The sequence below is a fragment of the Lethenteron reissneri genome, chromosome 30 (genome assembly GCF_015708825.2).
Source record: "Lethenteron reissneri isolate LAM-NWPU_2019-01 chromosome 30, ASM1570882v1, whole genome shotgun sequence".
Taxonomy (NCBI): domain Eukaryota; kingdom Metazoa; phylum Chordata; class Hyperoartia; order Petromyzontiformes; family Petromyzontidae; genus Lethenteron; species Lethenteron reissneri.
In genome coordinates this window covers 7,262,593-7,334,681 of record NC_083808.1, presented here as the reverse complement: position 1 = coordinate 7,334,681, position 72,089 = coordinate 7,262,593, and the positions used below count along the sequence as shown (strand labels likewise).

Sequence of the window (72,089 nt, the reverse complement as noted above, 5' to 3'; positions counted from 1 at the left end):
CTATAAATCCTTTATATGCGTGGCGGCTAGAGTCCTCTCGTCCTCTGGCTTGAGATGGCTGCCACCTATGGGTCAGATGATTGTCTGCCAGCATTAAGCAATTGGTAATTAAATATTTTAAAAAATTTCCCTAAACAGTGTAAAACATTTTCACGAAAATTAATTGTCACGCACAACGAGTCTGTGTAGAAAATGTCAGCTCGATTGGATCACGGGAAGTGGGTTAAAAAACGACCGAAAGATTTGCACGGTCGTAAGCAAGCAAGCAAGCGAACTTAATATAAAGGATTTAAAAAAGAGAGATGGATGTTGGCATTGGAAGACCGAGACGGACGGTGACAGCACGCGTAGGACTTCATCGAGCAGTGGATAAGCAATGGCTGATGATAAAGAGAAGCATCTTGAGTTCATCATCATTATCAACCATGGTCAATCTGCTGCTGGGTGAAGGCCCCCCAAGCAATCACCAGCTAACAGACCTGCAGAGCAACCATTCATCTCGCACCTGCACACGAGCCGATTTCATCACTTCATGTCCTTTCTCGTGATGTGTCCTGGCCAAGCCCACTCCAACTTTACTGTTCTCAACAATTTGAACGGCTGCGTGTTGTTAACCTGAATGTGTTTTGTAATCGATGCGTTCTTCTTTGTCCCTGAATATAATTCAAGCGTTCATCTGCCCACGCTCGTTTACGCACACTTACATTTTTTGTTGACTATTTTCCGTTCATGATCTGCATGGTTCTGAACCACGTGGCATCGGCACATTGCGACGTTACTTTTTTTTATAATAACGTTCAGCAATACAAAAGTACTCCAACCTGTTCTCGTCCATTTACAGTAATTACTTTTGATGGCAGTCGACCTTCAGTAGCTGTCATAGGTACACATTCTGCAGTTTTTTACGTGTCCAACGTACGGATCTATCTTATTAGTGAACTTGTAATACGGTAGATCACCTTTGTTTTCTGCTCATTTATCCTGTACCCAACTTTGCAGTTGTTCTAACATTACCTAACGTTGTTCAACATTGAGTTAAACCCGTGGCTTACAACACCGAAGATAGTACCGTCTTTAAATGTCACGGTGTTGCCAAGTCTTGTTTATGTTTACTGAAGAAAAACAATGGCTGTCAATATTTAACCTTTTGGGAAGTTTGTCCAATACAGTGAACCACGCTTGCGATGAGACAGACAAGCAGTGGATTTTGCACCCTGTTGCTAAGCTAGGGCAAGGGTGGGGCAAGCTGTTAGCTCACAGCCACATGCTGGCCGATACATTATAGCGTCTGATGATGCTGTGCGCGCGCACAGGTTTCAACAAGTTATTGCTCTCCTCTCCTTGTGACGAACACAGAGAGACTTGCGACATGCATCAAGGGACCATCGAGAAGAACTGATTCCTTGACGAGACGCCAAGACCACAGTGCCGAGAAGAATGGTCGACAGGCGGAGCAAGGTGCCCGAACAGAATGTCCCAACCAAGCTACTTCAGCTGTCAGAAAATGAGCATGTGTTCAGCCTTATTGGGCACAGGCGCACGGTGAGTTTGTGTGTTGTGTGAGGGTGGCGTGGTGGAATGTGAGCACACCTGCTATTACACTTGAGTTGCTTCTTACTCTGAAAACGTAAACCGAATAGCCTTGGCACGAGGGCTCTTGTGTTAAGTATTACATGTACGGTTACTGTCATGTTACAGAATGTGCTCTGTTTTGGGGGGGAAATAATGTTTCGATTGTGCTCTGACACTTATATTTGTAGAAGTGAAAAGGATACAATGATGGTTATACTTTTCTAGCAGCTGTTGTGGTGCGGTCGGAGAAACATTTGCCAATACTCTGCTGGAACAAGGCCTTTATAATCCAACAGATGTTTATATATTTTTTAGGTACTAAAGTTGGCCCAGATTTTTCAGGTGGTTGTTGGTCTTTGACCACAGGCTTGATTGATCCTAATTGCTTTCATTGGAACTGTTTACATGTAGTGCTGCAGTACTGCACTAGTTAGCATGTTGTAGCAGGAGTAACACATGTTTGAGACGGTGTTTATTGTTAAAGCACATTTCTAGTACGATAGTATTTATACATCACAGCAAGTATAGTGTTACCGTATGTATATGCTTTGTACAATAGGTAGTGTCATATGCGGACTCTGTAAGCAAGGGATACGTTGGGCTACGTGAAAAAGCCCTTAAGCAAAGTTTCCGGGAATGGCTCTCAATGCATGCACATATTTAGATCTACAGTAAATCACAGTGCAACTATTGTTTTGAAGACATTTGAATTTGGATGCAGCAGAAGAAAATAAAACATAGATACAGTGTAGTAAAACTTCTCTTATCCGCGATGATGTGTGGAGATGCTGTTTGCGGATTCTCTCATCCATAATACACAGCCATAACGACTCCAGTCGTTCGTGAACAAAAAACATTGCTCAGCTGTGCCGGTCCAAACATTTCGTACGCAGAAATAGTTGTGAAAATGAGAAAATGTAGATGTAAAGTGGAGCCATATCGAAATAGGTAACGGCCGAAGCCTGCGATTTCTCATGAACCTGCTAGGCGGACAGGGCCACTACCAAAGCGAACTCGAGAGGGCATTTGGTCGACTCTTCCACGTTGACCAGACGTCTTGGAAACAGAGGGACATTGGCCACACTTTACATCGCCACACAACATGCTGATCGGCTAACCGTGGCAATTCCCTCCTCAGTGTGCCGTTCACAGCACTAGCTGGGTTGATTCAACATTGTCTTGCCAGGCATGCTGAGGAGAGACTTGCACGTATGTAATATTCTGTCTGCTACAGCAGAGGTACAAGGAGTTGCAATTAGATCTACATCTTTGCTTTACTGACCTGATCAAGGCATATGATACCATCAATATGCGAGGGCTTTGGGTTCTTCATGTTTTCGGGGTCCCTGACCATCTGTTTACAATCACTAAGAACCTTCATAATAGTGGACAGGCCCAGGTAAAGCTGCGTGGTCAGGAGTTGGAGCCATTTCCTGTTCACGTTCGGGTACGAACCGGGATGTCCTTTAGCTCCTGCACTATTGAACATATTTTTGGCTATACCAGAGGAATTTCTATCTGGTATGGATACAATGGCTGATTCATTCCCAGTGCAGTCAAGGGATGCCTCCTTATTGATCAAACATGTCATGTATTCTGATGATCTGGTTGTGTGTTGCTCACTGATAAGGAGTTGGAGACACTGCTGCCGAACCTGGAGCATGCATAGGTGGGGCCTTGCTATCAGCCCCACCAAAATAAAGCACCTGCCTGGGTATTTTATGTTTTCAAATATTCTACCCGAACTCCCCATGAGTGATGGAACAGTCGTGGAAAGAGTCGAAGGGTTCCGGTTTGGCACCACATGCCTCATTGTGATTCAGTTAAATGGCATTGTCTTTTCATGAACTATGTAACGCTGTGTGGAAGCTATATTGCCTATCGCTCCATACGAAGCTTCGGGTTTTCTTGGCCACAGTTATGCCCTCCCTTCTTTATACTTGTGAAACGCGCGGACACTTTTAAGGGAACATCTGCACCGGTTTGAAATATTCAGGCTGGCCAACCTACGAGCCATCCTGGGATTAACTAGGCTGGATTGTGTGAGATCACAGATCTTTTGAAAGACGTGAACACAGTCTCATCCGTGACCTCTGGCAGGACGAGGCTGCATTTGCTGGGTCATGTAGCACACGTGTCCAGCCACTGCATGGCCAAGTAGCTTCTGTTTGGCCAGGCTAGAGAATATATGGGCTTGCTGATGATTGGTACTGACGGTGTCAGTATGGTCCTCTGTGGAGGAGGCATGTGAAGGATGCTCTTAGGTAGTTGGAGGCAATCGCCCTCAAACAACAACAGAGTGCAGCGGAGCGATGCTCACAATGAGCGGATTGCCAGGTGGCTAAAAAGCAACGAGTTGGCACAGTGAGGAGAATAGGTGGTGTATCTGTGAAACATTTCGGTTAACCCATAAACACGTGGGTCTGTCTCCTGTCGGCGAGCCTTCGACACTTCACGTGGCCTCAAAGTGCATTTTGGTTGGCACACGCGATGTGGTAAATGACGACTGTTGTTGTTGCTGCTTGCGTTTGTTAGAGCGTGGGTCTGTGGTATTTGGGAGTGTGGTATTTACCACACACACCCACGCGGTGGTGTAGCGGTTAGCACGCTTGCGATATATGCACTCTGTAACCCGAGTTCAATTCCCTGTGACAATTATTTGAACCGGTTCTGAGCCTCAACTAGGTCGACTCGGCCTCAAATGAGTACCTGGTGTTGTGTGTAAGCATTGCCGCTAGGGAAACAAAGGCGGCCGGGCGTGGTGCTGGTCACCCATCCCCCTCATGTGCCATGTCAGCCTTCTTTCGGTGCTCGCGAACGGCACTTGCCCCAAAAAGTCTGTTCAGGCTATACGGGGGAACTTTGTGTGCGGGACGTACCACCTGTAAGTCCGCCAACATCGTCATCAAAATCCACATGGGTGGAAAAAACCCCGATTTTTCCAGCGGCAGGCATCGTTTATTTTTCTTTAATACAATTAAACCCGATTTCGGGGAATTAAAACCTGGTTTAATGAATACGAAACTCTGATCCAAGGCTTAGGCTGCTTCCTCGTCGGTGCTGCTATCGTACTCGGGGCCGCCGTCGGGCACGGGGTAGTCGTAGAATGCGGCGGGCAGGTTGGTCGTGATGAACACGAGGAGCTTCTCCACAATCGTGGGCGCCAGTGAGTTCCTTGGCTTGGATCTTGGAATGGATGAAGCCCATCGTTGAGAAGTTGGCGAAGTGCGGTTCTGCAATTTGAACCAATTAAACCGGATTTCTCCCAATCTCAGCGGGTTTAATATAAAAAGACAACTAAATCCGATTGTAAAAACCCCGACTGTGCCACCCTTGAAAATCCATCGTCGTTGTAAAGGTTCCCTCCAACCACCCAGCCACCAAGACCATGTCAGCACAGGAGCGTTTGGGTGCGACATATACGTAGAACTTTATTTTTAAACAACACGTCGCAAGAGCATGTAGTCATCATCAAAAACCATTGTCAATTTAAAGCTTCCCTCCAACCACCCAGTAACCGAGACCACGTCAGCACAGGACGTGTGTGGGTGCGGTGTGACTTTTAATTTGTTAACTGGCAAAACAAGAAAAAAAATACCTGAATCTTTCGATCAAAATGGACACGGCTATGCACGGCGACTGCGAAAGAGTATTTACATGAATCAAGATGTATTTTTCGATTTAAAGCTTTCGTGACTGCAGGGATTCATCAAGATGTATTTTAACAAATCAGGATCACAATAAAACGTTGAATGACAGCTAAATAAATGTTAAACTAACGACAAAAACCTCCTAAACAATACCGGTGCTATGGACCGAGAGCCACCTAAGCCGCTTTCAACAGGCCACGGTTGCCAAACCGGCTCCCAGGGAGATCTCGTGTGGCTCTTTCGAGAAACAGACAACAGACCATGTAACTTTACTCGAAACAGGAGCAATGTGAAATTTCGATTTAAAGCTTTCGTGACTGCAGGGATTCATCTTCTTGGTTCTTTCGGCAAAGTCACGTAGAAGGTAAATAATAAAATAAAACAATTAAATAATTCTCACGACGTTTCGGCCACAACGCAAGCAGCCGTCCTCAGCTGAAGAACACGTCTGTCGGAAAGACAGCGTCTGAATGAATTTCACGGCTGCTTGCGTTGTGGCCGAAACGTCGTGAGAATTATTTTATCATGTTTTATTTTTTATTATTTTATTATTTCCCTTCTACGTGACTTTACCGAAAGAACCAAGAAGAGAAGCAATGTGCTGCACCGTGATCAAGTGCAGTGGGAGCTAGCCAGGTGGCTTGCATGACCACTCTACATTATACCCTGAAGTGACCAGGGCAGTGTTTAGTGGCTCTTGGCAATGTGAAGATGTTGGCATGCGGCTCCTAGGGTAAGGAAGTTTGGTATAAATCGGATTAACACTTTACATTGATGAAAAGCACAGGTGGCTTAGAAGACTGAAGATGTAGTCCAGATTCAAGGGGATAAAAGGGCCCGTGGTATAAAATATTTTTAAAATGGCACGTGTTTTTATGCTTCATACATGACAGATTCCTATACACAAGTTTTAAGTTACTCACCACAGGGGGTATATGTGTTATGCAACCATTGACTGATGATACATTCCAAAGCACATGTTGAAAGTGATTGAAGTTTGTACTGTAATTTCACTGTAAATTTAAAAATACCTGTAAATTAAAATGATTTGTAATGCATGACAAATGAAAAAAGGGCTAAGCTATAGAATTAGCAGGCCTCCAACAGAAATGAAGGTTGACTGTTGCCCTTTGTTCAGACTGTGTTTACACACATTATTTGCTTTTCTGGGTAAAAAAAAAGTTAAGCGCTTACATAAACGTTCACTTGTAAAGATAGTGGTTGGGGACGTTCAAACATTATCTGTAGACGCCTTTCGTATGGCATTTGGAAAAAAGCAACAGGCTACAATTGAATGCTTACTTTTGTAAGCATCCAGGGTAGCTGAGTGGAGTCCGCGTGTTGTATTGGGCAGTCATCAGGGATATGTCTGATGGTTTGCACCTCCAACGCATTTGCAGTTCGGTGACTCCTTGATCTTCCACTTATGGGATAAATATCCACACTTTCTTCCATGTGTTGTTTGGACCATGGTTGAGGGGGGTCCACTATCATCGAGGCAGAGATAGACCAGGGTTGTGCCTCCACGGGTCTTCAGTGAGGTTCTTGTTTGGGACACCGTAAAATAATTCAGGGGTGGGGAACGTCCAGCCCGCGGGCCGTATAAGGCCCGCGAAATAATTTGATCTGGCCCTGCCAAGGCAACCGCAGGCGGGACTCGAAATTCAATAAATCTAGTAGCAAAACCTGGAAAAGCAGTTGCGAGTAGCAACATCATCAATACCAGCGAACATCACACGCCTCGCCAAAGAGAAGCAGTTCCAGGCATCACATTAGGGGCGAGTTAATTAAATGTTTGACCAAATATAACAGGCTAATGTTTTAGTTGATAATTGTGTATGGTTCGCGAATGATGTTATAAATATCAGAATGGCACTTGGCAGAAAAAACGTTCCCCACGCCTGCTATAAATCGTGCACCATTTACACTCTAGTACTGGTACAAAATTACCGGACATGTTTGTAAACGCTACACATTTGTTTTTAACACGCTAAAACAGTTACCATATTGTTAATGCACAATATTGTTTCCTGAAACTATGATGGGTTAAATGTATATATGTATTTACCAGTGAGTTGGCTTGGGGGTGGGGCGTGGGGGGGTGAGGCCTTCATCCAGCAGTGGATTGACCATGGCTGATCTATTGCTTTACCAGTGAGGACTGCAGAGCTTGGGAAATTGTTGGTGCAGGACAGCCGCCTGGTTGCCTCCCGGCTTGTCTGCAGTTTCTCAGCGAGTACGAGATGTAATTTGCATGAAAGACGAAGCTATATATATAAAAAACGAAACATGAGGATAATTATTAACTAAAGAATGCTACACACTGTGCACATTCGTCATAGCGTTTTAGGTACAGTAATAGCCTCAAGATAAATTGTGCACACACCCTGTAACAGACTCTGCACACACAAAAAAGTCTGGTGGCTTGAGCATCAACTTTGTGGATGCTTTTGAATGTACCCACAATACAATACGGGAACTCTTACATATACATTACAAACTCATGGGCCTCTTGAGTGTCTTTAAACTCGAACATGTGCCCCTAAGGTGTGTGGTTTTATGATCTTTTATGTCATGACACATTCGTTATGTCAGTGTTGTTGGGTTTTGGCGCAAGAGTTCTCTTTTAAAAATCAAAGCATTCTTTAAGCGTTTGAGTCGGTGTGGCTGCATTCAATCGACATGGGGTTTTTATTATAGCACATTTTTGTTTACGACGTTCAACTAAAGTATTGTTGAACCCGTTAAAGCATTCGCCTTGTCGGTCGAGAAAATATTTCATATAATGACTAATTTTGTAGAGCGTCATTCATGCACATTTACATCTCACAATTGCTGAGGAACCACAAACGAGTTGGAAGGCATGTCAGGTGATGAGCCGGCGTCAATCCATTGCTCTGCATTTCTCCATATATAAAGATGTTTTAAACCAATTATATTGAATGTTTTATACACGTGGGGAGGAAACAGAGGGACCGGGAAAAAAAGCCCACGCATGCAAGGGGACAACACTCAATCCCACACAGAAGGGAGTGATTATATCAATCCACGATTTATCTGTCTCTTGTTTGTAACATGGCGCAATTATAACTTTTGGAAAGATAAATATAAGTGAAAATTGTTGATTTAAAGCTTTCGTGACTGCAGGGATTCATATTCTTGGTTCTTTCGGTAAAGTCACGTAGAAGGGAAACAATAAAATAATAAAAATATAAAACAATACAATTATCACGACATTTCGATTGCAACACAAGCAATCGTCATCAGGTGTGAAACCCACATCAAGAAACGTTAAGAAAAAAAAAACGCCACTTTTTTCATATTTTCTTGCCGTAGTTTTCACACCTGATGATGATTGCTTGTGTTGCAATCGAAACATCGTGATAATTTTATTGTTTTATATTTTTATTATTTTATTATTTCCATTCTACGTGACTTTACCGAAAGAACCAAGAATATAAGTAATAATGTTGTATAAAGTCGTGTGCCTATTAGGGAATTCCTTTAGGACAACTGGATAATATTTTTTAAAGGATTGCCAAAACGTGCCTATAAAAACGGCGCTAAAACGGATAAGGCGATTACATCACACGCCATGCAATACTTTGCCTCATTACACCATTACATGTGACATTGTCTCGCACCCTTGTAACGTCAACTCGTGCGGATTGGAACGAAATATTACGAATGCATGTTGGAGTGCATTAGTCAATCCATGAAAATGCATGATTTCAATACCTTGTCATTCATATAAACCATATACAATACTGTGCTGTACCTGAAAAATGCTGTCAGGAGAGTGTACCAAATATATAATTGTAGTACGCTTAGGTTTGTTTCGGTAAAGTCACGTAGTTAAAAATAAGTAATACAAATAATATAAATAATAATAGAAATAAAATAATTTTATTTTATTTCTATTATTATTTATTAATAAAGTAATTTTATTTTATGTATATTATTATTTCTATTATTTATTATTATTATTATTTATTTGTAACTACGTGACTTCACCGAAAAAAACTAAGAGTATGAATCCTTGCAGTCACGAAAGCTTCAAATCTAGAATATAATTGTAGTGACACATGACATCACTACTGTGTCGGGACTGTACGAGCGTAGGGACACATGACGTCACGACTGTGTTGTCTCGGTCTGGGTGCCGTAGACGGGTGTCACGGAGGTCATGTCAGGCCGTGACACTCTGCGTGAACCCAACAGGACACGTGACCGGACAAAGGGGGGGGCTAGGGGCCCCAGGGAAGAGCTTGGGGGTCACGTGGTTGGGGGCCCGGACCTTCCCGAAGGATCGAGAAGGGGGGCGTGGCCTGGGTCGGAGCCGGCCACGCCACGGGAGTTATGAGCAGAGAGTTGCGCTGTTCACCCCAGGGATGAAGATGCCATCAGCGGTCTTGGAAGGCTCTGACTTTCGTCCGTGACCAGGCAGCCCGTCACCTGCCCTGGTCACGCTGTGTAGTATTCCCCGAGTGTTAGTGAGATTAGGAACGGAGGTCACCACCCTGTGTATGATGTTCCAGTTGGTTCTTGGTTCTTTCGGTAAAGTCACGTGACTTTACCGAAAGAACCAAGAAGATGAATCCCTGCAGTCACGAAAGCTTTAAATCGAAAAATTCCAGTTGGTTGTTATGCGTTTAATAAATAGTGTTGCCTCCAAGTTGAGTGTGTGCCTCAATCGAACCCACTACATAATGATTTAAAGCTTTCGTGACTGCAGGGATTCATCTTCTTGGTTCCTTCAGTAAAGTCACGGAGAATGGAAATAATAAAATAATAAAAATAAAACAATAAAATAATTCTCACGACGTTTCGGCCACAACGCAAGTAGCCGTCCTCAGGTGGAGAACAGGTCTGTCGAGGAGACGGACCTGTTCTCCAGACTCTTGTCTCCTCGACAGACCTGTTCTCCACCTGAGGACGGCTGCTTGCGTTGTGGCCGAAACGTCGTGAGAATTATTTCCATTATACGTGACTTTACCGAAAGAACCAAGAAGACACTACATAATGATTAGCATAAACATTTTTCGCATAACATGAAAGATAAATACAGATTTCAAAATAGGCATTTGCAATCATTGTAAGATAGGTTATACACGCTTTAACATTACTTATACAGCACTTCATTTTAATAATCTTTCCGAGTCCTCAATAAAACCATTCATTGATGTTATGGACGTTTTACGAAGCTCCACATAAACTATTTCCTGACCTGCTAAAGACCCCGAATCATTGACATTCACGACGCGTTCTCGTCAGGGGGCATATGTGTGCGAGGCAACTGGCGGATTGTTTCCTTTTTTCTTGTGACCTTAGGTTGTGAGACGCGAATGAAAAGAAGAAAACACAATCGCCTGTAAAATACCTTGCCAGGTGCAGCTCTTTTTGTAAAATTTGCATCAAAGACCTGAGATGGCAACTGAACTACAGCCAGCACGTGTATTTCAGCACATCACAATACTCCTCACAGTGGGTCGTGTGTTTTTTAAGAAAGCAAAGTTTTGGCAGGATACTGTGCATCTCAATAAGTCCCAGGCTTTCATTCCCAGCGAGGTTCACATCGGCACAGCGCATAGAATGTTAAACTCTTTTCATTGTTGTAAAATTAATTCCCATTGTGTTTATTTTTTTTACGCGTGCAATTCCTGATTTCACAGCTCGTCAATTTGGAATTAACCCAGAACGACTTTGGAGTACTGTGCAGTCGTTTGTTTGAAATAACACAAACCCCTTTGATGTGTTTAGGTTTTTTTGGGGGGGTGGAGGGGGGGAGTTAATCAAAGCTGTAAAGGGTGCACTACTACATCGTCAAGTAGGTGCGGATGTCTTGTCTATTATGAGCCATCAAAAATATACTTATTTAACATACACGCGTTTTCGAACTTGGATCCTTTTACATAAGTTTGAGCTCGTTCGTTCCTTTCAAATGTCATAACCATGTGAGCCATAGTAGGACATGAGAATAAGGAGTGAAGCAGTGGTTAGCATCCTGGACTATGCACCCAATTGCCTGATTTATCTTTCCGGCCAGGGCGAACATCCGTGACAAGTAATAGCTACACTGGACCTGGGAACTTGCCTTCACCAACACGCACTGGCCAACATGCCGAAGTATCGTCAAACATGCTAATAGGGGTTTTCCCCTTTTTTCTGGCAACAAAACTGACACCTTTTGCAAGGAATCATGCTTACATTAGCCACAATACTTGCAGTCAAATGCAAACAAAAACAATACTCTGATCATTTATGCATTGTCTTTGAAACTGATTGGTACACACCAGAGACAGCTTTCTTTAGAGCCTCGTCTCATATGGTGTTCGACCAGAAGACGCCAAAAAAAGGGCAAAAACTCTATTAGTATATTTTGGTACTGGCAAAGGAGGTCCCATGATGATGAGATATCGTCAAACAACTCACATTACTGATATTGCATGGCAAGGCCTTAATGCAGCGGTAGATTGAAGGGTTGATTTCACGTCTCCCCCTTTGACGTCGTTTCACAAATACGTCATCACTTTATTGTATTTGTACCGCGACCTGATTTGCATCAGTTCTACCCACACGTCGCTGACAGCATCATCGGTCCTTTGTCGTATCCGTCTCCTCAGCCTTCGCCTCCACTTACCCTGTACGCGAACTACTTTGTGTCACGCGTAAAGAAATGTACCGTAGAGTACAATATGTTACGTGTGTACAGTATTCTGGTGATTTGGTGGACACAAAATGCTTTGATTTACGTCATGTCGATATTTGTCACACCTTCAGGAACACATCCCCGACGTAAACTGGGGTATTACTTCGATTTAAAGCTTTCGTGACTGCAGGGATTCATCTTCTTGGTTCTTTCGGTAAAGTCACATAGAGGGAAAATAATAAAATAATAAAAATGTAACTAAAACAAAATAAAATAAAATTATTATGTTTAATTTAACTAAAACAAAATAAAATAAAATTATTATGTTTAATTTTTATTATTTTATTACTTCCCTTCTACGTGACTTTACCGAAAGAACCAAGAAGATGGGGTATTACTCATAATAAAGGTTTTTGGGTTATTATAAATGTGTCGCAACCATCCACCACCCGACACGGCCGATCAGTAAAAAAAGTGTCACGTTCACAAAACACCAAGTAAACTGGCAAATCGCCCGAAGATGCTGGATGTAATCACCAGCGACACGTCTACTCAAATTTAAAATGTTGTGGATTCACTCTTCAAATACACCGTGGGCTGAAGAAGTAAGCAATTAGTCGTTTTGTTAACGTGACACATTTTTAAATCCTTTATATTAAGTTTGCTTGCTTGCTTGCGTGCTTGTGTGCTTGCTTGCTTGCTTACGACCGTGCAAATCTTTCGGTCGTTTTTTAACACACTTCCCGTGATCCAATCGAGCTGACATTTTCCACACAGACTCGTTGTGTGTGACAATTAATTTTTGAGAAATTTTTTTTCCAAAATTTTACACTGTTTAGGGAATTTTTTTTAAATATTTAATTACCAATTGCTTAATTGTGGCAGACAATCATCTGACCCATAGGTGGCAGCCATCTCAAGCCAGAGGACGAGAGGACTCTAGCCGCCACGCATATAAAGGATTTATAGTGAAAAACTTTGTTTTTACGGGTTAATTTTTTTAAATAATTGGCTGTGTCGGGCGGTGGAGGGTTGCAGCACATTTATAATAACGCGATCTAACACAAAAAACATTATTATAAATAAAACTGGTCGCAAAAGCCTACGTGTTAAACTGGGGTATTACTGTTTTTCACGAATGTACAGAATTTCATTCAGTCCGTTCTGACGTGGGTTAACTCTGTGTTGCTGCCCATTCAGTAATGTGTTGTGAGAAACCCTGACCCCATGTCTATGACCCTGTGAATTAATGCTCATGTTGGCTTGCAGACCCTCGCCAGTACCGTGGTGCAGCTCCTCTATGGCGTGAATGGAAGGTGGGACAAGCAATGCTGCGGAGTGGTCTGTTTTGTGAAGGACAACAGCAAGCGCAGCTTTTTCATCACCATTTACGACATCTGTATGGTACGTCAAAAACCTAGCCTTGTCGACGATGATATCCAGCAGTGATACCAGCCTGCTGGACAACGAGCACTGTAAGACGTTGTAAACTTGCTATTATAACAATTAGGGTGGCTGTTTTCAGTCTAGCAATCCCAATCGAACGAGTACATATTTCAAGCCGCGTTGTTGTTAATTAGCCTGTCCCATAGTTTTGTTTGTATTTTAATACCAAGTCATGGATTCTAGAAGTGGCGGTCTTTATTATGTTATCCCAGGCGGTGAATATGGGCTGAGAAACATTCCGCAAGTCTTGTGTATTCAAGCAAAAGGTTAAGTTGCTCTAAGAAAGGAGATTCGTGTACAAAGTGAGTCAAGGTTTTGCAACATCATCCCTCTGATGTTAACTTGTTCTGGTTTTGTTTATGCAGCTTTGCCTTTTAATTTGAGCCACACATAAAATGTAGAAAATGAATGTTGTGATACTGTACTCCATATATATACTATTTACTACGACGATTGTTTTTTTTGTTTTTACCAGGTAAGCCCCACTGAACTATATAGCTCTTTTTCAAAAGCAGATCCGGCGACAAATGAAAGCTCAACGAAGTGGCTTATCGAGTGGTAATTTAAAGCAGCCAAATTCTCTAAACGAATGTTGATTCTAAATGTGGAGGGAAAAACTGGAGGACCCAGAGAAAATGACACCCGACTACGGAAGAACATGCAATCTCCAAATATACAGCAGGCGTAAGGGTCGGGGATCGAACCCACGACCTCCTGTATACCAGGCGAAGTAGTTAACATCTTGCCACCGCGGCGCCCACAACACTTAGTGTTGTATGCGATAGAGGAATGGCCAGGTAACCACTGTGATGACACTGTAAGGTGGACATGTGTGGGGCTGGTCATGTCACAATGCACACCCCTGAACAGTTTGCACAAGATAGAAAAAAAGTAGTGTGAGTGCATTGACAGTGGTGCACAAGCACAAATAAAAAAAGGGTCAGTGTCCTAAATTTCACCGATGCTATTATATATTTTTCCCCGTCCAGGCAATGTTGTTGATGAATGTACTTTCAATGTTAAGAAGGACTTCTTTGTGTTGTTATTTTGTTTTGCAGGAAAACTGCAAGCTGTGGGAACAAGAACTATACACAGAGTTTGCATATTATGCACCAAAGGCAGACTTTCACACATTCATTGGAGATGTAAGTGTTTATTGTTGCACGCTGTGTGTATATGCATTGAAAAAAAAAATCGTGAGTTAATTTCGTGAAACTCTGTACTGGGAATAAAATATGCCTTTTGGTGTTTTTTCCTTGTCAGAAATGCCAAGTTGGACTAAACTTCGCTGACGTAGAGGAAGCACGTTTCTTTTACAACTCTGTGCAGGCGAAACTGAACAAGCAGAAAAAACGACAAAGTAAGGTTTCTTAGTGTGGCTCTCCCACCAGTCGAATTTCAAATAGGGAAGCATGTGACCAAGGAAATAAAATGTTCTAAGGAAGTGCCGGCTGTCTTGGGGAAATTGTTGCAGATGTATATCGGGATAAGAATAAAAAATGGATACTGCTGAGAATTATTTTTTTGTTATTGTTAAGGATCTGAAAAACTAACATACAGAGTATCCGTGACTGTTTTACGACAAGCACGAAAGGATAATGCTTTATTTTAACTGTAACTCAATGTGGTGCAATAAATCCTAAGTTATTGATGAGCATTTACACATGATAATACAATGAAAATGTGTTATTTCAAATACCACCGTTTTCAATGGGAAGTGGACTGCTGACCATCAGTACTTGCTCACTGTATATTAAAATTCTAGATTTCACAATACAGTATTTCAAAGTTGGGGATTCTTGGCCAAGATGGTGGTTAATTCATAGAGTTATTGAGTCAGCCTTTAGTTTTTTTCTCATGTCAGTCTAATTCACAACAGCCTTTGCAAATTTAGTCCAGTATTGAGTGTGGATTTAATGTAGTCCTACTTTTAGTCTAGTCGACAAAGCAGTGACACGTTTAATCCTCTCTTAGTCATTAAATGTCAGTGTGAGGGGCACACCGTTCTCAGCACAATATTATCAGGTCAGCCAAACTGTGAACTCGAAATCATTTTTTATCTTCACGCTTAGTCAATTACCATTATTGGTCTTCATCAGTGGACTGCAGTCTTCAATTACATTCCTAAATTATCTGTGTATATTCATTCAGACTACCGTAATTAATGTTATCATAATCATTGGGGGGTAAGACATAGTCATCGTCATGTTTGATTATATTCGTCCACTCATTCACTACAATTATTATTCTTTAAATCCGCTTCATTGACACAGATCTGTCACTAATTTCGCTTGCAAGATGTAACAAAGTGGCAATTGCAGACCCTGTCGCATCGCCAACATGTTTCTCTGAGTTTGAAGTGTGGTTATTAAATCACCATGTTTCTTGGTGGTCATTCGTTCCTTGCTCGCCATAGACAAGTCGGCGGCAGGGTTGACCGTGCAGCCATCGATGCACGAGGTGCATCCGGTTCCCCTCCCAATCATGAAGGTGCCCAATGCTCCGGCTCTTGCCAAGACTCGCAATCAGAAGACTAAGAGCAAGACACCACTCACCAAAGATCAGATTGGAGAACCATCCCATTTCAAGTGAGTGCTTTCATTGGTAATACAGCAATACATTAAATAACTTGAAGAATCACCTTCATTGTTGCCTGCTTCAGGTTTTGCAGTGTCATGGACAGAATAGTGTCTCCATAGCCATATGGTTATGTTTAAATCCTTTGTAACTTGCTTTAACCTGGTGTGGCATTTGGACAGGTGAGCATGAAAAGTACTTAATTTGATATGTCACATGTCATCAGAATCAGAATCAGAAACGGTTTTAATCGCCATGTAAGTTTGCACAAACAAGGAATTCACTATGGCGGGACGGTGCATACATTGAACAAGTAGGAATCTTAACTTATATAAAAGGTATACACTCTAACTATACTAACGTTTCAAAGTAGCAGAGCATGGGGAGTCCATCCAACAATGGATGATAATTGTGTAAGTCATAACATTCACATGATGCCTTATAAAGGTGTTAGTAAGCATGCAAAAGGAATTTGATATTCTTTAAATCATTTGTAAACTACTGACCTCTTCATTCGTGCATTCTGTGACATGTTGATATGCTCTTATTTTATATTGGGTAATTTATACATCAATATTATTTGTGTAAGAATCCTCTGCTCGCTTCGTAACAGTGTATCTGTTTGGTGTGTGGATATTCTGTGATTAACAGGCACATTGGACACGTTGGTTGGGATCCTAATTGTGGCTTCACAGTAAGTCCTGAATAACAGTACTACTCCCAATAATGCTTACATTCATAATCGACAGTACAATTGTAGCAATTTAATTGTGATGTTATTTGTGCTTCCCTGTTTCTCAATTAGGCTGAGAATGTGGACCCAAACCTTAAACAGCTGTTTTCCATGGCTGGCATAGATGATTCACATCTTCAGGACAAGCGACTCACAAGAAAAATATCAAAAATTATTAAAGACTATGGAGGAATGGAGGGCATAAAACAGGAAATACAACAAGGTAATCTGCTTAACTCGATAAAAGTATCACATTGAGCTATCATAATATCTACAACGCTTCAATAACAATGTCTAGCTATAGTACTATAAATGCACTTCTTTGAAATGATTCTGTACATTAAGGTGGTGATTAACATGTCCATACAATGTTAAATGTGCGTAAAAATGGAAATGCACTTTGCAAAGTGTTGTACATTTTTAAAAGTTTGGGATACTGTAGTTGGCAAAGGTGTAATAATCTCTAATAATGATATTGTGTTGTATAGTTCATCATTAGGGCTTAAAATCAATGAAGTATGTTCTTTGACAGACGATTCATCATCATTATGAGCTGCTTAGTAAAGTGTCATAGTGCAAGATTGTGTTTACACAAGATTGCTTCGTGAAAAGTAATTGTGCATTATATCTAAATTGAGTTGACATCAGGTGAGTTTACCATTTTTAAGTTCTAAAAGGTTCGCTCGGTTGGACGCTTCGGATAGGTTACGTGAAACTGGTTTGGGGTGACACAGGCGGTGGAACCAAGGGCATTAAATAATTTCAAACAGCCGCCGTTATTGAAATGCCACAACGGTATAGCGACGAGTCATGAATAAAGGAGAATACATTTGTCAATAACACTACCTTAGAAATATACAAATAGGGATCTATGTGCTATGAAGGGTTATTGCCCTAAAACGTCACCTATTATATATTTTTATATGTATTAAGTCCACGGCATAATTAATTGTGCTTGTGCAACACTGCCAATGCAGCATCACCAAATAATTTGTTCAATATAAGCGGTGAGGTTGTATTCATGGCTGTACGACTATGCATTACCTGAGTTCAAGGACGCAACAACAAGAAGGTAATACCAGAGATAATATTGATGTCAAACTCTGAGTTCACTGAAATGCTTTTTTGTGGGGGGGTGTAGGAGGTGTTAGAATGATAATTTGACGTCATTTGTTGGGCCTGTATATAATTTAGCTTTGGAATAAACTAGTTTCAAAGTACGGAAAAACCATGTCACACACCACGTGGCTCTGTCATTAAACATTTCCACTGGGTCAAATCTGTTAATGACGAGAACAACCTATAGTAATAATAAAATCAGTACAGGCCAGAAAACCACATCTTAAACAAACCACAGAAACGTGTACTCAACTGTTGTGCATTATGCAAAAAAACCAACAGTTTCTGAAAAACTTCATGATTACACATTTTGAGTTCCGTTTCAATCTAGCTTGCATATAAAATCCTGTACGCACCCAGACTAATATGTATTGTCATTTTACATTTCCAGTTCCAAAGCAACCAGCCCAGAAAGTACCTGGTCCATGGAAACCACCTGAGAAGCAGCTCGCTCCCTCTATGGCACCCAAAGACCATAGAGAACGTTCACCTGGCAGAGGCCCTCCACCCCCACCACCTCAAAGGTCTCAAAACCATGGCAGGCTGGCACCACCACCACCACCACCAACATCTACCCAGCGATCTGGAGGCCCTCCACCACCGCCGCCACCACCACCGCCACCACCACCGCCGCCGCCGCCGCCACCACCATCTGCCCAGAAAGTGGGGGGCCCACGGCCACCACCGGCGCTTGCAGACCACCAAGACGGCTCTGGCCGGGGTGCTCTTTTATCCCAGATCCATTCTGGAGTCAAGCTGAGGGAGGTGACGCCTGGCAGTCACCCAGCATCTGAGCGGAATTCCCTTCTGGAGGAGATCCGCCAGGGCACGGCACTCAAGCCAGTGAGTTTATTCAAGTTTGGCTATTCCATTGCTTTTGAAATGTTGTCTACCAGGATTGCCGCAATGTAATTTTTCAAGATACCATACAATATGAAATTTCAGGATATGACGTATATCCTTCGTTTTGTAGTTGTATGTTCCACTTATTTTTTTGCTGTTGTCTTTTTGTGTACTTATCGCACGAATAAAGATGACTTAAATGCTATTCAACTGCAGTTCACTTGACATAAGCCTGCCAAAGTCTTTTTATCATAACTTTACATTGTATAATACTTCTCATGCATTTGCTGACAGCTGCATAATATGCCATATAACCACCAGGCCATCAGTTATTCCAATAAAACATTATACTAAATTTCAATTTATTTGATAGCAGCTATTTATTTGTAGCTTTAATGATTAAGTATTTATTTTTTAAATAGTTTGTCACGAAATTCAATTTTTGAAAATATACTTAGATTTTTTAGCAATGATAATCATTACATCGAGATATTTTGGAAAAACAGACAATAAAATATTTTGGATCTGATGTCGTAATACATTGTCGTATCGCCACATATAGTAGAAGTCCTACTATGCACCTTCGATATACAATATGTTTATACTTATACACACTTACGAATTTAAACATCAATACGTTTCAGGTGTCCGACTCACAAGGTCCCCCTGTGGGCTCTTCTGCTCCGTTGGGTCTTGTTGATGCCTTGATGAATGCGGTGAAGAAAAGGGGCAAGTCTCTTTACTCTTCAGGTAAGATACAATGTTCCAAGCGGCAAGCACGATTCCAATGGTCTCTGAGCTATTCTTCTCTAAAGTAATGCTGCATCACCGCCGATAGGTGGTACTATAAGCTACAGTTATGCAAGGCCGTTAGCTGACAGGCTCATCTCGCTTTCATCGCTCTTTAAAACGTATTTTTAAAAATAAATAGTGAGCTTTGTCAATCCACTGCTGGATGAAACCCTCCACTCCAAGCTGTGTCGGTTGTGAGAGTTTAGAAAGATGTAATATTTGCTATCATGCTTTTAAGTTGTTGAGACCAAACGTTTTCAAATTGTCATCAACATTTTTCAAAGAGTATGCATTTATATATTACGAGTTCAAAAAGCCTGTGTTCGCCAGCCAAAAGTATTCAATAAATATAATAATTAACCTCGGTTTTTTTACCATTTTGATCTATGATCGGACACTAACTACTCCAAAAATGTGTATTTTTCTGCAAAAAAACACATTGTTGGCGATTTTATCCAACTTCTTATATTTAAAGACGTACCCATCGAAACCGCTCAAAATAAATATTCCGTTCATTTTTTATTTAGAAAGAGCAACAATTTACGAACATCATACTCTATAAGATTAATTTAACATGGAGGCTTGAGAAGAAGCTCCTATCTTTTACCGTTTTCGAATTATTCAAATTTGAACACTATACAATGCGTATTGTTTTTATTTAAAACCGCTTTAATCTGAAATGTCTGAAAAACAATAACGGATATAACAAATGTTTCTCGCTTTAATTTTATTTGCCGTTTAACGCGCTATCAAACGACAAAACCCCGCAATCTTGTATTTTGAACAGTTTCTGAATGACATGGCACTTCAAATCGAGATTTGGGAGACTTAAAATGAAAAATATCCGATGTTCTGATTTTTCCTGTTGTTTGTGTCCTAAAAACTACTTATGTACCATATATCAGCTTTCTACCTTGTTGAGAAGTACCCTAGAGGTTTTTGAGACATACAGATTAAGGTTTTTATTTATATCCATATTTATGAGTAACACTCGAATCTAAACTGGCCCCATTATTTTCAAGGGAGTTTTAATAAATGTGCAACACTGACATCATGTCCAATCCACAGTAATTATGTTGATATGCTCACAACATTTGACCAACTGATTTTCGAATTTAGTGGTGAGAAAACATCATGGATTTGTAATGGGAAAAATAATAAATTGACTTCAAAACAATGTCCAATGTTATCAATGACACTTTTGTGGTACCCTAATTAAATATCTATGTCTGGTTATATTGTTGGTTGACTGTGCGTTTGTAGATGAAGATGATGATGAAGATGACGACGACGATGACGATGATGAAGAATGGAATTAGTGGCCTTGCAAGCTTGCCGACAATGAATTGGCGCACAGCTGTGCAGTAGTTTTATTTCCACAGGTTCATTCACACTTTTTAAAAATTAGATATGGAATTCACTGCGCATGGAGTCGTGTATGAACTGACCCGCTATTTTTGACATTTCTATCGATATTAAAGTTATTGTGTACTTGTGAAATATGTTTGTGGTATGCAATGCTTTACTGTACTCTAAACTATGGTTTACAGAAGCACAATAAAGTGACTCTTGTGACTTGTAAACGTCGTTTCATGATACTCTGAGATGCCAATTATAGTTTAAAGGTATTAAGGAGAGTTATGTTTGTGACTCCCTGCAGGAAAGTAGTATATGGCTGAATGTACATTAGCAGAAGGGTGTTCCAAATATGGCCACATGCAACATAAAATGCAGCAATAATCTTCAATCTCACTTGGCTCTCCTTCAAGTCCATTCGAGTACATTTATTTTAACTGGGACAACGTGTGTACAACTTTTTTTGTTGCTTATTTATCTCGAGTCCAAAAGCTATTTTTTTCGAGACATTCTTCAATTATTCACTGTAAAATCGATTGATAAACAACATAGAATTTAAAAAAGTCACAACAAATGTGTGGCCCCACTCAAAAACAAGTATGGATCATTTTAATGGCTGCAAAACCCTACATTTTAAGTTGATTAAAGATTTTTTTCAGAGGGATATGCCTGCAAAACAGCAGCATTGTTTTGTTACCTTGGGCAATTATTGGAAGCTGGTCAGGATCAATATTTCTTCTTTCGTATGGCTGATGTAGTTGTTGCTCTGCATTTACGTCGGCCATACGAGAGAAGAAGGATCAATAATAATGATCATTTTTACACAGCTTCCGTGCAAATTGTATATCGTGTCTATGGGACCCTTTTTATAATCTACATATTGTCACACTGCATAATCCGCAAACATGGAGGTGCATAAGTATTCAGATATTTTAAAGCAATTGATCAGCGTTCATACGTATGGGAGGGGGGGAGAGAAACAAGAGAAACGCACATATAGATAGATGCAAGAGGGCAACACTATCCCATAAAAGATGGGCCGTACGATATTAGTCCATATACTTCGCTGTACTGCCGTCTCCTGGCAAACCAGGGTATATGGCACCTCGACGCCTGCGACAAGGTTTACGCAAGATGTTTGCAATCCACCAACCCCCTTGCCTTTACTTATTGCCGGATTACAGGTGTGCGCCATCAGCGGCTGGATAAAATGATGAAAGAGACAAACGTAGAGAAGGATCGAGTGCATTTGGAACACTGAATTTGATCATGAAAAGCAGGACTGTATATTAATGTGCCAGAAAAAAGATTTCAATGAGTGCATTTTGCCGGTTATCACGAGTAATAATTTATCCATTGCTGGATGAAGCATTCAATCCGTTACCTTTTCTCACCACCGTCTTGCAATGAAACTACAGGAAATATAAAATCATGAACCAAAGTATGTTGGCAAGATACATCGCTGTAAGAGATCGTGACCAGTGATGGAATGGCACCCAATATAATCCAATGTGTCATTGAATAGAGCGTTGTTCATGCAAATTGCATCCCAAAACGCTGTACAAATTTGTAATGCGTGCAGATTTCAAATCTAGGCATGGGAAACCACAGCGGGGCCTGTAGGCAGCCAGAATCGGCGCTATCAAACAATTGCCCAAATTCGGTGGTCTGCCAATAGGGGGAACGATGCTTGCTGTGTATAATCCCAATTGATTAATTTGCAGGTAATTTTCGAATTAAATCTTAATTTTAGAACTTTCGTGACTGCAGGAATTATTATTTGGTTCTTTCGGTTAAGTCACGTCTAAAGATAAAATAATAAATTAAATTAAATAATAGCATACGACGTTTTGATTGCAACACAAGCAATCATCATCAGGTATAATGAAATAGCGACATAAAATCTAACCAGAAAACTATAGACAGACATATTAGCAGACAGATATCACCAAGATACATAGAGCAACACAGGTAACAGAGAGGGGTGATCATCTCTGTGGGGTGGCCTTAAATTTGTCCTCCTGATTTTCAGGCTTGCTTGCCGTGTCATCGCACTTGCAGCACCTTGTTTTGTTGTCCACTCATTGATATGCAAATGTTTTCTCTAAACCCCTCCCTCTCTCTGCCTCCTCCCCCCTCTGCCTATTTAAGGCCACCCCACAGAGATGATCACCCCTCTCTGTTACCTGTGTTGCTCTCTCTATGTATCTTGGTGATATCTGTCTGCTTATATGTCTGTCTATAGTTTTCTGGTTAGATTTTATGTCGCTATTTCATTATACCTGATGATGATTGCTTGTGTTGCAATCGAAACGTCGTATGCTATTATTTAATTTAATTTATTATTTTATCTTTAGACGTGACTTAACCGAAAGAACCAAATAATAATTTTCGAATGACAGATTTGCACGATGACGCAGGCAAACAATGACCTACTCTATTTGAAAGACACAGGACCTTGAATGTCCACTCTGAAGCAGACGGCGCATCGTATATTGTGGTCAATGCATCCACAGTATTAACCAGGGCGACCGCTGAAATTGGAACCGTGAACCTCAGCTGCGAACGCGCTCCGACAATGATCATAGCACCTGCCGTGAAGAAGCGAATGCGACCGAGAGGATAACCACTGTGGAGTCTGAATAATTACGTCGGCTTATTTGCAGATGGATTGTGTGGCCTTGTAGGATCGTGAAGGATGATGCGGGGAGCCGTTCATCCAGCAGTGCATAGATAATGGTTGATGACGATGATGGACCTTCAATTGAACCAGGTTACATTTCTACGCTCATTTCCATGACCTTACAGCAGTGGCTGTCCTATAAGAGACTTGTCCCTTAGGGTTACCCGAAGGGGCCGTCCATAAATGACGTCACGCGATTTAGGACGATTTCTACCCACCCCCCACTTCATCACACGGCGTCACAAAAAGTCAGACCCCCCCCCCTCAAATATGACGTCACAAAGCTCTGCCCCCCCCCCCCAAAATAAAACATGCTTCAAATCGCTTTAAACGATTGTCATTGTAGTGCGTATTTTATGTGGTGCTGCACTCTGATGTTGAAGGAGAAAACATTTATTAAAAAGTCTATTTAATTAAGTAGAACGTGTTGTCTATATTTATTTAAAGTTGCGCATTTTGATGTAACGTCCCCCCCCCATCGTCACACATCGTCACAAATGTCTGAACCCCCCCCCCCCTAGGTGCGTGACGTCATTTATGGACTGCCCCTAACCCTATTACATTTCTGGGAGGCTCAGCGGGACACACGTTGGGCTGGCAGGCCGCCTCCCTCCACCCACCTGCTTTGCATGCCCCGCCCCCATAAACCACTCGCCACGCCCACTCAACCAATAGCCCCGCCCACTACATCGCTAGCCCCGCCCACTGAACCAATAGCTCCGCCCACTACATCGCTAGCCCCGCCCACTGAACCAATAGCCCCGCCCAATACATCGCTAGCCCCGCCCACTGACCCAATACATCGCTAGCCCCGCCCACTGGACCAATAGCCCCGCCCACTACATCGCTAGCCCCGCCCACTGAACCAATAGCCCCGCCCACTGACCCAATACATCGCTAGCCCCGCCCACTGAACCAATAGCCCCGCCCAATACATCGCTAGCCCCGCCCACTACATCGCTAGCCCCGCCCACTGAACCAATAGCCCCGCCCAATACATCGCTAGCCCCGCCCAATACATCGCTAGCCCCGCCCAATACATCGCTAGCCCCGCCCACTGAACCAATAGCCCCGCCCAATACATCGCTAGCCCCGCCCACTTAATCACTAACCCCGCCCATTGCTCTGCCAGACCCCGCCCATCGCGAGGCCACGTGTTGAAACTGCGACATTTCAATATTCTCTGGGTCTTTCGGTAACATTTCAACTTGAGCAAATTGACATTTCGTAATCTAACTTGTTACCCAGGGCCGGATTCAAGCACGGGCTGTAGGGTCTGCAAGCCCAGGGGCATCCGCCAGCTGGAGGGCCTGCAGAGATTAAGTAAAAAGTGATTTCATTTGTGAATGCTGGATTTTATTTGTTGTTAGCCTTGTAAAAATGCATTATATTTTTTCTTTAACTTTGATTTCCTTTTGAAAATATTACTGGGGGCCTCACAGTACCACCAGTAGCCCAGGGTCCTACTTGTGCCTTGCCATACGAATGTGACATTTCCATCACTGCATCAGCACAAGGCGAGGGATAATCACAATATGTATTATTTATTCATATTGGGGAACATCCGATGAGATATGAATCTCTTTTTCACACAAGTCCAGCATACGTGTTGGGCAACGGCCAAGAGTCGAATCAGCATTGTAATCGAATTATGGATCGATACACTTTGTTCCGTTTGTAATGTGTCGCCTGTTCTGACTATTTAATTCCATTCCGCTCAACGATAACGTGAAAGTGGATTTTGCTCGCACAGAGCAGCAATTTTGCACGAACGCCGAATAATGGAATCTTACACGCGGCGCGATTACGATGCCTGGATCGCTCGATTATTTTAAAAAACCGATTCACAGAATCGTGCCGAACGATCCACGCAACGCAACGTGTTTCGCCTTCACCCCCGGAACGTTTCGTCGAACCTCGCCGGAAAGAAAAGAAATGATTGTTGGCAACCCGGAAGACTTATTTCAACGAAGCCCGTGCAAGTAACAAGCCAATAGCAATTCGTGACTGTAGGGATTCATCTTCTTGGTTCTTTCAGTAAAGTCACGTAGAAGGGAAATAATAAAATAATAAAAAAATATTAAATAATAAAATTCTCACGACGTGTCGACTGAAACACACCGAAAGAACCAAAAATATAAGCCAATTTAGCAAATTAGTGGAGGGGGACGGGGGGGGGGTTGATGGGGTGGGGGAGGTGTTGGGCGGTTGGGGGAGGGGTAAGGATTGGGGGAGGGGGTTGGGGGTCTGGGGGGGGGGGCTGGGTGGTTGGGGGAGGAGTTGAGGGGTTGGGGGAGGGGGTGGGAGGTCTGGGGGGGGGGGGGGCTGGGTGGTTGGGGGAGGGGTTGGTGGGTTGGGGGAGGGGCCCGGTGGTTGGGGGAGGGGCCCGGTGGTTGGGGGGAGAGAGACTCAGGCCCGGAACGTTTTTTTGGCGGTCGCAGTTCCGACCCGGACGATCTCACTCGCCTCAGCCAGCCAGCCATGGAGGAATACGCACGCGAGCCGTGGTAAATGTTTACGGCGGCGGCCTCTTTAATGGGGCCACTTGCCCATGAGCGACGCGATTAAGCCGGCGAATTGAGCCGAGTAGGCGAGCGTGGAGCGGCAATTGTTGTTGTTTGCCCGCGTGCGGCTCGTTGAACTGCTTTTGTCGTGGTCGTGTGCCGGTTGTGTAACCTCGTGGACAAGGGCATCGAGCCGGGCCCAGGCCTCTGCTCGGCACGCTGACTTGTAGCCGACACGACACGAAGGGCCACTGCCACCAACAGTGTAGCGGCCCCACGGTGTGATTGGCGCGATGTTGTTGGTGCGTGGCGGTGAGGCGGCGTTGTGGCTCGCTGACGAGCCCGGTCGTGACCCCCGCAGGCCCCGCCAAGGTTGAAGGAGAGGAGAGGCCCTCCTCGGTCACGTTGAGTCTGATGGGTCTCATCCTGATGTTATATAGTCATGGCTCGGGGCATTTTGGTGGTGGAGGTGGTTTCGTGGTCGTGATGTATTCGTCGCGGTCAATTGTGAATTGCGCTGTGTAGTAAATGGGTTATGACATTCAATGCCGTAGTGTGCCCGGAGCCACTTTCGGGCATGAGATGGCATGAGATGGCAAAACCTGAGCGAAACTTTGGTGGTTCCAAGTTCTGTATGCCGTCGGTTACAATTAGTTAAAGAGAGGGTTATGAGAGGGTTATGATATAAATCAGAACGTTGCATTATCCCTCCGGACGAACATGTGTCCGTAGTCGTATTATTAGATGGCCAAATCATGACTTTGAGTTAGTTTTGTAATCCGTGTCTTACTGAAATGGCATAACTCACAATTTATTTACGTCCAATTAAAGTGGACAATGATAACTTATTTTTCACATGAGTAAGCTATGATGTAATTAACCTTTATTGCCCATGTAGAAAGTGTTACAATATTCACTTGTATGGCCATGTGAACAAGTTGGAACATGTACCACTAAAGTTTTGGCACCTTCGGTGGTTACTATACTGGCATGTAGAAAATCAGGTCTGGGCCCCATCGACTTACAAGGGATGTAGCTAATGTTGATTAAGTTTTGAAGATGGTGAAATGTATTGATTCTTTCTCATGAAACCAACTGTGACCGTATATTATAGGAATACGTGAACATAAGATTTCTAAAAGCGTGGCATATCAAAAAATGTTGCCAGACTTTCTTGAGCGTAGCAGTCCAATTGTGTTTTTTTTACTCACAACAGTACGTTTGCATAGTGCAGTAACATAACCCTGCGTGTGCTTGTGTGACTTAATTCTAGTCCATGGAGGATAGTTGACGATTGCGGAGGAGCCTTCACCATGGGCGCAATTGGAGGAGGAATTTTCCAATCGATTAAAGGCTTCAGGAATGCCCCAGTGGTAAGCGAGCGCTTATAAAACTTGTGTGACATGCACATTCAGATTTTTCTGACGCAGCCTCTTTGCCTTGGGACTTAAAGATACGTGAAGCGAATGGGCAGCCGTTAACTCTGAGCATGAACGTTTTTGCGAAGGATTTAGAACATGTACATTGTATCCTGAATACGTTCTGTACTTACATTTTGCAGTCATTTTCGTCTATTCTGGTTTTAATATGGCTGTGTTAATTCTGGTACACTGATCTCATTAACGCATTAGGTCTGCCAAAGATTTGTATTGCCTGGAGACTTGACTGTCAGACTGGAGAATGTGTGGATATCTGAGCATTGTAGTTGTCTTGTTTTGTCAGGGGGTGGGACATCGCTTCCACAGCAGCATCAGTGCCGTAAAACTTCGGGGACCACAGATTGGAGGTGAGGAGAAGGACTTTCCCTCTTGATGCAAGCACACCATGCCTTTGTTACAACAAAGTGTCCAGAGTGTAAGAATGTGTATTCACTATACAGTGAGGGAAAAAAGTATTTGATCCCCTGCTGATTTTGTAAGTTTGCCCACTGACAAAGAAATGATCAGTCTATAATTTTAATGGTAGGTTTATTTGAACAGTGAGAGACAGAATAACAACAACAAAATCCAGAAAAACGCATGTCAAAAATGTTATAAATTTATTAGCATTTTAATGAGGGAAATAAGTATTAAAATTATAGACTGCTCATTTCTTTGTCAGTGGGCAAAGTACAGAATCAGCAGGGGATCAAATACTTTTTTCCCTCTGTAGGTCATCATTCCCCGAGTTGTATTCCTCCTCTATGGCCAACTACAGCCGCTCGCTCAAGCATTGACGTAAAAATGGGGTGGCAGTGTGGTAGAGTGGAAATACTTGCCTTGCAGCAATAAAGCTCTGGGTTCGATTTCCATGTGTATGTTCTCCCCGTTTTGCATAAAGTAAAAATTCCCTTAAACAGAGTATTACATATACTAATAAATATAAAATAGTGCATATAGTTTTTAATTAACTTAAATGCACAGTTATTTGACTACACGTATTTAAGTTAATATTTTGGAAAAAAACTGAACTCAATTTAAGTGGTCAGTTATAACAATTAAAAATATTTCTACTGAGCACGGTTTATGCCAGGTCATCTCAAGAGCAGTTAATTATTTCACAATAATGTAAGAACAACAAAATTGCACTTAATGCATATTCATGAAGTATCTCGCTATTTGTGAATGCAACATTGTCAAGAACTGGGAGTCTTTTTTTGCAAAGCAGATGCAGGTCACAAAGAACATATTTATGTAAGATAGCACAGTTTCTGCTGTACTGTACTACAGTAAATAAAATGCATGTATTTATAGCCTTTTAAAGGACACAGTGTAGCTGGCTCAAGGTTGTTCACTATCTTGTCAAGGCTGAAGATGTTGCATATCAAATATGATCCTGGAGTAATGTGCCTGGCTCTTGATATATCTGTGCTACACATTGACCATCATCACTTTCACAGTGTTATGTCCTTAAAATTGGATGTTGCAGTTGTCTCAGAATCTTATTTGATTCCTTCGTCATATAACTTGCTCTGACCAGCAGCTGTGCTTGAACTGTAAGCCACTGATAGAGCACTCACCGCTGAGTTAATGTTGACGTGATGATAGCAGTCAATCTCTCCCTTGTCAGGCAGTTTCGCGGTGTGGGGAGGACTCTTTTCCACCATAGACTGCGGCCTGGTGAAGATTCGTGGGAAGGAAGACCCGTGGAACTCCATTTCGAGCGGGGCGCTCACGGGCGCCGTGCTGGCCGCACGAAGTTAGTTTCACTTCGGTCTTTATATGTCCGATAATCTTCAATGATTCATTTAATTGAAATTTCTGAGAGTAAGATCCTACACCTTGCTTAAATGGGTATTGCAGTCTGATGAGAATTAAATAAAAAATCATAGTTTATGTAATATAAAACCATTGATACACAGTAGACTTTTTTTAATGTATCATGAACTTCTTTCGCACTGTACGTAGCCAACCGTGCTAATCGGAGCAATGTAAATCTGTAAGTGTATGTTATTCCATTTTCCAATGAAGGCTGTCGTGCACATCATAATGTCCCATTTATAAGAGCTGCTGCTATGGTCTTGACCCAGGTGGACCGGTGGCCATGGTTGGCTCTGCAGTCATGGGTGGCGTGCTGCTGGCGCTCATTGAGGGAGTTGGAATCATGCTCACAAGGTTCACATCTACACAGTTCCAGAATGGTGAGGGAACAATAAAATGTGTGTTTGACACCATTTTAGCAGTGTACGGTAGCACACAAAACCTATAAAAACATTTGTTTGCCTCCGTAGAATGGGAGTGAAGATGTAGAATTAGTCATCTCTTAAATTTCGATTTAAAGCTTTCGTGACTTCAGGGATTCATCTTCTTGGTTCTTTCGGTAAAGTCACGTAGAAGGGAAGTAATAAAATGATAAAAATAAAACATAATAAAATAATTATCACGACGTTTCGGCCACGACAGACCTGGTCTTCACATGAGGACGGCTGCTTGCGTTGTGGCCGAAACGTGATAATTATTTTATTATGTTTTATTTTTATTATTTTATTACTTCCCTTCTACGTGACTTTACCGAAAGAACCAAGAAGATAGTCATCTCTTTTTTTCCTTTAAATAATCGGTGTACTTGTGGATGTGTGTGGTTGCATGGGCACTTAACCTCGATAAATGAGGAGCAGCTAACACAAACAACGCGCATGCAAATACTTGATTTTTGTTGTTGCAAGCAAGTATAATCCACCAGCAGATGACAGTTAACCCTGTACATATAGGGATGTGAATGTTTATAGTATTTGTGTTAGTCCTGATATTCGAATGTCATGGTTTACCCTTTGCAGGCCCTCCGCAGTTGGTTGAGGATCCTGCTCAGCTACCACCACCCCCTGCAAACCTCCCTGCCGCGGGCTTCGGTTCTTATGGCCAATATCAATGAAGATGTCATGAGAAAGTGGCATCGAGTAAGCCAGGCCAGCCAGCAGGCAGCCTCATGCCTGTGAGCCATTCATTTTAAATGAATAATAAACCAAGCTGCAAGTTAATTGGCAGACTGAACCTTCACACGTTTCCCTATGTGCCCACACTCGGATGGCTTCAATCACGTTGGTTATGGAAAGTTTACCGTAAAGAGTATTTTTCGTTTTCAAATATGGGCACTGAAGAAGCCATGTGTGGCATTTTTGACAATTTAAATTTAGTTAAATTGCTTGACGGGTTATTGTTTTACCAAGTGTGGAGTGTTTCATGGGCTGAGTGTAGACCTCATAAGTGGTTGAATTGTCAAGGTGAACTGGCTTGTATGTCAGTCTTATTCTTATTGTGGACCAAGAGTAAGGCTTTTGAGAAGAAAATAAGCCTAGGTTTAAGTAGCAATTGTGCACTCATTAGTCATAGATTACTTCAACAGATGAATTTGGCCTTTTAATACATTAATGCCTTTGAACTTTTACACTCTGTTGAAATTATTTAATTGGCACTTCAAAACCGCATTGTTCACTATTGGTGGGAATGTCTGAAGATGGTAATATTTACAGTTGTAACAAATACAAGTTCAAACTAATTGTTTTACTTGGAAACTGCATTGTTTAGTATTTGCAAACATTTGAGGGTTTTATGCAAGCCTTTCAGTGTCAGGATATATTTTTCATGTTTGTGAATATTACTAAACTGTTAGGTTTTAGAGACATTACAGAGTAAACCATTTGAATAATGGTGCATTACCTGCTCGCTGAAAATCTCAAAGCAAAAGTGACGGCACTGATATATTGTGCTTGGGAACGTCTACATTTGGGTTCCATTCTCGTCACTTCCGAAGAATCGTGTTCAGCCCTTTGACAATCCACTGCTAGATGAATGCGATGGCGGTCATGGGAGGTTTTTTTGACCATACTTCACGCTAGGCGTTAGAGGTTGATGAAGTTGAATTGCCCAGGACCGACGTTTGTTTCCACATTGTTAGTTATCGTAGCCGTGCGTGGCCACGAGTAAAATTCGGGTCACCCACCAGGTTTTCGTCGAGTAAACCACTGGAAATCATAACAAAAATGTAGAGCCCTCAATGTATCTTAAGTTGATGCAACATTGTAAATATTGCTATATAAAAATATATATACAAGTAAATTTCTAAAAGCATGCACCTGCTACAATATGCAAGCCACTTACTAAATTCTAGTGGTTTGCAATAAACGAAAGTCCACAACCATCAAGTAGAAGCCCCAATTCACCTAAACCCAAGTTCCTTATTTATTATGGACAATGGTACTCTGTTTATTTTAAGGAGTAACCTTTGGAATTTGGGCTTGTGCTTTAAGGTTGTCATGGACCATATACTGTAATAAGTACTGCGTGTGTACTTGCTGCATTTTGTTTAAAACCGTGTTTGGACGAAAACTAAAGCTTGCAGAGAAATGTATTACATTGACACGATTTACAAGATTGATGTGTTTGTGTAGGTTTGGTCATGTGCAGTCGTATTTATAAGGCAAGATTTCTCTTACGTGTTCAAAGTCAACAAAAAAAGTAAGGGGACATTTAATTTTCATGAATAAGGGAAACAAAATATACTCTGCAGCCATGTGTGGAATGTTCCTTACCACGATTGAAGAGTTAAATCATTGCTGGAGTTTGTACCGATGAACCGTATAGAAATGTACAATATACGTACGTCAAATGTAATAAAGTAATGGGCGATATAATCGCTGCGCGTTCTTCATCTTCACAGTTCATTGCAAAAGTTTACGCTGTACTGTTGGGACAGACCAACCCAAACTGATCCACATTATGTATGTTCTCCTCTAGTGAATGTTGTAAGTGTAATTGTCTAGATGAAAAAACTGGTGACAAATGTCAACTCCACATGTTTAAATTCTAGTGGATGACCAATGTCACTTAAATTGATTGCGTGGTCACAAAAACTCGCATATCACGCGAACGGCTGCAGTTTAATCTTGCATTAAAATAGGACAAGTCAATAGCGACGCTAGCGATTGTAATGTCATGCCAATTCATTATACAGTACTAGCTTTACTACCCGGCTTCGCCCGGGACTTGGATTCACCACGCCCAGCCGCCTTTTGTCTCTCCAGTGGCGATGTTCACACACCACAGCAGTTACTCGTTTGAGGCCGAGTCGACCTAGGGGAGGCCCAGGAGCGGTTAAAATAATCGTCACCGGTGGTGGCCGTGAGCGGGAATCGAACTCGGGTCGCCGGGTTCGTAGTGCGGCGCGCTAACCACTACACTACGCTGCGTGACGCTTCCACATGCGCGGGTCACGTGACAGATGTGACATCACAGCTCACTTGCCGTGCAAAAAATATATGCATTATTGAGCTCCCCCCCCCAAAAAAGTATTTGAATAATTTTTACATGGTGTACAGTCTGGAAAGTACCCACATGGCAAATTTCAAGTTTGTTGCATGTCGGGAAGTACGCTAAACATTTTGAACAGTCACACATAATCACAACTTTGCCTGTTATATATATGGAGATAAATAACGATTGATATTTTAATCCAATTAGAATATTTTCTGCCGAATAATAGTTTATGAATCACCCATAGGTATTTTTCAATCGAATATGGTTAATGTGATCCAATCGTTTATCATGGCAGTTACAATCTTTGCTGTTTGGTGGGCTTCGTACAACCATTATTTAACAAGCTGAGAGCCCACGTGTGGACAAGGTGCAGCTCTGCAATTATTGTTCACGCCACTGCAGGTGGAAGATCCTCCACTCGATGAAGCTCTAGTGGGAGGCTCTCCACTCTCCGACACTCGCCAGACGGTTTAGAAGATGTGGGAATACCCACACTTTATCCCACTACACGGGACATGCCGACCCATTGTTGCTGTACCAGCTCACTACTACTGGGTGGACAGGCAGAAGGCAGAAGTGCATACATTTGTAGTGGCATAGAATCAGTAATGGAGCAGCATAGCGCTGGCTGCTGGCAGGGAAGGGGATCTGCGGCTTACGGCAGCCCTGATGTCAGCAGGCCACGTGATACACCAGAGGGGGGTCTATGGGGGGAAAGGTCACAGAAGGGGCACGCTAGGAACCCGCTGGTAGGTTCTAGAAAGGGGGCGTGGCCGTGGGCTGAGCCAGGCCACGCTGAGTATAAAAGGGGCCCCTGTAGGGCACCTCGTCATGCTGCTCAAGTCGTCACCATTCTCGTCTTCACCATTCTCATCGTCTTCACCATTCTCATCGTCTTCATCTCGGGGCGTCACCAGTCAGGCAGCCTACCAACTGTCCTGACTGAGTAATGTCGCTGATCATAGACGGACTAATTAACACGTTCCTTCGGAGTGGGCAGGTAGGAACTTGGTTGGACAGCGCAGTCGTGCACGACAGACAGACACATAATCCCTGGTGGGCAGTGTGGAACCTGTTGTTCCTACCTGTATGTATACAAGATAACTTGACTTTAGGTAGCCAGGCAGACAGCCCCCTGAACTATCGCCCCCCCCCCTCCCTTAGGCCCCTCCCCCCTCCCTTAGGCCCCTCCCCCCTTAGGCCCCTCTCCTGACCCCCTTTCCCTTAGGCCCCTCCCCTGACCACCACCCCCCCCCATATCCTCAGGCCCCTCCCCTGACCCCCCTTCCCTTAGGCCTATCCCCTAACCCCCCTTCTGTTAGGCCCCTCCCCTGAGAACCCCCCCCCCCATATCCTTAAGCCCCTCCCCTGACCCCCCCCTCTCTCAGGCCCCTCCGCTGACCCCCCCTCAGGCCCCTCCCCTGACCCCCCCCCCCCCCCTCAGGCCCCTCTCCTGACTCCCCCCTTCCTTAGGGCCCTCCCCTGACCTTCCTCCCTTAGGCACCTCCCCTCTCCGTACCCGGCAGTAGGTCTCCACCAATCAAAGAGCTGTTTGTAAGGTCTCCACCAATCAAAGAGCTGTGTGTATTATATATTATGTACGACAGACAAACCGACAGTCAGACAGACAGACAGCTAAATAATCCCAGGTGGGCAGTGTAGAACATTGTTCCTCCCTGTATAAAAGTGTTAACCCCGATGGTGCCTGTTAATAAAGGAGTGCCTCCAACTCTTCGTGTCTCCGAGTTAGTCACTACACATTTGCTGCACCAGTTTCAGCTACCGCACCGCGAGATGGAACCGACGGCAGTCTGCATTGCAAGGACAGTGTGCCACCAATGATTGCAACCACTGCAGTATACCTTTGAATGAGAATAGTTTTTTTGCAATAAAACATAAATATGCTAAATTCCTCTTGATATACAAATTCTTTTGTCAAGGCGCTCTCCCCCTTCCAACCCAGCTTAAATATACGCTCCAAGCGTGGTGGTGTTTCATTCAGACGCTCTCTCCCCGACAGACCTGGTCTTCACCTGAGGACGGCTGCTTGCGTTGTGGCCGAAACGTCGTGAGAATTATTTTATGATGTTTTATTTTTATTATTTTATTATTTCCATTCTACGTGACTTTACCGAAAGAACCAAGACGACAAAATGTTGCCTTTCACCCCCTCCCAAAAATACTTTCATCACTATACCAGGAGTAATAGAGAATATTGAAATCTATCAAATTAGAAAAAAAACGCCGAATTATAAAACGTGGACTGCACATTTACCGCAAATATTTCCGAACTGATAACACGAACTCTGAAATTCCAAAGTGTTCCATCATTTCTCCGCACTACGAGATTGCATTATTTTTGGAGGGTGATATTTACCTGGCTTATTCGAGAACTGTCTATGTACAGAATATAGTCTTCTCAAATGTATAAATCGTTACGTTCCAAAGGCACGCAAACATGTTGCACAAAGCGAAAAGGCAGGCTCATGTATGAATTGGACAAGCCAAGCGCCATGGTCTGGACTACAAGACGTACTTTGTGCTCCCTGTTGTACACTGTCACGGGTATTTTTAAGCTAAACATGCGGGATGAGTCTTATTTGAGATCAGATGCCCATAGCTGTCAACCCATACGGTTTACCCTTATTCTTGTACTGTACTGTATAGGGGAATTGAGTTTTCAGGTCCATAGGGCGTACATCCGTTTTAATACCGATATAGTTTTATCTTTGTGTGTTTCTCCCTTGTGATGGTATGTAGTGGTGAGTGTACTAGTGGGGAGTGTACAAGTGGTTATTGTCTGTGTTTCTCCCTTGTGATGGTATGTAGTGGTGAGTGTACAAGTGGTTATTGTCTGTTTGTGTTTCTCCCTTGTGATGGTATGCAGTGGTGAGTGTACAAGTGGTTATTGTCTGTGTTTCTCCCATGTGATGGTATGTAGTGGTGAGTGTACTAGTGGGGAGTGTACAAGTGATTATTGTCTGTGTCTCTCCCATGTGATGGTATGTAGTGGTGAGTGTACTAGTGGGGAGTGTACAAGTGATTATTGTCTGTGTCTCTCCCATGTGATGGTATGTAGTGGTGAGTGTACTAGTGGGGAGTGTACAAGTGATTATTGTCTGTGTCTCTCCCATGTGATGGTATGTAGTGGTGAGTGTACTAGTGGGGAGTGTACAAGTGGTTATTGTCTGTTTGTGTTTCTCCCTTGTGATGGTATGTAGTGGTGAGTTGTACAAGTGGTTATTGTCTGTGTTTCTCCCTTGTAATGGTATGTAGTGGTGAGTTGTACAAGTGGTTATTGTCTGTGTTTCTCCCTTGTGATGGTATGCAGTGGTGAGTGTATAAGTGGTTATTGTCTGTGTTTCTCCCTTGTGATGGTATGTAGTGGTGAGTGTACTAGTGGTGAGTTGAACAAGTGGTTATTGTCTGTGTTTCTCCCTTGTGATGGTATGTAGTGGTGAGTGTACTAGTGGTGAGTTGAACAAGTGGTTATTGTCTGTGTTTCTCCCTCGTGATGGGATTTTGTGGGATGAACGTTGAGATTTCTAAAGGCACCAATACGGACTGAATTGGTCTGTAATAATGTAATAAGGCACTGATAAGGGGTTGACAGGTATGGCTTTCCATGCCTTTATTGGCACAGGTTTTTTTGAGTGCGTCTTACTTTACTGAGATTCTTACAATCCGGTGAGTTTGTAAACACGTGGCTGATGGAACGTGACTCTCATCCTCGCCGCTACTTCCGTGTTCCCGTTGAACACGTGGCGAGCACTGATATTCCCAGATGAATTACTCTCTTGTATTACTCGCAATTGTAGTTTCTATGCATATGCAATCTCAAGGCACATTGAATGTGGTTTTTTTTAAACCGCTGCAATGTAAGCGCGGACGATAAAAAAGATGAAAAGATACGAGAAGTTTGCCATTTCACCGTGATAAACGGATTCGGAAGTGACGTCATCGGATATGCAAATTAAAGCAAACGTACTGTAACTCTATAAATACTTTGCGTACGTTTACAAGTAATATGTCTTTTTAAAAATTCTAAACCTTATAATGTGTCTAGATAACGTGTTATATAGTATTGGGGTATGTATTTATGTATTTACAACAAAATTGCTCATTGTTTCATTTAGGCAACCCATAGCGTTAAGGGACACGGTCCATACATAAGAGGTCTACTCGGAGGCTTACACGTTAGCTTTGCGCAGTGGCAGTATCGTAGCCAATGAGGTTTATCCGAGGCGCGATTATTGCTAATTGAAAACTTTTCCCAATACCCCGCCACGGCGACTTGAAATATAGTCGCTGTCGGCAATTTTTGCAAGCTCCTTCGGGAGCTTCACATTGCAACGAAGAACAGAACGCGAATTTTCTCCAAAGATTAATTAGGGGAAGCGTGCTCTTTAATTTTAGAACACTCGACTTAGCCCAAGTAGTCCTGATTATTCATACTGCGGGCAGCACGAAGATGGGGCATTTAAGAAACGTGCCCATTGCTTTAACTGCAGCGATGGGGAGCGTGTATTACAACGATCCAGTGTGTTATTATATAGTACAAGGGTGTCGAACGTGTTACACTACTATGTCTAATGTATGTAACTTTATGCGATTGCATTACGCAACAGAGCGTTGAGTTGTTCACTTTACGTGTTTTGTTACAAAAAATTGCTACTTATCCAACAGGGGGCGATCGAACACATTGCAGCAGAACAATTGTTCCTTATGGCTGCACCCCGGGGTACCAAATACTGTAATACAAATTGGCCGAGGCAATTAAATATTTTATTTCTGGGACACTTTTTTTTTCCAGTGGTGTACTTAATTCCGCGACTGGGGTACCAATCGATCCGAAATCAGTGCTACTCCGTGATGTCGAAATGCCAAACAGCATACAAAAATCCGTTATCGAAAAATTCTACTTTGAATAGTGCATCGTGTACAGCTCATCGAGATGAGTCGATTGCCGCATAGCATCAACAGACTAAAAATAAGTATAACCCGTAAAAACAAAGTTTTTCACTATAAATCCTTTATATGCGTGGCGGCTAGAGTCCTCTCGTCCTCTGGCTTGAGATGGCTGCCACCTATGGGTCAGATGATTGTCTGCCAGTATTAAGCAATTGGTAATTAAATATTTAATTTGTTTTCCCTAAACAGTGTAAAATTTTGGAATTTTTTTTCACGAACATTGTCTCGCACAACGAGTATGTGTGCAAAATGTCAGCTCGATTGGATCACGGGAAGTGGGTTAAAAAACGACCGAAAGATTTGCACGGTCGTAAGCTAGCAAGCAAGCACGCAAGCAAGCAAGCGAACTTAATATAAAGGATTTAATGACTGCATCACGGACATTATGCGAGAGCCGGGGTACTATGGTACCGCCATGAGGTTCAATTGATGCGTTCTTCTGAACACGCTATTTGTGTACGACTAGCACAGCAGTCTTCAAGCCGGTGGGTGTGACCACCCTGGGAGTTGCAGACTGCGACGTGGATACCGTGCAGGATACATTTTGAATGTGTGTGAATTCGAATGTCAGAATTACATTTTCTGCATGTTGAACTTTTTTCAGACCGTGCATAGCCAACCGTGACGACAAAGCACTTGTACGGCCGTGATAAAAGATCGAGATATATGAAATAAAGTACAGTCTAAGCATTGTAATTATACTGCATATGCTCCGACAAGATTTTCCAGGGGTCGAGGTATTTTGTCGGCACCAGTATTTGGGTTACCTTATTGGTGAAACTGCCCAGTATATCTCTCAATATAAGTTTAATAAAAAAAATGGGGTTACTGTTTGATGCTTCAGCCCAAAGGAAACCGTGTGCATTTGTGGCAACGCTCGGTGACTCGGGGCCTAAATAGGTACATTGATTTGCAAATGTCAACCTCAGTGCATCACATATCGAACTGCAACGTATCCCCCATGACCAATAAACTGGCCACATTCAGTGCAGTATTTGTGCATGGTCTAATTGGCATTTTCTATAAATGTTCACATATCTGATCTTTGCACATAACCTCCAACACCTCTGTCCTAGAGTTATCACCTTTTCCATATTTCTCAGTCAGTCTAGGCCTATCAAAACGGTGCAGGTCAGTATTCTGCAAGACATTTCAACACAATACTGGTACCAGATCATGGTACAAATCTATGCCTCTCACCCGAACAGAAATTCCCTGACGATGTGCAATTTGGGCATGTGGCGACCTTTACTCGGCCTCCAGTGGGTTCGGGATGTTATATTTTAGTGTTCCTGCAAAATGCCATGTCGGGAGGTGTGTGGGTGGTTGTTAATCATAATGACAGACGCTCACCTTTGCCATCACCTAGTGTCAGCCTTAAAGCGTGTTTATTAACAGTAAAAGTAAAACTGCATTTAAAACCAAGTGGGAGGCTGTTGAGGCAAAGCGTTTATTTCCAAGGGAGACCTGTGTGATGAAAGGAGTGTTGTGAAAGGAACAATTTTTATTGATGACAGAAGTCGACAATACCAAACCTATCACCTAATGAGAGTAGGATAGAGTGGTTTTTGAAAAGTAAAATGTATTTTTCAATTAAAAAATTTCATCTGGATAATCCCTAGATATGAAACATCTTGTTTGCAAGGCTGTCCAGGGTGTCCTGGGTAACAATGAAAAGTAACCCACCCACGTACCTAAAACAGAAAGTTTGGAATCACTCCATTCTACCTGCTATGATACATGGTTCAGATACACGGACGATTACAACATTTAACAGATGCTAAAAATTGTGCACAGAAGCATGGAGAGGAGCATGCTTGGAACGACACTGACAGACAAAAAGAGGAACTGGATGGGGGGATACGTGTTAATTAGAGACATCATACTGAATATAAAGAAGGGAGATTGGACAGGCCATGTTACTCGAAGAGATGATGGCCAGTGGTTAGGAATCACGATGGAGGAAGCAACATGTCAGACAAGACATCCATCACCGAGATCGAGTGAGGAATCAGCTCGTATCCACGAGCTAGATGAATTGTAAGTATGTATGATAATTGGTTTTTTACCCTTTTATCTGGCAATAAAACTGACACCTTGTTTACAAGGAGTCGTGTTTGCATTGGCCACAATACCTGCGGTCGGAATGCAAACAAAAAACAAAACTCTGATAATGTATGCACTGTCCTTGAAATTGATTGGTCCACACCCGAGACAGCTTTTCTTAGAGCCTAGTCTCACATGGTTTTGGACCAGATGACGCCAAAAGGCGCACAACTCAAAGACAATGCACCATCAGAGTATGAGAGCTCGGAGTAAGCATTTACACCATTGGAACCTCCTTTGCCAGCAGCAAAAAATTGATAATTGTTTTTTTACCCTTTTATCTGGCAACAAAACTGACACCTTTTTTTTTAACAAGGAGTCCTGTTTGCATTGACCACCATACCTGCGGTCGGAATACAAACAAAAATCACAACTCTGATAATGTATGCACTGTCTGTTTTTTGTTTGCATTCCGACCGCAGTTGCCAGATAAAAGGGTAAAAAAACAATTATCATATTTTTCTCCTGGCAAAGGAGGTCCCGATGGTGTAAGTATGTATGTTGAATTTCTTTTGCACCGTACGTAGAAAACCGTGCAAATTAATCGTTGGTTGTTGCAATGCAAGACCACGATACAAGGCAATACAGTAGCTGATTTCCCCACTATAGAAAATGCAAGTATACATCGTTCTCCCCTCTTGCGGTATTATGAGACATTCTTCTTACGATGGTGTCTTGTTTGTCGTGCACCTCAAGGTAGCAAACCCTAAGTCACAACAACCCATGTTCCCTGGGTTCCGAGAACCTAGTCCAGAGTACTAGTCGGTGTCGTGCCGCCAAGGTGGGCGAGGCTAAATGCTCAGGCCTTGTTCGATGCTCTGGCCGTGCTCCATGTAGAGGAGGTATTCCCGGAGGCTCCGCGGCAGGAACGTGCGCTCCAGGAAGGCGGGCGAGCGCAGGCGCAGAGAGCCCATCCTCTTGCGGATCACGAGTCGGCACAGGTGCTTGAGGGGCCGCGCGTTTTCTGCAACGTCCGCACGAGCATCGCCAGCAGATGTTATTGCAATGGGGAAAAAAAATTAACCCGTAAAAAACAAAGTTTTTCACTCTAAATCCTTTATATGCGTGGCAGATAGAGTCCTCTCGTCCTCTGGCTTGAGATGGCTGCCACCTATGGGTCAGATGATTGTCTGCCAGCATTAAGCAATTGGTAATTAAATATTTTAAAAAAATTCCCTAAACAGTGTAAAATTTTGGAATTTTTTTTCTCACGAAAATTAATTGTCACGCACAACGAATCTGTGTGGAAAATGTCAGCTCGATTGGATCACGGGAAGTGTTAAAAACGACCGAAAGATTTTCACAGTGGTAAGCAAGCAAGCATGCAAGCAAGCAAGCAAGCGAACTTAATATAAAGGATTTAAAAATAAAAAAAGGATCGGCGATCCTGCGTGGCGGTTAGATTACACTGGTCAACAAATTTATTTTTTTCTGGCCTGGACTTTTGCAGCTGTTTAAGACTAATTTCAGGGTGCTGATTCCAAATCTGATCTCAGATTTGCTCTATCACATTTCATTTTATGCTACCGGCATACCCCATTTTCATTGATTTTACCCGAAATTAACTCTGTCACTTATGATTGCAAGTTGTTGCGAGTCAGTGACTGCTTTAGTGTTAAAATATGGTGCTGTATTTTTAGGATAGTGTGTTTGGAATATCATTTTATGTAGATATCCACATTTTTAAAATATTTTTCTTCTGCAGTTTTTATTGAAAATGCAATATTTGATATCTCAAAAACCTGATGTGATAAACAAACACTGATGCCAGATTTGGAATCAGCACCCCAAATTTACAGTAAAACCCTTGGAATACCTTATGCCAGAAAAAGTGTGTTGACCAGTGTTATGTATGGACTGCATGTTGAACTTCTTTTGCACCATACGTAGGCCAACCGTGCTAATCAGACAAATGTGCTAAAAGATTACCGAAAAGGTACAACCGCAACCGCAATGCTAGCGATATCCCTAACTATGAATTGTGGAAATACATCATACTAATAGCAGTTTTAAATCGATGCAAGTGTCGCTCAAACAAGTGGACATGCATTAATAAGTGTCTTAAATTTCGATTTAAAGCTTTCGTGACTGCAGGGATTCATCTTCTTGGTTCTTTCGGTAAAGTCACGTAGAAGGGAAGTAATAAAATAATAAAAATAAAACATAATAAAACAATTCTCACGACGTTTCGGCCACAACGCAAGCAGCCGTCCTCAGGTGAAAACCAGGTCCGTCGAGGCGACAGAGTCTGAATGAAACAGCACACGGGCTTAGAGCATATATATAAGCTGGGCGCATTGACAAAGGAATTTGCATATCAACAGGAATTTAGCATATTTATGGGAAATGCAGGAATGTAATTAGTACTGCATATGCATGTGCATTATGCAGGATTAACAGCATCAAAGGGAGCTGCAGTTACTGCTGCTGCAGCAGTTGCTGCTGCTGCTGCAGTTTCTGCTGCTGCTGCAGTTGCTGCTGCTGCAGTTGCTGCTGCTGCTGCACTTGCTGCTGCTGCTGCACTTGCTGCTGCTGCTGCACTTGCTGCTGCTGCTGCAGTTGCTGCCTTATCCATTTTAATATAACACTATGTATTATTCTACCCACCCTAATGTGTATCATACTGCTATATGTTTACTGTACAATTACGACACCATACATTACTCTGCACACTGCACCATGCCAGTGAGTGGAACGCGGTCTGAAAGTCACCGTTAACGTGAACACAATCAGTTAAGATCCGAAATGGTTTATTACGTCCTTCCAATGATTGCTAAGCCAGAATCCATCTTCTCGGTTGAAATTGTCTCTGTGTTTGTATATGTGGATCGCCTCATGAACGAATCTCTCATGATAGCCAGATGGCTTGCAGAGAACCTCTGTCTTGGAGAAGTCAATGTCATGTGAGCCCACTGAATTGTAACAGTGATCTGCCACGGCTGAGGTGTTTGTCCTACCGTGTTTCAGGTCTGCCTTATGTTCACGGATGCGGTCCGAGACATGTCGTTTGGTTTCTCCAATGTAACTGCTACCACAGAGGCAACTTAGTTTGTAGACGCCAGGGTACTGTATGTCTGGAACCACATCTTTTACAGACGGGACCAGATCACGGATTTTATGTACTGTGTTGAATCGGACCTGGATCTTGTGTTTAATCAGGATTTTGGAGATCTTTTTTGTGACCCCAGCAATGTAGGGTAAGGTGATGATCTTGAAAGGCTCCTCAACAGGATCCTTCTTGATGGTTGGAGTGATGGCTTTGCGGATTGTGTAGTCGGAGTAACCATTAGCCTTAAGAGCTTGGCGTACGTGTTTGAGTTCACTGGAAATGTGTTCATGGTCGGAGATGCATTGGGCTCTATGATATAGAGTCTTGATGAGGGAATTCTTCTGGGATGGATGGTGGTGGGAATCCGGTTTTAGATAAGCATCCGTGTGGGTGGCTTTCCTGTAGACAGAGTGGCTCATTGAACCATCAGGTCTCCTTTTGATTAGGACATCCAAAAAGGGTAGCTTGCCATCATTTTCGACTTCCATGGTGAATCTGATGGGTGGGTGTATGGAATTGATGTGGTCGAGAAATTGGTCTAGAGCAGGCCGGCCATGTGGCCAGATGACAAAAGTGTCGTCTACGTACCTCTTCCATAAGGTCGGGCGTAGAGTGGCAGTCTGGATGGCGTCCGTCTCAAATTTCTCCACACCCAGCCATCAGATTCACCATGGAAGTCGAAAATGATGGCAAGCTACCCTTTTTGGATGTCCTAATCAAAAGGAGACCTGATGGTTCAATGAGCCACTCTGTCTACAGGAAAGCCACCCACACGGATGCTTATCTAAAACCGGATTCCCACCACCATCCATCCCAGAAGAATTCCCTCATCAAGACTCTATATCATAGAGCCCAATGCATCTCCGACCATGAACACATTTCCAGTGAACTCAAACACGTACGCCAAGCTCTTAAGGCTAATGGTTACTCCGACTACACAATCCGCAAAGCCATCACTCCAACCATCAAGAAGGATCCTGTTGAGGAGCCTTTCAAGACCATCACCTTACCCTACATTGCTGGGGTCACAAAAAAGATCTCCAAAATCCTGATTAAACACAAGATCCAGGTCCGATTCAACACAGTACATAAAATCCGTGATCTGGTCCCGTCTGTAAAAGATGTGGTTCCAGACATACAGTACCCTGGCGTCTACAAACTAAGTTGCCTCTGTGGTAGCAGTTACATTGGAGAAACCAAACAACATGTCTCGGACCGCATCCGTGAACATAAGGCAGACCTGAAACACGGTAGGACAAACACCTCAGCCGTGGCAGATCACTGTTACAATTCAGTGGGCTCACATGACATTGACTTCTCCAAGACAGAGGTTCTCTGCAAGCCATCTGGCTATCATGAGAGATTCGTTCATGAGGCGATCCACATATACAAACACAGAGACAATTTCAACCGAGAAGATGGATTCTGGCTTAGCAATCATTGGAAGGACGTAATAAACCATTTCGGATCTTAACTGATTGTGTTCACGTTAACGGTGACTTTCAGACCGCGTTCCACTCACTGGCATGGTGCAGTGTGCAGAGTAATGTATGGTGTCGTAATTGTACAGTAAACATATAGCAGTATGATACACATTAGGGTGGGTAGAATAATACATAGTGTTATATTAAAATGGATAAGGCAACAACTGCAGCAGCAGCAGCAAGTGCAGCAGCAGCAGCAAGTGCAGCAGCAGCAGCAACTGCAGCAGCAGCAACTGCAGCAGCAGCAACTGCAGCAGCAGCAGAAACTGCAGCAGCAGCAGCAACTGCTGCAGCAGCAGCAACTGCTGCAGCAGCAGTAACTGCAGCTCCCTTTGATGCTGTTAATCCTGCATAATGCACATGCATATGCAGTACTAATTACATTCCTGCATTTCCCATAAATATGCTAAATTCCTGTTGATATGCAAATTCCTTTGTCAATGCGCCCAGCTTATATATATGCTCTAAGCCCGTGTGCTGTTTCATTCAGACTCTGTCGCCTCGACGGACCTGGTTTTCACCTGAGGACGGCTGCTTGCATTGTGGCCGAAACGTCGTGAGAATTGTTTTATTATGTTTTATTTTTATTATTTTATTACTTCCCTTCTACGTGACTTTACCGAAAGAACCAAGAAGATGAATCCCTGCAGTCACGAAAGCTTTAAATCGAAATTTAACCGCCTCTACGGGGAGGGTTTCCACATAACTTTGAGATCCTTCAACAAGCTCCGGGATAAGAAGGCTCAGCTAATCGAGTCTCTCACCTTTCTGAAGAGATGCCGCGACTCTAAGGTAATACCAAACGCATTTACACTAACATCTGCTGCTGTAACTTCTTCTAATGCGAAACGAATTCTGTCTAGAACTAGTTTAGCTCTTATCTCAGAGAAAATCAGACTTACGCGCACCGAACTAGATCAGTTAGACAAGACACTCTACAAATCACACTTATCTTTGAGTGTAACAATGTCCACATCGGATTGGGAACATGTGGAAAAAATGACTGCCTCTTCAGCTGCCGCTATGTCGACTAAATGTAAGGACAACTTGATTTCCAAATTCAACCGCCTCTCAAACAAGAAACCGGACCCACACATTGAAAAGCTAGATGTTAACAAAGTCGTAATTAATCGCAGTAACAGTCCTATTTCTGAAGGTTTGAAATCCGTTTTAGCTAAAGGACTAAACTTTGCAGTCACACCTAGACACATACCAGTTAATGATATAATTGCTCGAGTAGATGTAGCTCTCAAGGGCTTGAGTCACATCGCTGCAGACGTAGCAAGATCTGAAATCTCTGTAACCCTCAAAAACGCTAAGATGCCAGCTAGCAACATTAGCAAAGATGAGCGTTTTGAATTAGCTCAATTAAAAAAGAGGGATGACATTGTCATCCTCTCAGCCGACAAAGGCAATGCCACTGTCATCATGGACAAAATAGAATACAACAACAAAATTCAAGAACTACTCAACGATGGCAGCTATACAAAAATAAAAAGAGACCCCACCAACAGCCTCGTCTCCAAAACCAACAACATCATTTCTGCTTCAACCGCATTAATTGATCAGACCAAACAGTTCTCGTTGAAACCTTCTGCAGCCAGGCCACCAAGATTGTACGGCTTGCCAAAGATACATAAAGAAGATACACCTCTTCGTCCCATTGTCTCTACTATCAACTCCCCCACTTACAAACTGGCTCGTTTTTTGTCCGAAATCCTACGGCCTTTCACTGGAAAAACCACCTCTGCAGTACTAAACTCTACTGACCTGGTATCGACAATCAAGGGGATTGCCCTGTCCCCAGACGACCTGCTTGTCAGTTTTGATGTGGTTTCCTTGTTCACCAAGGTGCCTGTGCCTGACACCATCGCAATCATTGAAGACTTGGTTCATCAAGGACTGAATGCTGGGGTACCCCCCCTGGTGAGACACTGCTTAACCAATACATACTTCACCTGGAATGGAACCTTCTACAAGCAAATTGAGGGCACCCCAATGGGCTCCCCCCTATCTCCGGTTGTAGCCAACATCTTCATGGAGAAATTTGAGACGGACGCCATCCAGACTGCCACTCTACGCCCGACCTTATGGAAGAGGTACGTAGACGACACTTTTGTCATCTGGCCACATGGCCGGCCTGCTCTAGACCAATTTCTCGACCACATCAATTCCATACACCCAGCCATCAGATTCACCATGGAAGTCGAAAATGATGGCAAGCTACCCTTTTTGGATGTCCTAATCAAAAGGAGACCTGATGGTTCAATGAGCCACTCTGTCTACAGGAAAGCCACCCACACGGATGCTTATCTAAAACCGGATTCCCACCACCATCCATCCCAGAAGAATTCCCTCATCAAGACTCTATATCATAGAGCCCAATGCATCTCCGACCATGAACACATTTCCAGTGAACTCAAACACGTACGCCAAGCTCTTAAGGCTAATGGTTACTCCGACTACACAATCCGCAAAGCCATCACTCCAACCATCAAGAAGGATCCTGTTGAGGAGCCTTTCAAGATCATCACCTTACCCTACATTGCTGGGGTCACAAAAAAGATCTCCAAAATCCTGATTAAACACAAGATCCAGGTCCGATTCAACACAGTACATAAAATCCGTGATCTGGTCCCGTCTGTAAAAGATGTGGTTCCAGACATACAGTACCCTGGCGTCTACAAACTAAGTTGCCTCTGTGGTAGCAGTTACATTGGAGAAACCAAACGACATGTCTCGGACCGCATCCGTGAACATAAGGCAGACCTGAAACACGGTAGGACAAACACCTCAGCCGTGGCAGATCACTGTTACAATTCAGTGGGCTCACATGACATTGACTTCTCCAAGACAGAGGTTCTCTGCAAGCCATCTGGCTATCATGAGAGATTCGTTCATGAGGCGATCCACATATACAAACACAGAGACAATTTCAACCGAGAAGATGGATTCTGGCTTAGCAATCATTGGAAGGACGTAATAAACCATTTCGGATCTTAACTGATTGTGTTCACGTTAACGGTGACTTTCAGACCGCGTTCCACTCACTGGCATGGTGCAGTGTGCAGAGTAATGTATGGTGTCGTAATTGTACAGTAAACATATAGCAGTATGATACACATTAGGGTGGGTAGAATAATACATAGTGTTATATTAAAATGGATAAGGCAGCAACTGCAGCAGCAGCAGCAAGTGCAGCAGCAGCAGCAAGTGCAGCAGCAGCAGCAAGTGCAGCAGCAGCAGCAACTGCAGCAGCAGCAACTGCAGCAGCAGCAGAAACTGCAGCAGCAGCAGCAACTGCTGCAGCAGCAGTAACTGCAGCTCCCTTTGATGCTGTTAATCCTGCATAATGCACATGCATATGCAGTACTAATTACATTCCTGCATTTCCCATAAATATGCTAAATTCCTGGTGATATGCAAATTCCTTTGTCAATGCGCCCAGCTTATATATATGCTCTAAGCCCGTGTGCTGTTTCATTCAGACTCTGTCGCCTCGACGGACCTGGTTTTCACCTGAGGACGGCTGCTTGCGTTGTGGCCGAAACGTCGTGAGAATTGTTTTATTATGTTTTATTTTTATTATTTTATTACTTCCCTTCTACGTGACTTTACCGAAAGAACCAAGAAGAAAAATAAGTGTCTTTTTTATTTTCATTACTTTCATGTGACAGCTTTTATCATTAAACCCAATTCAACCCATCAAATATTGGCCCATAGCCACTCAATGGCGTCTGTCTGGCCATAACAACGAGCCAAGCAACACTTTCTCTCAGATCCTTGAGGACAGTCATGTATTTATTGCGCTTGTTAATTGCACCGAGTCTTACAACTCCTTTTCAGGAGTATCATGCCAAGTTTTTTTTGCATGAGGGGCGATGATTGCTGTGACTTTATTTTCCATTTAGTAATTTGCGGGTAATTTTTTAATTTGGCAAATCTGAACCATGATGCTGGCACACAAAGGCCTACTCTTGCAAATAACATCACGGGATCTTTAACGTCCACTTCAAATCATAGTATGGGTATTTGATGGTTAATACACTCGACAGTATTGTTCACGAAGGCTGCGTGATGTGAACCGCGAACCTCTATAACAATTCATAAACGCACTACTGCTGGGCCATGTAATCGCCCATAATAACGACTAAATTAGAAATGATAAAAATTACATAATCATAATAATCACTCATGGTGTGGAGCAGCGGTAAAGTGGTTAGCACGCCGCACTATGAACGTGGCCACGGTTAACGTCAGTGGTGAGTGATATCAAAGCCTCCCCTACTGTCATCAACTCAACGTTGTTAAGTATGGTGAAAAATCCCCATTACCGACATGGAGTGGAGAGCCCTTCATCCATTTTTGGATTGAGATTGGTTGCAATTGATGTCTTCACCGACTTGCACGATCGATAACAGAGCACGGCGGCGACACGCACGTGGTGCCATCTATTGAACTGCCATTTCTGGGGTGGGGCCGGCGGTGGTGGATGCCGAGCAAGGCCTTAGTCATGGAGTCAACATTGAGGGGGGGGGGGGGACCAAATCTTCCAGGGGGTCTGGGGGTTTACCCCCCAGAAAAAAAATCTAAATTTGAAAACTAATTTCCTGCCTAAAATATTAAAAAAATTCACTAACACATAGGATGGACTTTTAATATATTTTTTACAATAATGTCTAATAGTGTATTGTATTACATTGCTCTGTTTTTTTTTATCTTTTCTCGTTTCATGGTATGTAATGGCAGAGATTCGGGATTAATAAAGTGCAACCATAACCACAATCATATAAACAGAAATCAATTTTATAGCAATATATTGGGGGGGGGGGACATTTTGAGCATATTTGAATATTGGGGGGGGGGGGGTGTCCCCCTCCAATATTGTGTCCCCCCCCCAATATATATTATAATTACGGCCTTGATGCCGAGTGACCTCACCGAGGATGTTGGAGATCTGCTCCCACTCCGGGTGCTTGCGCAGAACGGCCCTGAGTTTCACGCAAATCGGCACGAAGTCCACGTAGTCGAGCAGCACTCGCACCACCCTGCCGGCCAGGTGCTCCACCCAGGACAGCGTCAGCATCTCGCACATCTGCGCGCCGGGGATCAAATCAAGGACGGGGACACTGGCGAGATGCGGTGTTTGCCTCTTGTTTTATTGCAGTCGGGCGGATGAAAATCGTCGAGCGTGATGATGGACATGACTACCCCACGCAACTCAAAGCATGCCTGCCTGTGACAGGCGCACAGAATTAAACAATATCGTAAGGGTATTAGAGACTGCAGTGCACCGAGGAAGACCAAAAAGGGTAAATGATTATACTCACAGAGGTCATTGATAGGCTGACCTAATAACTAAATTGTACACCCCTTACACCAATATTTGAAAACTAAGAGTGGTCTAAATGTTTGGCTGCTCAGGTCGACTAGAGAATGACGAAAGGAAATATTTCCAAGACTCGACGAGAATTCCGCAGGTTGTCATTGACTAGACTAAGACTACAAACGAAAATAAAAGATGTGGACTAAGTTAACACTGCTGCAAACAAAGATAAAGATCCCTCATGCAGCCTTGGCAGACTGCTGGGGCAAGTGCTGTTGGCGAGCACCTATGAAGGCCAGCAGAGCACACGAGGGGGTGGGTGGCCAACACCACGCCCGGCCGCCTTTGTCTCCCCAGTGGCGATATTTTCACACCGCACCGGGTACTCATTTGAGGCTGAGTCAACCTAGTGGAGGGCCCAGGACCAGTTCAGATAATCGTCACTGGTGTTGACCATGAGTGAGAATCGAACTCGGGTCACCGGGTTTGTAGCGCAGCGCGATGATCGCTGCACTACCGCTCCCGACTAACACTGCTGTGTACACGCACGCATGCATATTCAAAATCACACCATGACATGTGTGTGCTTTCGTTTTAATTAGAACGCGAAATGGGGATGGTTGCCCGTGCCACCGACGCTCAAGCAGTGATTGCTGATCCCCTCCCTGGCTTTCCTAAACCTTGAGGGCAAGGGTGAAGCTGGGTGAGGGATTGTAGTTTTTTTGAATTTGCAAGCAGGGTAATTTTAACGCTAGGCAATAGATATGTTTTCGTTATTAGTAACTTGTGTGTTAACCATACACGTAGGGAATAGATGATTGTTGTGATTTTTTTTCTATTTTAAAAATGTTTCTGCCTCATGACCTAACGTATAACTCATCGCAAGAGACCGTTGTTTTGGTCTCATTTTGGAAAAGATTGGTCGTCTTTGTCTACTTTTTTAGCCTAATTGTTACCTGAGCAAATTATTTTCTTATATCATACGTAGTCGAATTCTACACTCATGATCTGTTGCGTGAATTTAATTTAAACGACGAATCTACGCGACAATACATGCTTATTCGACAGCATTGTAGTCAGAAATGGTACGTGCACCTTAATATTTAACAGTGTGACAAACGTGCCTCGTAACTTAACCATAAATATATTTATTTCACAATTCCACACCCCCTGAGCATTTCGAGCTGTATTCTGTGTTCGGTATTGTCAGCTTGTATCGATCTGAACTGAGTGGAATCCAAACAATGATGGATTTTATTTGGAGTCATCAATGATTGTCTTGAGACAATCGAACGAACAGCCCATGAGCAGATAGTTTAATTTCAGACGGGAGCCAGGGACTCAAACCCCTAGATCTCAGTGATGCCACCTCAGGTTCATCACACATCAATAGCACCATCCCCTGAGTCACCCAACCAAGCAACCACTACACCACCCAACCACACTCCCCATTTTCCATCGGCCCTCGTGGCCTGGAGCGTGTGCAAATGCCCTTGTGATACAAGGGCCGTGACAGAACAGGACGACTTTCGTGGCAATCGTTGTCATCAATCTGCAACTGGCAACGCATTTACTCTGAGACAGGAGCTACGACGTGGCGTGTGCAGAGTGTGAACGACTTGACGAGTAACGACGACAAACAAGTTGCAACTATAGCGACTTGACTAGAATTGGCGTAAGGGGCCAAGCATTGAGTAGGTACCCAAACATGTGTCAAGACTTGACCCCTCCTCCCCTCCCTGTACGCACGCGGACTTTTTACACCCCCCCCCCCCACCTGCGTACGTACGCCTGACGCACCCCCCCCCCCGAATCCTATATAACGGCCGATATTTAATCCGCGCAGAAACTATCAAGGATGAATAATATGAACGTGATTAAGCAAACACATAGTACACCGCCGGACTATCCAACTCATTTGAAGGCCAATGTCGACAAATTATTATCGAAGCTTCACCCCCCCCCCCCTGTTTCCTATGCGCACATTGTCAGTAGACCCCCCATATGCAAGCGTGCGCGTTTGGGTGAACCCCCCCTCCCCCCCTCCATGCGTACGCACTAAATGGATGGCCCCCAAGTGACTTGTACAGAAATGGGGTTAAGTGAGCCCCGTCTATCGTAGAGGGTTGATGTTCGTGAACGCCTCTCTCCGATGCGGCCCTCGTCGGCCCCGTGTCTGGGGGCCTCAGCCAGAGGTCGCAACCGGGTACCCGATACCCGTACCCTACCCGATACCCGGCTACCCGTACCCGGCCGGGTACGGGTATCCGTTTGCGACCCTGGTGCGGCCGGGTACGGGTAGGCCGTGAGTCACTGGTGAGTAAGCCGTTTGTCACTCATTTCCCAACGTCTTGTCTCTTCTCACAATTCAAGTTCCTAGAATCAACCCACCCGTGCCTGCAACATGGCTTCATCCCAGAGGTCGCAATCAGGTACCCAATACCTGTACCCTACCCGTACCCGACCGGGTACGGGTAGGGTACGGGTACGGCCGGGTACGGATACGGGTACCCGTTTGCGACCCTGGTGCAGCCGGGTACGGGTAAGGAATCAAAACCCGTTTGCGACCTCTGGCCTCCGCTGGCCGCACCGTCTCTCGCGTCGGGCCTGGGCCGACTAACCTCGGTGTCCTGGATGATAGAGGACGACCACCCGGGCAGGTCGCGGGGACCGGACGGCCGCCTGCCCTCGGCGTCGTGCGAGCACTCGAAGCAGAGGCGCGCGTCGCAGCCGGCGTCGAGCAGCGCCCGCAGCAGCGACTCGTCCTTGAAGGCGTACTGCAGCGCCGCGGGGAAGCGCGTCGTGTTCACCACCATCTGGCAGTCGACGTTGGCGCCGTGGCGCAGCAGCAGGGCCACCGTTCGCGGTCGCCTCGGTGCATGGCCACCAGCAGCGCGTTCATGGGGTCCTGGTTGACCTTGGCGCCGGCTTGCGGCGGGTAAGGGAGGAGAGGGCGATCGCGAGACGGGTTTGGTTGGATTGTCACTCCGCGAGTAACGACTCTCAAGAGACAATATGTGGGAGTTACGTGCAAGCGTGAGCAGTACGGTAGTGATATGCTGGGTATTGGGAACGGTGGGGCAGCCCACCAGCACTCATTCAAGCCAAGATCGACTCTGCTGACGAGACGCTGTGTGGAATCCGGTCCACAAGTTCGCTTGCACAGCGGTGTATCGATGCCGCTGAATTTTACGCATCGCCAAGAAGGCCGTGCGATCAGTGGGCTGCGTAAGAAATACTTTTAGGTTTTGCATAAGGAGACAGATTATATGAAGACGACATATTGTCCCTCTTGTCTAGCTTGACACGACTGCAAGCAACTGGTTGCGTGCAACCGATTGCACGAGACGTCCACATACAAGCGATTCAGATGCGTTACAAAACGAGCTGCGCGCAACTGATCGCTTAGGTGCGGACCTGGGTTGCCTTTACTAAACTAAACTTTTACCAGGTAAGGCCCACAAAATGATAGCTCAACAGAGTGGCGTGTCAGTGAAAATGTATAGCAGCCAAATACTCTCAACCAACGTTTCTAAATGTGGAGGGAAAAACCCGGAGAACAATCCACGTGACCACGGGGAGAGAGACGCCACAAACTCCAAATATACATCAGCAGGTGCCAGGATTGGGATCGAACCGACGACCTCCTGCATACCAGGCGAGGGAGTTAACATCTCCTAGCCACCGCGGCGGCCTACGGGAGGCAATGGGCTGTGGGGCGAGGCACCGTTGAGCAGCAGCTTGGTGGCCTCCATGTCGCCGTTGCACACGGCGAAGAAGAGCGCCGAGCGGCGGTTGTCGGTGTAGTTCACGGCGACGTGGTCGGCCAGCAGGAAGTCGGGGTCGTAGCCGCTCTCCAGCAACACCTTCAGGCACTCGACTCGACCGCCGGCGACGGCCGAGTGCAGCGGACTCACGCCGCTCCGCTCCACGGCGCGTTCCCGCGTCTCCAGCAGCAGCTGCTTCACCGCCCTGAGCGACACCCCAACACGACCCCGGCGAGGTCACCGAGTGGGCGATCATTCCGGCGCTCGGAGGAGAGTTCAAGGTGGGGAGTTTTGGATGCTGCCTGATGCCGCCGCAGTGTCAAAGTTGGCGCGCACCGGACTTGCAAGTCCGAAGGTCGCCCCGGCTCGCTCCACGTGCTGGGAGCTTCTTGGGGGACTGGATTGAAGCTGCCAGCACGTGCAGCGAAATAACACGCGGTGCGACCCGAATACACATTGGAGAGATTTGCGGTCTACTCTTCGAATGGCTGCTCTGGAGAATTCGCCACGAGACCGAGCAAGTGGATTGGTGTATTTTGCTCGAATTGTGTGGTCGCGCAACGTGGTCATTGAGAGAGACAAGAGGACGAAAAGTGCCCAAACCAGGGCATGTTTGCAACGAGACTTGAGAGACAGCAATAGGAATATGTGGATTCGAGAACATACTCAAGTTGTACACGTGACATTGACTGTCAAAAAAAGCAAGTGGGCTTGGAGAGGACAACGCAAGAGGAGAGGATGGAAAGTGGTCAAGACAAACGACAGTGTGGCAGTCAAAGGAGGGAACGCGTCTGAAAAGAGGTCTGCTGAGATAAGGTGGGGTAGGCTTCATTCAGCAGTAGATAGATTATGCCTTGCTCTTACACATAGGGGGTAAGAACCAGAGCAGAACACATGATAGAAAGAAAAGCAGATCGTAGTGTTACTCATTTCGTTCAGCATGTATGTATGTTGAACTCTTTCGCATTGTACGTAGCCAATCGTGCTAATCAGAGGTGAAGGACAACAAACCAAATACAACAATCAGTTCGAAAGAAATGAGGCTTCAATATATATATTTAAAAGTGCATAGCTCCAGTGGCTTCCTAATATCGGAAGGAAGAGCGTTCCAGACGGCCGAGAAAGCGCATCCGAAAGCGCGCGATGCGGTGACCACCGTCTTTGTTCGACGGCGAGCCAAAAGCCGCCGCTGCTGCTGCGAGGATGACCGGAGTTCGCGTGACGGTTTACGCTCCTGAACGAGATCAGCAAGGCGCTGGGCATTTGCGCGAAGTTTGTTGAACATTGACTGTGGGGCCCTTCTGAGTTTTTGCGCCGCCTGTCCCCTTTAAACGCGGTCACGCGTGGCCCCCGCCCCCCCATGCACAGACCGGACGTGGCCCTTGAAAGCGGCGCGGTGGATGGGCAGGTGGCCCGTGACGTTTGGGATGTTGGGGTTCGCTCCGTGCTGAAGCAGCAGCGTGATGCAGTCGATGTGGCCGTGGCTGCTCGCCTCGTACAGCACCGTGGCGGCGTCCTCCGCCTGAGCGAGGATGTTCGCACCTGGGAGGAGGGAGGGAGGGAGACGTGAGCTCGCAGAGCCGGGGGTGGGCAACCTATGGCGCATGGGTCAGGCCCGCGACTTCATCCATGCAGCCCGTGAAACCAACCACCTCAAAAAGGGCCCACAAACCTGTCACTAGAGGGGGACTTTTTTTGTTCGCCGCTTTGAAATGGCCCGCGAATTATATCCCGTCACCGCAAGCATCTCAGCAGCACTGAGCGGGTACTAGAGGGGAATAAATTTCGATTTAAAGCTTTCGTGACTGTAGGGATTCATCTTCTTGGTTCTTTCGGTAAAGTCACGTAGAAGGGAAATAATAAAATAATACAAATAAAATACAATTCTCACGACGTTTCGGCCACAACGCAAGCAGCCGTCCTCAAGTGAAGAACAGGTCTGTCGGGAAGACAGCGTCTGAATCCATTATTTCCGTTCTACGTGACTTTACCGAAAGAACCAAGAAGATAGAGGGGAATACTTTCGACCCGCCAACACTGCGTTTCTGATTTTAGCACGCGCAGTCATTTGTCACTACGAGGACCTCTTGTACGTTGAACTTATTTCGCACCGTACGTAGCCAACTGCGCGGGGGAACGACAACTAAACACAACCAGCAGTTCTCAAGAAATGAGTTCATTCTAGACAAGTGGAATGACGAGAAGTGACTGAGGCGTGTGTGTTAATGAGTGGCCCCGCCAAAGAAATTTGTCAGTCCTATTTAGATCCCATGAAGGAAAAGGTTCTCCACCTGTATTAAAGACCCGTGCCTGGCTGAATACATGCACTACGCCTCAGCAGGTTTTTTGTTTTTACAATTGGCAGGGATCCAAATTAATAGATTTTATAATTTAATTAATTTCTTGACACGAGGCCTTTGTAAAATATCAGGCACATGTGAAAGTAAGTACTCTTATGCATCTTGCAATGTATCGATTACAAACGTAGACTCAAACCTTGCCGATGCTTTTGCTAACGAGAGATGCATTGACTTGTGTATATGAATTGATTGATTTCGATTTGTATATTTTCGTTTTTGAATTTAGTCAAGAAGTTCACTTAAACCCTGGAATCAAGGAAAGAAAATCATGTACGTACATGCACGGCTTTTCTAACAGTTTTTCACGTGAATTTGTGTGATCAGCTGTCTTTGTGCCTCAGGGTAAACGCAGCACCGGCCTGCAAGTGGACACTCGTCTGCCGGTAGGGAGCAATGTTGCTTCCCAAACATTGTGAGTAATTTGTGAGTACAATAATTTAGTATATTTGGCGAACTTCGACGCCTAACAGCTATTTACAATTAAACAAAGGTCTCCGATTGGAAGAATAAGGGTTGAACGAGAAAACTGGAAAACAGAAAGGAGCCGTTAGAGGGAACGGACAGGGATTGGCTAAAGGTAAAAAAAAATGGGGGAATAGAAGGTTCGAGAAAGGGAGCTGATGGATATATAAGAAGAGATCACGAGGAGTGAGGACGCTCGGAGAAAGACACAAGCAGGAAGACAAGAACGAATCCTAGGCTCCCTGATTGTAGAAGTCTTTAGCAGGGTAGTTATTGCGGAAGTCTTTAAATAAAAGTGTCTCCTCTTATTACTTTATCGTCGGAGTCGTTACAATCGATCTTTCACGTCTACTAACGAAGCAGATGACGCATATTTATGGTTAATAATACACACCGCAGTATTAACCAAGGGCGTCCGTCGTACCCGAACCGCCAACCTCTGCAACAAAGCGGCCCTCCAAACGCGCGCGCGCGGGCGCTACCGCTACCGCTCGTCCGCGTCTCGCCAGCGGCGGCTCGAAGCTCCTCGGGGCTCACCGCGATCCAGCAGCAGCCTCAGGACGTCCGCGTGCCCGTGCTGCGCCGCTATGGCCAGCGCCGTGAAGCCAAAGGCCGTCTTCTGGTCCACGTAGGCGCGGTTGCGCAGCAGCAGCGCGGCGAAATCGCGACGTCCCAGGCGCGCAGCCTCGTGCAGCGCCGTCCAGCGGTTGTGGTGGCCGTGGTTGACGTTGGCTCCGTAGCGCAGGAGCAGCTCGGCCGCCGGCAGCGAGCCGCGCTTGACGGCTGCACCACCGCCGCGTTTACGGGGACAAAGCGGCAAGATGCTAGGTCATTCTTTGGTTCTTTCGGTAAAGTCACGTATAAAGATAAAATAATAAATTAAATAATAGCATACTACGACGTTTCGATTGCAACACAAGCAATCGTCATCAGGTATAAATGAAATAGCAACAAAAAATCTAACCAGAAAACTATAGACAGACATATGAGCAGACAGATATCACCAAGATACATAGAGAGAGTAACACAGGTACAGAGAGGGAGATCGTCTCTGTGGGGTGGCCTTAAATAGACAGAGGGGGGGGGGGGCGGAGGCAGAGAGAGGGAGGGGTTAGAGAAAAAAAAAGAACCAAAGAATAATTCCTGCGGTCACGAAAGCTCCAAAATTAAGAATGCTCCATCATCACCATCATCACCATCATCATCACCGCGATTCATGTGCGCAGATTGCCCCATAGGCGTCCACTACACATTGCCTCTGTCTTGTGCCAATATGCTCAGGTACAATATGGGACCTTTCTTGCCAGTATCAAAATATAACAAATGGTTTGATCTTTTGTGGCTATAAAACAGGTGTTAAGGTGATAAAGAAAGCTGTCTATGGTGTGGACCAATCAGATTCAAAGACAATGCATTTCTTATCGGAGCATACGTGTTGACTTGAAACTTATCGGAGCCCGTGAAACCTACCACCTCATGTTCACCTAAAGTACTGTGTGTGTCTTCTTGGTTCTTTCGGTAAAGTCACGTAGAATGGAAATAATAAAGTAATAAAAATAAAACATCATAAAATAATTCTCACGACTGTGTGTGGTTAATGCAGACAATATTCCTTGAAAAAGGATTCTGTTTGGTGTTTTAACATCTGAACACGTTTTACTGCCAGAAAGGGTAAAACCTATTGTTACATGCTCAGGTAGTGCATATCTTTCTGGCACCAATCTCTAATGTCGTCGTCAAGCAATTCTCTGTTAGGTCTTCCTCTCTTTCTGGTTCCTTTCATTTTTCCGAACAACACACTGTGAAACACTGGAAGATCACTTTTTGGTGACAATTGTAGATTCAAGCAAATTAAACGCAGGTTTTATGTTGTGTTTAGGCTCATTGCGTAACCTCCCTCTCTCCCTTCCTCACCCCAACACGGAATAAAATTCACTCTGGCAAAGAGTAAACTCTGACGGAATACTGCCAACGAGTGCGTCCACTTGCGGTTGTCATTGATCCCCAAGCCCTCGTCCTCTCCTCACGCATCTCAGTACTGCGAGAGCGCATGCCTCCGCCTGCGCAACACACCCGTGCCTTCATCACGTGCCAACTCGACTCATGCAACTCTCTCCTCTACGGCCTACCCATCTCCAAACTCCAGATGATTAAAAAAATGCCGCGGCCAAATGTTTCTCGAGTGCATGAGACCCTCAGTGTCGGAATGTTTATTTATCCTGAAAAAAATCCGATGAGCTATGAAGCTTTTTTTCACAGATGTCGAGACCCTATCACCCCAATCATTCCAATCCTGTGTCAATTTCAAGATCACTCTCAACGTCTTCAAGATCCACCTCCATCGACCCGTCGTCCCTGCCTACCTCTTTTCTTCCGTCTGAAAATGAAAGGGTACTTGACAAAAAACAAATCGCCTCTTGATTATTCTAAAGCGGTGGTTCTCAGAATGTGGGTCCCGGTGCCACCACCAGTGGTCCACGACGGTCATCCAGGTGGTCTGCGGTGGCTGTGATGCAATTGCAAGTTGATCCGGAAATAATGACAATGTTTACAATGTTTAAATTTCGATTTAAAGCTTTCGTGGCTGCAGGGATTCATCTTCTTGGTTCTTTCGGTAAAGTCACGTAGAATGGAAATAATAAAATAAAAAAATAGTTTTCTTTTTATTATTTTATTATTTCCATTTTACACTGTTTGTTTCAGACGTGAATTTATAATGATATTTAATTTAAAAAAATTAAGTTACGTTAACCACCCTGATTAAAGCGCCTTAAGCCTAAGATCTACCCCCCCCCCCCGCCCCAAAAAAGAAACTTATAGCTGCGTTAAAAAAGAGTTTCTTAAGGTATTTTCTAAAGACTCACCTGTTTTGCCTGGCCTGCACTTCCCATGTACGAGCAGTGGACTCTGGACTTTGTAGTATTTCTATTTCCTAACTTCGTGCACGGCGCACTGAGATCCCTGGATGAATTGCTGCTATTATTATAATTATGTTGCGATAATATGAATACTTTGTGTTACTGGTGTTGAGAGAGAGAGAGAAGTGACCAGGAGGTGGGGGGGGGCCCTGAGTGACCCACGGAAATGTTTACATCGGCTGCATGGTCTGCGGGCCAAAAACGTTTGAGAACCACTGCTCGAGAACGATCAACGTCACATCGCCTGGTGTGTGCCCAGTGTCTCGCGTGACAATGTGCCGGAGCGTTCGCTCGAGGGCATGCGATGGCTGTGAACCCGTGCTCCGCACCTGTTGGACTTTAAATAAAAATCGGCACCGAAATCAGAGCTGACCATCTCGTGAATTAAACCAGCAACGTCTCTCCGCACGTTGAGCTAATTATACGACGAAGATCCCCGATTGGGCGCTGTAAATACACGCAACCGCACGTGCTGTCACAACTAAAAAGGGCAAACTCCGTTACGCTATTGACACTGGCTCGCCCAGTTGCAAAGACTTAATTAGCCTTGACCTCATTGTTGCAATGTTTCGTTGTATCGGCGGCACATGTTTGCCCGATCTATGTTGACACAAGGCAGCTGTCGGCAAGAGTATGAAACCCCAATGAGAACAGCATGCCTTATTTTGGACGGTGGCTGGAATGTGAACAGCGAGCCAGAGCTATGCGCCCTCCCTCTCTCCACGTGGAGACACACGGACAATACATGAACCGCGTGGCTGCTGTCATCACAACGTGCGGCATCGGCTCGCCACTTGAGCCTGGAAGTTCGTGGAGAGAACGAGGGCGTTCGGTGACGACGGCGTGAAGTGTCTCGAGCAGTGGTACCCCACCTTTTGATTGTCGTGTACAAACCCGACTACTAACCCCATCAACTCTCAGCGTACCCCCCCTAATGGTCGTAGACTGGAAATAGTTAAATATGATATCACAGGCTAATTAAATGTACGAAATGTATGAAGGTCTTCTTTCACAGATGTCACACAAAATGCATTCGGTTATTTCTTTATATCAACGAAACATTGCCCACATGTTTTGTTTAATTAATTGTCATGTTTTATTTACGTGACAACCCTTACTAATTGGCTGTGTCGGGTGGTGGCGAGTTTAACGACACACACTTTTCTGCAATCTCACCCAACAAAGCTCTATTATGCATAATATTGGTCGCGAAAGCATACCGCGTGTTAAACCAATCCACCATTAGGTGCATGGGCTCGCGTGCTCGCTAAAGATGGCACACGTACCCCCAGGTGAACGGATCGGTATCGAATTGGAACCACTGCTAGACCAAAGCCAACAGCACAAACAAAAACTGAAACAGTTTCCACACCGAACGAAGAGGTGGTACAGCACGCAAACACAGCAGCGGGCAGCTGACCACTGGGCTGTCAGGGCCATGTTTTGGTGATAGCTAACACAACTTGTATATGCAGACGGCTACAAATAAAACACAAAATGTTGTACATTTGATATTTGCACCGTTCTCATCGCACAAGGACGTTGTGTTTCACAGACGGGTGTAGTCTGCCAGTAGGGGGTCATGTTTTCTACGTGGGTTTACAAAATTAAGTTATTTGTGTTTTTTTTTATCGAATATTGGCAAATGTGGACATTCATTCCAGCACGCATGGCTTTATTTTTAGTCTGGTCAAATACAACAATAAAAGCACGCCACATAAAATTTAGTGATATAATCCTTTTGTATGCTGAGAGGTTAAGTATTTTGGGGGGATTCCGCTGAAATGCACACTGCAAACTAGAGAAAAAGCTGTCATTGTTTTTTTATATAAGAAATACCAGATACGGACCATGAGACACCATGACAGATTCGGTCGACCTTCAGCAGTGGATAGATAACGGATGATGTGAGAAGAACAATGGCAAACTGGTTGTGATTTGTGGCAGTGGCTGCTGCCACACGATTGCGAATCTCTCGACGTCTGAAGCACCCTCACATATGTGTGTATGTTGAACTTCTTTTGCACCGTACATAGCCAACCGTGCTAATCGGACGTGCCAACCGTGCAATGACAGTGGCATTGTCTCCGTACCAGCGTAGAGTGGAGTTTCTTCGTTTCCACATGGCGCATTGGCATCGAAGCCCCTCTCCAGCATCAGACGCACGCTCTCCGTGTGTCCACCTTTTATGGCGAGGGACAGAGCAGTGTCTCCGTCGGAGGTCGTCTGCTCCCAGATGCTGTACGGACACGCTGCAACACGTAACAACGCCAGCGATTCAGATGGCACGGCCAATCAACAGCACGCCACCTTCACGACGACTTGTCACCCGTGAGCATCGCTCGTGAAATGCATTGACATTGGGATATTACGGTGGCGTGATATTGTTAACGTTATATTCTTGGTTCTTTCGGTAAAGTCACGTAGAAGGGGAATAATAAAATTATAGAAATATAAAATAATAAAAAATGCTCACGACGTTTCGACTGCAACACAAGCAATCATCATCAGGTGTGAAATCCACAGCAAGAAAAAAACCCAAGAACAACAAAAATAATTTCTTGCTGTGGATTTCACACCTGATGATGAGTGCTTGTGTTGCAGTCGAAACGTCGTGAGAATTTGTATTGATTTATATTATTTTATTATTTCCCTTCTACGTGACTTTACCGAAAGAACCAAGAATATGAATCCCTGCAGTCACGAAAGCTTTAAATCAAAATTGTTAACATTGTTTAATTACAGCCGAGACGATCGATTCTTTCTACATATCCTACTTATACAATTATAATAACAGTCATGACAATGAGTACATTTAGTATTCACGCCATTATGAAACAAGGTTGACACGAAAGCGCTTTGCTTCATAGACGAGTATAGCCTGCCAGTAGGGGGCAGTGTTGCAACGTGGTTTTCATTAATTTAAGTAAATTTAAGTTGATTTAAAAAAATTGGCCAATGATGCCAGCACACACGTTGTTCTCTTTAAAATTTCTAAGAAAAGTCATTGGATCTTTAATGTCTACCGTGAAGCAGATGGCGCATATCCTTTGTGAATACTGCACACCCACAGTATTAACCAGGGTGACTGCCTGTCTCGGACCGCGAATCTTCGCAACAAGTGGCAAACACGCGCCGGCTCGGCCACCTCACCGGCACTTTTCATAGAGAAAAACCAAGAACAATAAAGAGATAAAACCATGACGGAATGTCAATAGTATCGACAATTTGTTCCACATTGGTCCAATATTGCCTTGGTGAATCACCAAAAAAAAATACAATACTGCAGCGGTTTATTTGTATATGTATGTATTTACTGTTTCATAATTGTGTGCATAATTATCGCTATTACAGCTATGGCTGTAAAAGCCCCCAAGATGTATTATATTTGATCACTCTGCTGTTTGTCACACTTATTGTAGCCCACCTCTGCGCCCAATCCTTCATTTGACCGATTTCAGCTTTCATTATTTTTTGCTCGGGAAAAGAAAATTAATGTACTCGTTTCATCAAGCATCCTTTCTGATTGTGTGACCTGTTAATTAGCAAATAAAACAACTATTAATTAGCACACGATGACACTGTCGTCAAAAAATCTCGAGTCATATTAAGCAAACAGCTGCGATACGCGTCTGTCTCGTCGTATTTTGCGTGGACTTAAAAAAAATCGAGAAAATAAAGACAGCATTGCAGGTTGTTGCTACACTTCAAGGGGAGCGTTGATTAATTAATTTTTAATTGAAGCGTATTTTCGCTGGTATTTATCAGGATCGAGATTGCTTTCATTCTTTGGACGTGTAAGAATGTGCATGCATACCTTTACCTCCACGTTGCTGTAGGATGAAATATAGGTAAGAATGTGCCGATATAATTATATGGGAACTGCGTTTTAGTCCTAGCTGTTAAATGTAACCAGTAAATTCCCCTTTATTAAATCAATACCTGAAAAATGAGCTTGAACACGTTTCACTCTCTGTAACGGAGAGAGGATGTTTAAAATTAACACGAGAGTCTTGACTTAAAGCTTTCGCGACTGCAGGAATTCACATTCTTTGGGTCTTTTGGTAAAGTCACGTAGATAGGTTCAAAGAAAATAACAAAAAAAAACTACGACGTTTCGATCACAACACAAGCGAACGTGTTGTGATCGAAACGTCGTAGTTTTATAATTTTTTTGTTATTTTCTTTGAACCTATCTACGTGACTTTACCGAAAGACCAAAATAATATTAAAACGAGAGTGTTGTGACAGGTGGCTTGATAGTTCCAGCTCTTTGTTATTGTTGCAGCTATCGGATTGTGTGTATCTACATTGAATTAATGTCGCACCGTACGTAGCCAACCTCGCTAATCGGTGGAGTGGTGCGGGTGGTGAAGCCAGTTTACCGTCGTACCATGCAGGATTCACAGGAGGATACAACAGAAATGACTTGTTTCCCTCGATTACAAAGTGTTCTTGGCATGAATGTATATATGTACGTTGAACATCTTTCGCACCAGTACGTGGCTTGACATTTCCATCTATTTTTAAATCCTTTATATTAAGTTCACTTGCTTGCTTGCTTGCGCGCTTACGACCGTGCAAATCTTTCGGTCGTTTTTTTAACCCACTTCCCGTGATCCAATCGAGCTGACATTTTGCACACAGATTCGTTGTGCGTGACAATTTATTTTCGTGAAAATTTTTGTTCCAAAATTTTCCACTTTTTAGGAAAACAAAAAAATTTCAAATTTAATTTAAAATACCAATGTGATAAAAATGAAACTCTTACTCAAGAAAAACAGAAATGAATAATAAATTAAAACCCATGCCACGCATATAAAGGATTTATAGTGAAAAGCTTTGTTTTTACGGGTTAATTTTTTCTTTTGTCACAGCTATCGGATTGTGTGCGTGTGTACGTTGAACTTTGTCCGCACCGTACGTAGCCAAGCGCGCTACTCGACGGGAGGGGTGCAGGCGATGAGTTTACCGTCGGCCACGGCTCTCAGGACCTCGCCGTCTCCTTGAGCGGCTGCCCTGTGCAGGACGCTCCAACCCTCCTCGTCCCTTTCACACGGAGCCCTGCTGTGCCTCAACAGGCTCTTCACGACGTCCAGCTCGCCTGCAGGAGAGACATCGTGCCACGGTTACCACGCCGTTCTCGAGCCATTTCTCGCACCGGGGCAATGGAATCTCCCCCCCCTCTCTCCTCCCCTGTTTGCGTTCATCGACAGCGTTCTCTCGTTATTAGCGAGGGATACGTTCCCGAGATGCTCGCGAATAGCAAATGTTGCGGATAATGAATTCCCTTTGATCAATATATATAAATGCGCTATTCAATACACGGACGTTTATATGACACCAATAAAATGTGGTTATAATAAACATAAATACATATAAATACGAAAGCAGAAAACGTAATTTATAAATGAACTTATGACTTTATCTCTCATGACTTTTTCGCATCACATTCTCTCTCGTTACTTTGTTTTGTCACTTCCTCTCTCTCTCTCTTGAGGCATAGTCCCATGGGATGTTGGCTATCAACAACAAGGCAACTCCTATGACTAATTGGGAATGGGACGCAAGCGTAGGATTGATCACCCTGTCGCTGGCCGCCTTTGGGGAGGGTGTATAGTATGAAAGGCCGAAACACCCTAGGAACCAAAGGTACACTACTGACGATGCGTTCCCCAAATTTCACCAGGCTCACTGTTCATGAACTCTTGGAAGTGCTTGCACAAAGGATAGTAACATCTCATCCTGTGTTCTTTGGAATCTCGCGTTACTCTCTCGCTCTCTTGAGGCAGTCGTGTAGAGTTACACATTCTATTCGCGGACACCCGAAATCGCGAATATCAAGTTCGTGGATAACGAGGGAATACTTTATGACGACACAAGGCTGTGCAACTCTGGTAGGTGGGCATGCACAGCTGCTTCGACACCATTGAGCATTGGGATCATGATACGTGTATAGAATTTTAGCCGGCACCGTTGCGATCCGAGGTTTGAATTCAGGAAGCTACCTGCGATTAAACGTGACTCTCATGTGCAGGGTGTTAATAGTCTCAGCTCGTTCTAGATTTGAAGCTTTCGTGACCGCAAGGATTCATATTCTTAGGTTGTTTTGGTAAAGTCACGTAGGTAAAAAATTTCAATTAATGAAAGTAAAATAAAACAAAATAAAAAATAAAAAAATCACGACGTTTCGGAAGCAACACAAGCCTCCGTCTTCAGGTGGAACCGTCACAGCCACGACAGCTGTATCAAGTACTTGTGTTGCTTCCGAAACGTCGTGATATTTTATTTTTTATTTTGTTTTATTTTACTTTTATTAATTTAAAATTTTTACCTACGTGACTTTACCGAAAAAACCTAAGAATATATAGTCTCAGCTCGGTCACCAAAGACAAAATAATCATCACTGGAACATTTTATTGTTCGGTTTTATTGTCGTGCTACAAACATTACTCTTAGTGGCAGAGTGGGTGGGAAAGTGCTACCCCCTACTCTGTGGACGAGAGGTCAATAAAAGGGTCCTCAGATTTAGCTCTGTCATATCTGCTTTTGTGTGCCGTTCTCTAACAAGAAAGGGGTGCAGTTGTGCGAAAGATCCGATTGGAAGTTTTGCCTCATGACATTACACCAATGGTGCAATAAAGATCATGTTTGGGAGACATTTTTGTGAACAATTAATTATTTACATTATTTGCTAAATATACGCCAACATTATTTGAGTGAATGTGACTGAACAAATTGGCCAGAACCCCCGTCCCCCCCCCCAATACAAATGAGGCATTATAAACAAGATGTCAAAATAGTTGATTCCTGAATTTAATTATGACTCACGCCAAGTCGTGGAATTGCTGGGCCGTGTTGAATCATTGCTTACCTAATGGAAGGTGGGTTGCCATGGTAGCTCATGTTGTTCTTCTCCGTCGTGTCTCCTGTCCAACCTATATCGTTTTTAGATTTGAAGCTTTCGTGACTGCAAGTATTCATATTCTTAGGTTTTTTCGGTAAAGTCACGTAGGTAAAAATTTAAAATTAAAATTAATAAAAGTAAAATAAAAATAAAATAAAATCACGACGTTTCGGAGGCAACACAAGCTTCCGTCTTCAGGTGGAACCGTCACAGCACGCTTGATGTATCAAGTAAATGAGAGATTCCAAGAGATACTACTCCGTAGCGTGCTGTGACGGTTCCACCTGAAGACGGAAGCTTGTGTTGCCTCCAAAACGTCGTGATTTTTATTTTATTTTTATTTTACTTTTATTAATTTTAAATTTTTACCTACGTGACTTTACCGAAAAAACCTAAGAATATATCGTCTTTTCCCTATAATCTGCACAGACCACCGCTTCTGGTGTTGGCATTGCCAAATCTTGAGGAGTGCATTGTGGTGCTGCACATTGTTCGGTTGTAGAAGCCCCCCCCCCCGCCCCATGATTTCATTGCATCTGCCGAAACCCACTCTCAGTCTGTTTTTAGGCTCTGCCATGCGAGCCATTTGGAATTGGAGCCAGATGCGAGCTCCTCACTGGGGATGATTTCTCGCCGGCTTTATTCAGCAGTTTTGTCATTTGATTGTTCCCAGATTCCGGCGATGTCGTCAGTGGTACGGTGGAGCAAAAGAAGCTGATTATCGATGAGAGACGACGGTGCGGCTCGTGTCAAGGCAATGCGAGATACCTGAGCCCGCACCGCTGAGACGCTGGGTTTGAATTCTTGACTCCGGGCCAAAATTAAATCAGGCTCGCCATGGACTGTACAAACAAACTTCTCGTATCAAGTTATTTGTGTTTAAGTTGTCCAACTTTGACGGTGGCACAGCCCTCTCAAGAGTGAAATGACATTGAATGTTTTCACACTTTGTTTTGTTGTCATTGCATATTTGAGATCCTATTTTTTACAGTTTCTGCAAAGGAGACATTTTAATTCCAAGGGAGTATAATGATCACAATCGATGGATCGAACATATTCAGGGTTTGTATGATGCCTTCTTATATATATTATTAACGCATTGCTAATATGCATTGGAAACTTCCAAAAAGACTCTTTTTTTAATTCATGTTTTCCGACGGATGGTAGATTTCCAATGATAAACACACTGGCCTGAAGTTACAGGTCGTATGATGCGTCCTTAATTTACAGAGCCTACGATGGGAATTTCACAGAGTTGGCCATTCTTACCCTGGGAGACTACACAGAGCTGCCCGTGTTGGTAGAGGGGATGGATCTCAAGCGGATAACAAGGTGTGCGTCCCGCAGGCTCTGGGGAGGGGGTGCAACTATTGGGGGGTATATGGCAGCGTTATGTGACGCATAGGGGCCCAGTCCGGCCACAAGGGGGGCCGAATTAACAGATAAACAAGTCGAAAAAAATACGTGAAAATATTTTTTTTTCAAAACAATTACGGTAACCATAAATGCCCAAAAAATTGTTAGAAATATAAAAAAATATTTATTCCGAAAAAAACATTGTGTTAAATATAATACCGTTTCTGGTGTTTGCTACTGAACACCAGGCTTTCTTGCTAACTGACGTGTGCACGAAAGCAAGACGCATAACTGAATTGTGAGTATCGTAGCTTTAAATGTATTTTATTGATACTGTCACTGTGAGACTGTCTTCCTCTAAACCCAACACACGGTGCAACTAAAATAGTATATATAGTTATAGCCTAACATAGTATCGTTAACGGGTTAAACACATCCGTAGCGAAATTTCGATTTAAAGCTTTCGTGACTGCAGGGATTCATCTTCTTGGTTCTTTCGGTAAAGTTACGTAGAATGGAAATAATAAAATAAAATAAAAAAAACATAATAAAATAATTCTCACGACGTTTCGGCCACAACGCAAGCAGCCGTCCTCAGGTTAAGACCAGGTATGTCGGGGAGACAGCGTCTGAATGAAACAGCACACGTGCTTGGATCTAGTCCAGTACAAGTGACTCGGGAGAAAGAAGGGGAGGTCCAGAGTCGTATCTTCCACCCCCCCCCCCCCCCACGTTGCAAGAGGCAGTTGCGTCCCTGACACTGGGTCAGGGTGAGTCCTGGATGTCACCGGAGTTTGTTATCTAAGAATGGATCCCACGCTCTTTTCGAAATCTGCCTCCTTTCCATTGAGTCTGTACCCCAGTCGGTCCATAGAGGCACGCCGCTAACGAACTCCGACTCGCTTCTGAATTGCCAGGTAAAGTGTCGTTCAGGAATTTTAATTGGATGTCCCAACCACCCCCGCCCCTTTTAAAGTTGAGTGGTGGGGGGGGGGCAGCGACTTCCAGATCGGTCTCCATTGAGAGTCTGCGATGGGGTTCAGACTCGTTTTAAACGTTCGCACTTTGTGCACGAACAAAGCGGTGGCTTCCAATCATTACTCGGGGGCGTTGTGCAACCGGAAAGCAGATAAGTAATATTTTAAAACACTTTTTTTAAAAACACGCTTTAATGAAATGTACCCTACTCGTAATGGCAGAACTCCACGACTCCAGGAAGTGGCCCCGAAGCTTTCCATACCGTGGGGATTTACAGCCAACGTCAGTTGAGCGTGGACAATTAGACCCAAGCCGAAACATAATATCTAAAAATGAATGTTAAAAATATTTTTTTGATTTTTTTATGATAGAAAATGGTATTGTCATCAGTAAGACATAAGTATACCAAGTTTGCAGTCGATACCACATTGGGAAGTGGTTTAAAATTGAGTTACAATATTTGAGGATACGACAACAACAGACAGAGTGAGTTAAATAAAAGCGTGTAATAAAAAAAAGGGATTTTTCACGAGAAAAGTCTTGTTTTTTATGTTGTTACCTTTCGTGATGGCTTCGGTCAGCTTCACAAACAAATCTGAATTGGTACAGCTGTGAAACACAAAACATTCCGCAACGACAACAAACACGCAATTAAAGTCGTACTCATATCCCAATGCCATTTAGCCTTGATGAATTTTTTTTTGCATAGGATGTACATGCGTGCATGCATTCAAACAACTATGCACACACCAAGGTTATCTACGCGAGCAGGTGTGCCGCCTTGCGTAAAGCTGCAAAACAAATTCGTACGAAAACGCGGCTCGCTCTTAGCTGCGGTGCAATAGCATCGGGGGCATACACCAACACTGCAATGCAACGTCTCTCGACTCCGCCGTACGTGCTCTCGCCCGCGTCTGAAGATTTGCGCTCGTACGACGCGAACATCTCCTGCAGGCTCATCTGGAGGGCAAGTTCGGTCATGTTCTCCTCTGACATTTCATCCATGTTGTTGATTGCTCCTGAAAGGCACGTGGCGCAGGAGGTCGAGTTCCCACAAGGGTCGCTTTAAAAAAAATCTGTTCAGCAGTAAATGTGCGTACGTGTGTTGAACTTGTTTCACACCGTACGTAGCCAACCGTGCTAATAGCAGGTGCTGGGGAAGGACAACAAACTAAACACAAAAAGCAATTATAAACAATTGCGTTGTTAATCCAGATTTAAAAGTGCATAGCTCCAGCAGCTTCCTAATATCGGATGGAGGAGCGTTGAAAGTGCGCGATGCAGTGACCGTCTTTTGTTCGATGGCCGGAGTTCGCGTGATGGTGTATGCTCCCAAACGAGACCAGCAAGGTATTTTTATTAATTTGTGGCAAAACAAACTTCATGTGTAATGAGTGCAACATTCTAATGTTTTCGTTTGGCAACCAAAAGCCAATGCAGCTCGGCGAGAATCGGACGCACATGGTCGGATCTTGCAGTGCCCCTCACGACACGTGCCAGGCCATCGACGTATTTGGATGGGTTACGTTGATAGCGTTGGATGATAACCTGGCACTGGAAGATAGCCCAATCGGGAGTCCTCAAGGGAAAGCTGGAACCCACTTGTTCATTCCACGCACGCAATGGAGTTATTTTGGCAAATGTGGGAGATGATGTTGCAAAAACGGCCAAATTATCTTGTTACGTTGCTGCCGTATCATTCATTCATTCACACGGCATCACATCATTGATCTACAAACTAATGATTACTGAATAAACATGTGTTTTTTTATTGCATGGTGCGACCTAGATATTAACACATATCATAACACAGTATACTGTGTAACCTACATTTAGGCAACTTATAATATTTTTTTATTTTACAAGGTAAAACCCACTGAGCCAAATAGCTCTTTTTTCGAAGCGATCTGGCCACAAATGATAGCTCAAAGAAGTGGCTTATCATGTGGAAATTCATCGCAGCTAGTTATTCTAAACGCACGTTTCTAAATGTGGAGGGGAAAAAACGGAGGACCCGAAGAAAAATCCACGCGACCACGGGGAGAACACATATACGGGGTCGAGGATCGAACCCACGACCATCCTGTATACCAGGCGAGGTAGTTAACATCTCGCCACCGTGGCGACTAAAGAAAAAAACCTGGCAATGCTAATGGGGTCATTTATTCTTGAATGCAATCGTGCAGAAGGCCGTGATAGTGCCCTGACGCCATCACTCGAATCTCAGGGACATACGCTTCACTTGCCTGCTGACACGGGCCTTGATTGCAGAGCCATTGTACAGGTGACACGTGCCTCGATTGCTTCGGCTTCAACCCACGCAACGTGGCTGCGCATTTGCTGCTGTCCGATATTCGTGTTCCAACTACGGCCAGAAATAAATGGAAAAACCCTCCCATGGAAGTGGAGGTTTGATAATTGTGATTGTCCAGCAGCATACGAAATTTACGACGTGGGGACCAAATGGAACAAAATGCAGTACAAAGGCTTTATTTCGATTTTTATGTCAATTTCTCAATGTCCTCGTATTTGGTAGGCAATGCACATTGCCATTAGCATTTGACCGATTTGGATGTTCCAGCTGTTCTATACACACACCTAAACACACACACATCGAATGCTGCATTACAACTTTAAAACATTGAATTAAGGGAGGTGAATATGAAAGAAGGCTACTAACTGGTAGGGTCACACATTTAATACGCGATAGCATGTACAATTAATGTTTTTCAGATATGGACAACACAGTACAACACAAAAATACAGCAGTTCGCCTGCTGTATTTTTTCACCTGAAGACGATTGCTTGTGTAGCGATCGAAACGTTGTGATTTATTATTATTATTGTATCTACGTGACTTTACCGAAAGACCCAAAAAGTATAAATTCCTGCAGTCACGAAAGCTTTAAGTCAAGAGACAACACAGCGTTTAAGCATGGTCAAATAAGCTGTCCTGTTATGTCAAGACGCTGTGGTGACGTAGATAAATACTTCACACGATACAAAAAAAACAAGATAACAAGTAGCATAGCATTTGTACCATGCAGGATTCACAGGATGATACAACGGAACTGGATGGTTTCCCTTAAATTCCAACTGTTTTCGGAATGTATGCACGTTGAACATCTTTCGCACCAGTACGTAGCCAACCGTGTCAATCGGATGTGCCGAAGGAAAGGCGAACAAACGAACGCGCATCGTTTGGGTTGTGTGTGTGGCACGGTACCTTCGAAGCCAGACCGCCCGTGTTGACCTCTGCTCTCTCGCAGGGGCTCACGGGGAGCGAGACGCTATCTTCTCGGTCGCTGTGTCTATCACGAGAAGGATGACATGCAACTCAGCGCCACAGCCACACGTTGCTATCCATAAGCGTCCAGTGAACTGGGCGTTTGAAACCGGACGAGCGATGTACAGCGCTATTATTCGTCTGCCAGGCGTGCTGTGTTGTGTGTGCGTGTGTTTCACGAGGAATTGTGCAATGCTCTATTTAGGACGTGTGGGTGCTTCTATAATCAGACCACTAACGAGCCAGCGTATGGTTATTCGGCCCAGATACAGCCCTAAAAATAGGAGCTCTAAGGGGCGATGACCGGTGGGTGGTGGAAACGAAGAGATGTCAAACAAATTCTAGATTTGAAGCTTTCGTGACTGCAAGGATTCATATTCTTAGGTTTTTTCGGTAAAGTCACGTAGGTAAAACATCAAAACATCAAAATTGATGTTTTACCTACGTGACTTTACCGAAAAAAC

The 72,089-nt window shown here is 44.0% G+C and overlaps 3 protein-coding genes and 1 non-coding gene across 4 annotated transcripts; 3 read left to right on the top strand and 1 right to left on the bottom strand.

The window, feature by feature from the left end:
• Positions 1-1,258: 1,258 nt before the first annotated feature.
• LOC133349477 (actin nucleation-promoting factor WASL-like) lies at positions 1,259-20,957 on the top strand. The gene is made up of 10 exons (XM_061562963.1): positions 1,259-1,542; positions 13,141-13,275; positions 14,376-14,462; positions 14,581-14,677; positions 15,734-15,905; positions 16,546-16,588; positions 16,700-16,850; positions 18,138-18,589; positions 19,234-19,339; positions 20,645-20,957. The coding sequence occupies exons 1-10, from the start codon at positions 1,438-1,440 to the stop codon at positions 20,698-20,700; spliced, it is 1,404 nt and encodes a 467-aa protein (XP_061418947.1). The 5' UTR covers positions 1,259-1,437; the 3' UTR covers positions 20,701-20,957.
• A 4,846-nt stretch (positions 20,958-25,803) lies between these two features.
• LOC133349476 (mitochondrial import inner membrane translocase subunit Tim17-B-like) lies at positions 25,804-32,045 on the top strand. Its single transcript, XM_061562962.1, has 6 exons — positions 25,804-25,927; positions 27,198-27,297; positions 27,647-27,710; positions 28,973-29,101; positions 29,433-29,543; positions 30,180-32,045. Exons 1-6 carry the CDS (start codon positions 25,902-25,904, stop codon positions 30,272-30,274), a joined length of 525 nt encoding a protein of 174 aa, XP_061418946.1. The 5' UTR covers positions 25,804-25,901; the 3' UTR covers positions 30,275-32,045.
• A 4,809-nt stretch (positions 32,046-36,854) lies between these two features.
• Positions 36,855-36,995, top strand: LOC133349606 (U4 spliceosomal RNA). Its single transcript, XR_009755966.1, has one exon. It is a non-coding gene; the product is annotated as a U4 spliceosomal RNA (small nuclear RNA).
• A 2,062-nt stretch (positions 36,996-39,057) lies between these two features.
• LOC133349475 (dynein axonemal heavy chain 12-like) lies at positions 39,058-71,802 on the bottom strand. The gene is given in 12 exon segments (XM_061562961.1): positions 39,058-40,696; positions 49,207-49,360; positions 52,213-52,451; positions 52,454-52,519; positions 53,319-53,563; positions 54,729-54,900; positions 56,718-56,963; positions 61,192-61,350; positions 64,071-64,202; positions 68,899-68,948; positions 69,238-69,358; positions 71,566-71,802. Coding segments are annotated over 11 exon segments (1,743 nt in total). The 5' UTR covers positions 69,345-69,358; positions 71,566-71,802; the 3' UTR covers positions 39,058-40,523.
• Positions 71,803-72,089: the final 287 nt, after the last annotated feature.

Coding starts and splice junctions, on each gene's coding strand:
- LOC133349477 (XM_061562963.1), top strand. CDS start 1,438: ATGGTCGACAGGCGGAGCAAGGTGCCCGAACAGAATGTCCCAACCAAG. Junction 14,678..15,733: donor CAAGCAGAAAAAACGACAAA/GTAAGGTTTCTT, acceptor TGCTCGCCATAG/ACAAGTCGGCGGCAGGGTTG. Junction 19,340..20,644: donor CAAGTCTCTTTACTCTTCAG/GTAAGATACAAT, acceptor GTGCGTTTGTAG/ATGAAGATGATGATGAAGAT.
- LOC133349476 (XM_061562962.1), top strand. CDS start 25,902: ATGGAGGAATACGCACGCGAGCCGTG. Junction 27,298..27,646: donor GCTTCAGGAATGCCCCAGTG/GTAAGCGAGCGC, acceptor TTGTTTTGTCAG/GGGGTGGGACATCGCTTCCA. Junction 27,711..28,972: donor TCGGGGACCACAGATTGGAG/GTGAGGAGAAGG, acceptor CTCCCTTGTCAG/GCAGTTTCGCGGTGTGGGGA.